A 72,089-nucleotide genomic window follows, 5' to 3' on the forward strand; every position below is an offset into this window, starting at 1 on the left:
TAAAGGACTAGTGGAAGCAAGTTTTGAAGGCACTTTATGCGCTGCAGACATGTGAGTGACTATTAACACCCTTTGGATTGCTGCGCTCGGGGACATTGACATTGAGACTATTGATTCCACAGAGAGAACATTATTAAATACCTTATCCAACTGTAGGTAGACGCCATTCTGCTGTCAGTTTGTCCCACTGTTAACCCAACTTGAACTCATCCTGCTATTTGTTTGACATGTTTCCAACCTAAGGCAACAAGGCTCTGTCTTTAAACTGAATTGTATATTTCTTGTTGTTACATACAAATACAACATATTTTAATCAACTATTTGGGCCTATGTCTCTCATTAGGCAGGTTTACACCACTTTACAGCATCCATTATCTCTCCAATGTAGCCACAAATCTCATTAATTGTATTCGTATACATGATGAGAAAAGGTGAATCATTATTTTGTGTAATTACAACTTTAATAATAATTTCTTTTTGGCATGGTATGAATACACTTTTGAGTTTATGATTGGAGAACTGCTACTTTCTAATTATATCATGTGTTTGTATGATCTTTTATGAAGGTATTTAACTTTTAAAAAGAAGATAATCTTTCGTTTTTGATTTGGATGTTAGGATCCCGTTTCCAATACAAAACCATTGATATTGTAATATCAATTAATATCAAAGATTCATCTTGTGGCTGCTTGTTGTACTGCCATTAGAGGACAATGCCTATTTTTAGGAAAGCCCACCATCAAGGAATAGTGTAACTAAATATATAACAAGTTGATAAGTGAGGCTTGTACGCAGAGTATACTTGGTACTGATAATCTGAGGGGATATAGAATAGAGTATCCAAAGCTCTTAAGGGATAAGAAAAGGGCCTGGTGCGAGATTATCTGAGAGACCTTTCAAATGGCGACTATGCAGGGCTGTATCACCGAACACACTTGGGTAGAACATATATAAGGAAGAGAGAATGTCACCTGATGGTGCCAGAGAGGATGGGGTTCATAGCCCGACTGTCATGGGCGCTACTCCCGAGGGGCCAGGACTGGCCCAGCTCCCTCGGAAGCAGACCCGTCTTCCACTACTCCGGACCCAGCAGACCCCTACAGAGGCCCTTTGGACCGTGTCCTGGCGCCTTTGGCGCCAGGCTCATGGAGGGTTTCAGTCCCGGCGCCATAGGCGCCGGGCTCATATTGATAAACAGTGTAATCATGCTTGGGTGGACTTACCTGAGGCAGACCATGCTGCATATTTACCCAGAACAATCCAGTCTGGTTGAAGTCCCCAGCCATCAGGGCTGGGAGGAACTATTCCCTCCATTCAGGAACTCTTTTCTTACCTGGGTGGAACCGGTGGAAGAACACACACTGGAAGCACTTCTCTGCTATTTAAACCACGCCCGATGGAAAACACGTGCTTCGCGTTATTCTGCAGCAGCAGCAGGATGCTCACCGAGTCGGCTCCTGCATTCCAGGTCCAGAGTCATCTTCAGCTTCCGCGCAGCAACCTGTGGATGAAGAAAGACACAGAACAATACTTACCAGATCCCGGAATCCAGTCACCGGCAAAACCTGCAAAGAATAAACATAAGGTTAGAAAAGTGCAACTCGCTCGCAGCCGTGCCCGCTTACCTGATCCATCCGTGATTACAACGGAGCTAACCGCGGCCTTCTCTTCGGCAGCTTCTCTGCACCTGAAAGGCAAAGGACATAATTAAAAAGGGGTTCGGGTGAAGGCAGTCGCATTCATCTTAACTTACCAGTTTTTGCACGCGCAGAAGCGGCCGCATCAACCGCAGCATCCCGGCACCTGAAAACTAGAAAAAGGACATTAATAGAGGTGCCATTAAAAGCGGCCAACGAACATTATACTTACGTGCATCGGCACGTGCAGCGGCAACGGAAAACTACGCCCACAGCATCCCGAGGCCTGAAACAAAGGAAAAGGGACATTATTGAGGTGCCCATCTTTTAAAGCCTAAAGACTACAGTATACTTACAGGCATCCGCTCGTGCAGTAACAGCAGCATCGCTCTTCGGCATCCCAGCACCAGTGCCACAACTAAGGCCGCAAAAGACTTGAGCCTCAACACTGAACTCATCCAGTGACGTAACTGGAATCCACGCACCCCTGCACCAGAGGCAGGATGGAGAGCTCAGCATTTATACGCCTAAGGTGAGAGCGCGCCGAGACAAGTAGAAAGCTAGGCTGTGGGAGAAACTGGCGATTGGTGGGAGAAGGAATCCCATCAAACGGTGATTAACCCTTTTTCTTCCACCTGCAGAAAACTTACCCTGCAAGTCAGACATTCGATAAGAGGAAGCCCAGTCCTGAGAGTCGTCCGAGCTCTACGCTTCTCAATTGAAGAAACGATAGCAGCCCAGCCGGGATCAGCGCCTCCGTGGGAATCAGGTGAGCGTTACAGCGACTGAGGTTGTATGTGATCATTTACTGCTTGTGCTCACACATGAGGAAGTAGGTAGAGCCCTACATAGACATAAACTGTGGAAAGCCCCAGGCCCAGACAAGGTCCCAATAGACTGGTATGCTTTTTTGATGTGTAATAACCTGCTGCAGGTAATTATATATTTTTTTAATGTGACATCTGTTAATCAGGTTCTATGCAAATAACGCTCCATGCCAAAAAGCCTAATTCCACATGTACCATGTTGTGACCATCTCCTGTGGCGGTAGGGTAGGTTTCAAATGTCACTTTTCAATTCCTGAACACTACTGTTGGAACCTAAAAATGTCCAACAGACAGAGATATATTTGTACTGAATGTGCCTCTGGTTCAAAAAGAGGGTGCCTAAGAAGTCCAGAAATCCAGGAGGTCTGGCTCAAGCTTGAGACGGGCAGGGAGGCCATTCCAGAGAAAGGCGACTGCAACAAGAGAGATCTACCACCCACTCTCTGCCTGGAGAAGAGCCTGACCTCAGAGAGTTGGAGTAAGCTGTGCAAAGGGCTCAAGAAGGAAGGTATTTTGGAAGAGAGAGTTGGATGTAGTGCAGGCCCTAGCCCAAAAATCCCTGTGGATGATGAAGAGGATCTTGAACTTGATCCTTGCAGCCACTGCCGGGAGACAGTGGAGTGATTTCAGGGCTGGAGAGATTCTCTCCCTAGGCTTGAGGCTAAAGATAAGTATTGCAGTCCTGTTCTGGATTTGTTGCAGATGGGGGAGAGTATAGGAAGGCAGAATGAGAACGAGACTGATGCAGTAGTCCAGCCTGGAGAGAACTAGGGATCTGGAGATGGTGAGCCTCTGAAGGAAAGTGAGAAAAGGAAGAATACATCTGAGGATGTGCAGCTGGTAGTGGACCTTCTTGACAAGGTCCGGCATGTGTGCGGAGAAGGAGAGAGTGGAGTTGAAGATGACAGCAAGTAGTTTTGCCTCAAATGAAGACGAAGCAAGAGGGCACAAGGAGGGCTGCCAGAATGAGAGAGGGAAAGTAGGAGCAGGGGCCCCAATGAGAGGGAGCTCTATCTTACTGGCATTAAGGCAGAAATCGTTGCAGGTGCATCAATCCTGAATCGCTGATAGATAGTCATGAATGAGCAAGAGAGGAGAAGAGGCTGAGGGGAGCTTGAAAGAGAGCTGAGTGTCATCCGCATTACACTCAAAGTTAGAGGAAAAGGTAGAGATCAGGTGGGCCAAAGGGGCCAACTAGACATTGAGGGTGAGAGGGTAGATCTCAAGAACCCGGGCTGACTCACAGATAGAAGAAATGATGACCAGAGAATGACAAAAAGAGATGAAACACCATGAAAATTGATATAGTGAACCTAAAGTGAAAGGACAATGTTGAAATGCAAAGAAGTTTAAACTGTAAGCAAGATGAAGATAGTGACCAGTTTACACCTGTAAATATGTTTGGAACCGCAAGAAAGCTAAGAAAACAGTGCAGCTTGCTATGCTTAGTAGAAGATTAGTGCGGCAAGCGCCATTATACATAATCTACCTCAAAATAAAGCACAGTATTATAAGTGTATTTCTACTTTGCACAAGAAGCAGAATCAACCCACGTTACTAAAGGCCAAACGAGAACAGATTCATATTTAGCAAAATGAGAAGAGATGACTGAATCGAAACTCAGCAAAGGCGACTCGTACCAGGAAAGCCAAGGTCATACAAATAAAAGAAGCAACCAGTAGCTAAATCTAACTGAAAATAAGCACAGAACATCCTGCCTCTGAAAGGTCGAGATAAGAAGACGTAGGCAGGTGGCGGGCTAAAAGAAGACTCAAATACACAAATTGAAAGAAAAGACACAAATTCACGGTGTGGGAATCACGTGACCAGCCAAGCAAGAAGAAGCAAGGGTTCACACATGCACTTGGCACCAGACCAGGAGGAGATATAAGAACTTTTTCCAGAGAGAAGATGCAGTCTCGAGGCCAACCACAGTGAACTAATTTACACATGTACACTAAAGTGATGATTGATTGTAACCTTAATTGGAGGAAGGCCGGGTAACTAAGGGGCACCCCGCTCCTGGCTGGCCATTCTGCATGCTGCTCAGCAAAGTGGAAAAGCATGCATCGGGTTGGTGCCAACCCCATCACAGTGGACCAAATAATTTAGTGTCCTATAGTTAGTAGAACCAATGAGATGTTGTACTTTTAGTGATGTCTACAGTAGTCATTTTTGAAGGAAGGGCTTAGATGCCCACCTGATACAGTTTACCCAATCTCCTTACTCCGTTACCATATACAGATATAATACCTATAGTAAAGTTACCTTTTCCTAACCAATAGAATTTCATGTTAACTGAGTTTTGAGTATAAATGTTACAACTTGTATGAAGTTTGTTGGAGTTTGAAGCGAGAAGGACGATCATATCACTGCTGATATCCATGACTCCCCGTTTCCTGTCATTAACCAGACTCCCTTTGCCAAACCGTTGAGTTGTGTTTATTGATTGGTGTTGGAGTAATGAATCTGCACTCCCAAACATCTCAGGGGTACAGCTATCTCATCTAAAAGTACTTCTGAGCAAGCCTCAGCTCTATGGGCAGGCCGTGGGTCTCGGAGTACACTTGGTAACAGAGATTGATAGTTATCAATTATCGATTAGAATAAGACACTCATTGACCATCAACATAAAGTAACTCTAGGTCTTCAGCAACATCACAATTCCTTTGCCATTTGGCTGAGTATACCATGAAGCTCCCCGTAGACAGTGGTAGTGTAAGAAATAAACCTGCAGGACAAGGTCTGAAGGGACCTGTATTTCCCCATGTAACCCCTTCCCATTCCTATGGGAAACTGAGCGGGAGAAATGCCGAAGGAGGCGGTAACAATGGTGGTGATCCAGATGATCCAGAGAGGAACCACGCGAACAGTGACTGAAAAAAGACTTAGTGTTTTGACAACAGTGCAAGCTTTAGAACAAGTAAAGGGGAAAGGTAACGGAGGGAGGCGGAGAAAAACAAAATATAGCTAGAAGTAGAAAAGAATACATATATCTAAGGGGAAGGGAATAATGACTTAAGAGAAACTGAGAAGTAACTAGAAAGAATACCAAGGAGGACACCTGAGAGAAATGAGAGAGGATTCCGGGGAGGACACCCGGGAAGAGAGAGGATTCGCTTTATTCCTATGCTTTAATATAGCAGTTAGAAGACACATGTATCTAGGGTCCCAAATAAAAGGGGAACGAATAGGCTACCACAGCGATTAAAGACGCCGTGAAAGAGATACGTTTAAACTCCATGTCGGAGTAAAATTTAGAGGCAGAAATACATGTGGCCAGCTGGTGTTCATCTAGTCTGTTAAACGTCTGTCTTACATGTTGTTTGTTGTGACATCATAAGTTGAACATTTTCTTGAGAAGAACTGATTTAAATGTTATGCGCTTGAATAACTGAGATATTATAGTATATGAATTGATATTTTTAAGTAAAATAGAAGATATAACATTTTGGAAGAAAATCGGGATTAGAGCTTGCGGTGATTGGTGCTCGCTCATATTGTGGGAATTGTTTAAAGTCACGTGAAGCTTTGATAAGTGTTATATAAGAAGAAAGGGAATAGTTATGGAAGACATAACTCCATTGGCACACCTATGCAAACAATTGCCAAAACATGCACCTAAGCTGAAAAAATACAGTACAGAGTGGGTTAAGGGGACCGCCCACAAAATGTTTATGCCATGGTCATAGGGTGGGTCCTTATCTAAAGCTGTTTTGCAATACATGATGACATACTTACATGCCACATAGACAGGCAAAAAGTTAGACAAACGCCAGGCTGTTATAGAGCTTTGAAAAATTTATGAACAGGGAACGGAAGGGGACCCGTCAACAGATTGGATACTTAATATATGTTCAGAGGGTGAGATGCCTACCGCGCCACCCACCCCAGATGAAATGAAGATTGAAGAAAATAAAGACAAGGGGTTATACCGGCTGAGAGAACTTAAAGCAGCTACAGTGTATAGCAACTCGGCATATGAGTCACCTACGCAATGTAGTGATGAAAATCAAAGAAAAGAAAAGGATTAGGATATCACCTCCACAGTCCCAAGGGACAGGGAGAGACGTGATGATGAATGGAGGGATCAGACACAGAAAAATGCATCTCTCGATAAGGAGAGAGAAGGCAAAAGATAGAAAGGAAATGAAGATAGAACTGATGAGATAGCATTTGCAAAAAACAAATGGTTGGGAGGGCAAATTCTATTGAAAGTTGATGGCAAAGGCATTGATGATACAAAGCAAAGAGAGGGGCTTGATGATGTACAGAGAAAAGAGAAAGAGAAATAAGTAATAGACAAAAGAATAAGAAGGAAAGATAGACAAAGGCGAGAACAGCTATATCGCGAAGAGCAAGAAAGACAGCTTGCCCGCAAAAGAGAGAGCAGCCAATGATCAAGACAGACAGCAGCAGCAAAGGTTAGAGGAAGAACAAAGAATACGAGAGAAGAGAATAAAGAGATGAAATGATGAGGAAATCTGATGGGCAGGTGAACGTAGAAATGAAAAGAAAAAGGAAGAAGACAGGGTCAGAGAAGAGGCGAGGAAGCGCAGAGAATTTGATGACGATGTAGAACTAAAACAAAGACAGAGAGATGTAGAACTAAAACAAAGACAGAGAGCATGCGATCTTGAATATCTGGGAAGAGAGGTTTAAAAACCTGATCCAGTGGTAGATTGGGAAGACATTGAAGAATTCTTTCCTGAATACGATTCAGTACCAAGCACATTTAGGACAAATATTGAAGATGACTTCGACACCAGAAGCATCGGAGAAACGATCAATAGGATATATGACGAAATGGGGCTCGAACAAATGCCCCAAGGGGAGGGGGAAGACGAGCATCTAGAGAGCACTCAACTTTACGACACTGAGGATGTTTCCCGAAAGAGTGAGAATAGAGAACTATCCCTGGATAGACTAGAAATAAGTAGGAATAAAAAAGACACAAGTGGCACGAGTTGGGCACAGACAATGTCCGACTCAGAAAGAGAGGAGAATGAGGAAAAGGAGGAAGAGAGGAGGAGCGAGAGACGACTCCCAAGGCAGAAATGGATACTATGGTCAGACACTAGCGAGTCCGCACAGAGAGCATCAGAGTCAGCCACACTGTCAGACTGACACGAAGGAGTCTCTCATGGTCAGATGGGGGTGTCTCCACCGCCCTATGTGAGCATGCTTAGGACATTGCCAGGGACGCGGTGATGCGGGAGTATTACCCCTGCAATAGATAGGAGAACAATGAGAGAAGAGAGAGAGCTATTCATCCCAATTTCTGTTACTCGAGAAAGGGGAGCGAGACCACAATATGTTCCATGGCCACACATGGATCGATAATATCTGAAAAATAAGCTTCCCATGCTGACATCGGGAGCTGGAAAATGGATACATGAGTTCGAAAAAATGACAGGAGGCAACACGATAGCTATAGGGGATATCAAGGGTCTCCTAATCGCCATACTTGGAGAGAGAGCAGAAGATGTGTGGACATGGGCGGGTTACCCCGGAGTGACCACAATCAATACCACACATGATGGAGCTCCATTTAACAATTGCAGAGCCGCAGTATGGAAGGTGTTATGGGTGCTGTACCCAGACACTTCTGACATGGGAGCTGGAATGACACATAAAATGACAGAGTCTGAGGATCCGTTAATTCACATACAGAATTTTCAAGACGCGTGGGTACTCGAAACTCAAGAATCTTGGTGGAAATCTATACCTGTGTTCTACCATATATTGTGCCAAGGGCTGCCAGAGCCAGTAAAGAAACAACTCAAGAAATTGGTAGGAATCAAGGCCAAACCTTGGTCAGAAATACAGCTAACCATCACACACTATTGCAGGCTACTGCAAGAGAAGAACTGCAAAAAGGAAGCTACACGAAAGGGTGAGGAAGCGAAATTGGTTCAGAAGAAATTGTCAAACTATGCTCTTGAGGGAGCCATGATAACTAGCGCAGATGAATCAAGCATTCAGCAAGTCAATAATCCACAACAAAATAATCAGGGCAATATGGGGTTTTACCCCAGGGGAAGAGGATTTAGAGGAAGAGGATGGCAGAGCAATCAGGGAGGTTTCCAAAACAATCAAAGAGGTTTTCAAAATATGCAACATGGTAATCAAGATATGTCAAATGGGCAAATGACCCGACCACCGCCAGTATGTTGGTTGTGTGGGATGACAGGGCATTTACCGCGCGCATGCAGAAACCAAGGCATGGTGCAGAACAACCAAGGGACAGGAGCAGGCATGGTTAATCCACCTCCGCCTTTACAACAGGGAGTTACACAGAATCACACAGTGCAGCAACAAGCGCCAGGAGCGCAACACGAGTTGCAACCTCAGAATACAGTGAGTTTTCCACAAGGGCAGTCCCAACAGTCACCACTGCAATTGTCAAAAGCAATGAGCTCAGGGCAGACCATGAACCCTAAAATGGGAAATAACTCTGCCAATGGGGGAAATCCATCAGCACACAGTGGGTCCAAGCTATATATGGATTAGGACAGCTCACTGGGAACCCTGATGTGTTCTATCCTATCAGTGACACCAAACCCTCACCGGGAACCTAGGGTGGATGTCGTTATATGGGATAAAGAATATTCCTCCTTAGTTGACACAGGTGCAACATGCTCGTGTATACGTGAAGGCTAGTTTTCTTGTCCAGCAAGGCCATAAATACTCAGAGTTTCACAGGAGATACAAGTCGTGTTCCCTTCACAAATGCACTTCCAGTCTCTATAGGAGAATGTGAAATGAATGTGCTTTATTATATTCACGACAGACCCCAGTAAACACTTTGGGTCGAGATTTAATGACAAAGTTAAACATGACAATCTCTTTCACAGAGAAGGACATAGTATGTTCAACACCTGGAATGCACTATTCAAACATATACAAAATGATTAGAGCATATGCAGGACACACTGCAATGAGTGCTATACCATTAGAGCCAGAAATATTCGCATACGGAATGCGCATGCTGATGGCATGACTGCCAGGACTTGCAGACAAAATCATGAGAACCCCAGATGAGTTTCTATTTAGACCAAGAATACCGATGCATGAGGAGAAGGGACACGTTTTTCCCTTGATGATACACACAGCTGCAGTACGAGGAAGAATGGCCTTGATAGATGGTTATGACGACGAAGGCCGACAATGGTGCGCAGTAATCACCATTGAAGAAGGATATCGATTGACTGACATCACTGATGACGATCTGTTTGAAGAGCAAGCAGATATGTGAGAGACAATGGTGGAAGTGAGTCTCGCCTTTTGGGTGAGAATGATCAAAAGAGAAGTGCCTCAGAGAATGACAATGGCACGAAACTGTCCTGAATATTTTGATGACGACATGGCCTAGGCGCCTGTCTCATTGTGGACCACAGGACCCTATGACGTAGGCCTATTGAAAGGGGTTGAAGAAGTGAAATCAAACTGAAACCAGGAGCAATTCTACCAAGAGCCCGACAATATCCCATTTCCAGAAAGGCAGATGAAGGAATTTTTAAGACAATTTCAGCTATGATAGAACAGGGCATCTTAGTGATGTCAGAGTCGTCATGTAATACGTCAGTTTACCCTGTGAAGAAAATTAAAGGAGGGTTTGGAGGCTAATTCAAGATCTGAGGCCGATTTATGATATTGTTTAAGCCGAGTTCCCTTTAGTCCCGAACCCGGCTACAATTCTATGTACTATACCTGTTGAGGCAAAATATTTCATGGTAATTGACTTGAGAAATGCATTTTTCTCAATCTCATTGCATCGTGACTCACAAGATCTGATGTCATTCACATTCAGTCAGATGCGCCTGAAAGGCATGAGGCTACCCCAAAGGTACTGTGAGTCTCCTTCTATTTTTAACAGAGTACTGCAGATGGACCTAAGCAATATTGCATTAGAAAGCGATATGTCGATGACATCTTAATCTGCAGCATGACAGGGGAGCATTGTGGACACGATTCTCTTCAGCTATTGACTATACTGGCTGAGAAAGGATAAGCTACAATATTGTCAACAAAAAGTGCTGTACATAGGCCAGTTGATCTCAGATGTGGGAAAAAGAGTGACCCCAGAAAGAGCTGAAGCCATACTGAACACGGCTAAGCCACACACGATAAAACAGATGAAGAGCTTTTTAGGCCTGTGCAACTATCTCAGGGCATGGGTCTTCAACTATAGCTCTTACACTAAGCCTTTACTTCAGGCTCTAAAGAAGGCCCAAGTGACGAAAGAAAAGATTGAATGGTCTGAAACCATGGAGGAAGGAATTTCTGAACTTAAAAAAGCTATTTGCACAGCACCAGTTCTACGGATTCCCAATTATGCAGAGGAATTTTACCTGTTTTCACACACGAATGGCAGCGTTATGACAGTGCTCACACAGAGAACCACATTATGGTACAAGCCCCTGGCATATTATAGTGGGAATTTGGACCCGGTGATGAAAGGCTATTTCCCGTCGCAACAAAGTTTAGCTGCCGCAGCGTTCACCATGGAGAAGGCTACAACCATTGTAATGGGATGCTCAATGACATTGTACATCGAGCACTCACTATTTTCTATCCTAGAGAAACCTAAGGGTACATTGACATCTCAAAGAGATTCTGCTTATGAAGTAATCATATCGAATCCATCGATTAAAGTAGTCCGATGTAAGATACTAGCCATATTTATAGCAGAGCCAGTAAATGAAGGAGAACCGATCCATGACTGTGCAAATTGTGAAGAATTCTATGATGAGATCCCCAGAGTGAAAGAAAATGCTTTGGCAGAAGGAGAAAGTGTCATTATTAATGGTTCTTCAAGAATCGATCAAAATGATGAGCAAAGATATACAGGCGTTGCGGTAATGAAACACACCACATATGGAGAATTTCGAGTACTCCTTAGTGCACGAATACCATCTCACTATTCAGCACAGGCTGCAAAATTATTGGCGTTGATACTCGCCATTGAGAATCACGCAGACCAGGAAGTAACGATGTACAGTGACTCCGCCTATGTGATGTCAACAGTGCACGCAAGCTTAGCTTGGAAAAGGAGGGGCTACCTCCGAGCGGACGGCACACCAGTGTAGCACGCAGCCTTATTGGACAGGCTGATCAAGGCACTATAGCTCCCAGTGGGCATTGCACTCGTGAAATGCGCCGCCCATACAAAAGGGACAGATTGTATCTCACGCGGAAAACAGTTAGCAGACACAGAAGCCAAACGGATGGCATCCAAAAGTGGGACAATCATGCAAGTAGAAGTCACCCATGCCAATGAGATAATGATGGTTGCATGAACTACACCTGAAAATAAAACGATCTAGGGCAAACACAGCTGATGGAAAATCAAGGGGAGGCACCACAGGAAGAGAAAAATCTTTGGAAATGGCGAGGGTGTTTTTTAAACCCCTCTGACAGTTTGTGGCAACAAGACAGCACTGGTAAACCGGTGATGCCTATAGCCCTGTTAAAATTAGCGCTGGAGCAGTTACATTACCCAGCACACATGACAAAAGAAAATCTTGCAGCAACGCTCGCGGAAGACTGGTTCATACCGAATTTAACTGAGCACGTTGCATTTTTTATAGTGAACTGTATAATCTGGCAACAATTCACAGATGGGCATACATTAAAAGTAATGAGAGGAGTCATCTCCAGCCCAAATGGGCCTTTTCAGCACTTGCACGTTGATTACGTCAACATGATTCAGGTATGTAACGGGTACAGATACTTAATTGTTGTGGTTTTTCCATTCTCTAGATGGATAGAGGCAGGTCCATGCACACACCCAGACTCTACCTGTGCAGCCAAATGTTTAGTGATAGAAGTGTTCCCAAGGTGAGGGGGGTGTGAAGTCATGAGATCAGATAATGGACCTCACTTTGTAAATGAGACATTTGAACAGATTAGCTTGCTGCTCGGTATAAAGCACAAGTTCTCGTTGGCATATCATCCGCAAGGTAACGGGCTCTGTGAGAAGCTCAATGGCTTATTAAAGGAAAGAATAGCCAAGTTGAAACTTGCTCTAAGAAAGGGATGGTTGCACTGCCTTCCTTTGGCACTGTATGCACTCAGCAACCAACCCGGTTCTGACCATCATCTTACGCCTCACGAGATAGCCACAGGAAGAAGAATGCGTACTCCCCTGACACTCCGAGATAGAGCTAGATGTGATGCCCAGTCCACAGGAAAAATGCTAGGGTCTGAAATGCAAAATTACCTGAATTGCATGACATCTTGCCATACTGTAATTAAAGACCAGCTGCAGCGATGACGAAAAGGGTGCAGGGCAGCATGGAACACAGAAGGAGATACTACTGCAGACACAGCTCAAGGACTTTGTGTACCATCCGTTTTCCCTGGAGATACCGTCCTTGTATGGAACCATACGAGGAAAAGGTGGGACGAGTCAAGATGAAATGGCTCCTTTACAGTGAAGGACTGCACTCCTTCCGCAGTGAAACTCCAAGACAGGAGAGCTTGGATCTTCCTGGGTGATATCAAACCCTACATCGGGAAGGCCCCCTGCCAGCACCCCAACGCAAGGAGACTACGAGCGATGGAGAAGAACCACAGCATGTGCAGACGAGATCCATGATGAAGAAAAAGGATGCATGACCAGCCAGCAAAGACAAGGAACTTTTTGTAAATTTTGTCTTAAAATTGGACACTTCCTCTGAGCAAAAAAGGGGATACAGACATAAACAAAGGACTCTCTGTGCATCCTAGTTGCAGGGTAAAGAAGAGAATTGCACTTATAACCCACAACATAGTCCGTTGAACTTGAACTTTAAATAAGAGGCACAATACAACTGTGGCAAGGAAAGAAAATGCCAAATTTCGATCGAGGACACATAAATTGGAAGAAAATACAGTATCCAGACTCATTTCACACTGAGACCATATTCAGAATCGATTATGGTGTCCCGCAGTAGCAGCATCACCCAGGATGTGGTGACATACTTCGATCTAGTGCTAAGTTCATACCCGTCATTGGTGGGGAGACTCACCAGTGTCACTGACTTTCTTCAAGATCCCGAAAACGAAAAGGCAATAAGATTGCTTACTGTAATTGCTATACAATTTCTCCTACTTCCTGAGTACAGCGAGGAGAAGCCAAATGTCCCAAGCAGAGAAGGAAGTAAATGAGCTTGTCAATACATTATTCTTTCAAATAATCGAAGACTGTCACAATCTTATCGGAAGAACGACAGACACACTCATGTTTCTCCGAGACCCAGCAAATACAGAACATCTAAGCCAACTCCTAAATAAAATTGTGATCTTAGTTGCACTCCACACAAACGGACAGTGCCGGCATTGTCCACATTGAAGTGAAAGCATACAGTCCGGAATGCCAGCAAAACGGGACAGATGTCCCTGACCCCAGAAGACAGTAGATTGGAACGCAATGTTCTCTTTCGTTTAGTCACTGATTTTCCAGAGCTAGTGGAGAGACCGATCGATGTTGACGTCCTCACATTCATCAGAGACCCAGCCAATATTGCACAAATGGGCATGCTCTTATATGGAATAGTACTAAACTCTCTAACCATCAGCAGACCTATCTGAGGAGATTATAAAAGTTCTTCCACTGAGGGACAGATCGAGAGAGCATTGCCAGAGTTTTCCCTTCTTATTGATTGACAAAGACAACATGTCTTCAGGACTGAAGCAGATCGGGTGCACGGACTGGGAGCTGACATACTTTGAACATGTACAGTAAAGAGACTGGATTATCACTTAATTTTGACACTTCCCATATTTTAGTAAAGGAACTGCATCCTGAGATAATAGACAATTCAGTAGTCACAAGAGGGGGGATAATTGTGTTACTCCTGAAACTTGCAACAAAGAATCCGAAGAGACAATATTGTTCAAAGGAGTATCGTAAGAATTAACATTTTGGCAAATGATCGAGATGGGAATTCAGATCAGCAACCTCGTCCTCCAGCAGGAGGAACGACAAACCTATTCCACTGGAAGTAAATGCTGCCACCTGACATACAGGGGCATAATGTATATGTGTAGTATATTCAGCATTGTTTTACTGTCATTAACAACCAGAACTGCATTTTTCATTGGTGCACAAAGTGTTCCAATTCCAGTGCACCCACCTAATGATGTACGCATGAAGCCTACAAACGCACCCAAACCTTACATAGTCATTCCCGTCCCTAGAAGATCTGATGGTGGGATGAATGAACTTGAAATGGATGTGATTAGCAATAACACACTCACACTTGTGGTAACAAATGAAAAGGAAAGCCGCAGACAGGTTCGGGAAAGCAAGAATGTGACAAGATTACAGACAACTACACGCATGCAAACACGAAATGCACATACACCAGGCCTCGAGTCAATGACTGCAGAACCACAATCCAAGGTGGGGGAGAAGAAAATACTGCCTATTGTGAGAAATACCACTACCAGCGAAGTGAAAAGACAAATGAAAGAACTTGAACCCCTAAAGAGACAAGAGGAGTTAGAAAATCGACCAGCAGAGACAGCATGGACATACCCATATGTTCCAGTTAAAGGGACAAGTACAACTTCTACAATACAGCCATATGCTGAACCAATGCCAGTGTGGATATGGGCACTTCTAACCAAAAGGAGACAAAAGATATACACGGACAAGGAAAGAGCTGCCAGACTTTCCTCAACTCAAATGGCGCAGATGAGAAGGCCTGCACAATGGACCGGGATACCTGAGGATCCTCCAGCAAGAAAGAGCCATACAGATGCATTCAGGGATGTAGTTATAGCAAACTACATGAAAACCTTGAGAACCAAGAGAAGCATGCAAGGAGATGACAGTGAACTAAATGATTACCTGGACATCACAGCACATGAAAGAAGTTGGAAGATGATTTTCAAAGGGGGAATGCTTTGTTTGCGCTCTTCTACCGTACAGCATAGGAAAGTCCAAGATCTTCGTGGCTGTAGAAATTGATGTTCAGACAGCACACTGTCTTTCACATGTAGCCATGTGCAAAACAAGAGGCCAGTTCATGGGTAGTGATGCCTCACTGAAATGGGCAACTGAAGCAACCTATCAAAATGAAGACGAATATGTTCAGGACATAAAGACAAGAAACCATGGAAAGACGAAACACATTGTGATCACACATGAGAAGCCTGGAGTTAAAGGAGCAGATATCAGAAGAGAAGCAAACCAGAAGATTAACGTTCAAGGAAAACCTCCAGAAGAAGCTTGAAGTTGGAAGAACAGAGGCCAAATGCAGATTTGGGGAACAGTGCTTTCACCAGACGGATGGGAGAAATGAGTAGTGATATGCAGAGCATGGATGGTCTTCGGTCACTACGAGCCTACCATCAACATAGTGTGAAATGGATGCAAGCCATTATGGTCAAAGCTTGCAAAACTGCTGACATGGGTCGAGTACAGAGGAGGACCCTTGCAGATTGTGCCACTGGAAGACCCAAAATTCAGCTTCAGGAATAATGGCACAAGAACAATGGGAGAGAACCAGAACTGCGGACGAGTTTTTGATGCTCCAGGAATGGTACACGGAACTGCAGTAATTATGGATCATTATTGGGACTGTGGATCCAGAGCCTACATCAGACTGCCAAAAAACTGGGGAGATATATGCACAATAGTGAACGTCCACATTCCAGCATTAGTGTTCCCGAAAAGTGACTTGAACATTGACAGTTTCCTGAAAGCAGATGCTCACCTGAGGAAAAGGAGATCTTTGGAACTGCTAACTCGGATGAAGATAGAGCATTACTTCTCTGCCAAATCAGAAGAAGCCTTTCATGCAATCCCATTTGAACATAGGCTGTTTAGCCTTACTTCATCAGTGTTCACAACGATTTTCATGCCAAGATTTCAAGTTGGAGCAAATACTAAATGGTTGCAGATAACCAGATGGGAGTTACTGCAGATCATCAACACAATAATAAAAGGATTCAATGTGATTAAGGAAGAGCTAAGAGCCATCCGACTAATGACTCTCCAGAACAGACATGTGCTTGCATGATCACAGCTATGGATAGAGGGGTTTGTGCAAAAATCGGAGAATCATGTTGCACATTTATACCTTCTTATGATGAGGTAAATGGAACATTAACAGAAGCCATCGATATGCTGACAAAACTGCAGAACCAGATGATTGACGAAACTGACGAAGTGGATGATGACAGCTGGTTTAGATCACTATTCTCATGGTTCCCACAATGGATTGCAGGTGCATTCAAGTTCCTAGGAGCCCTGCTAGTAATGCTATTACTAGGCTTCTGTGTCATTAAGATAATAATTTCCCAATACCAGAAACTGCGAAGAAAGCCATAGGGATGAAGATCATGATTGACGTAATGCAAGGATGGAAGCCCAAAGACCTGACTGATGAGGAAATAAGAGACTTTGTGAAGGCTAGCATTCACGCATCAGAAGGAACAAAGTTTCTCTACCCCAGGAAGCATAAGAATTATGTGGGAAGATAGGTTTACTGTAGCCCAAATGGACAATGTCAACTAATGACATGGAATAAAGACGAACATGTAAGGACCGCAGGAAGCCTGAAAGGAGTAATAAATAGAAGGATTCCAAAGAGACAATTCTTCAAACCATCATGTATAGATCCAGAAGATGAAGAAGGAATGAACCCAGGCGATGAAGTGAAGATGAATATAGAAGAGCCAAGTAAGATGAATCCAAAGTTGAAAGTGAAAGTGGCCGATTAATCGCCCAGAGGGGGGTGTGTAGAGGAGGTCCCAAATAAAACCTGCACTCAATCGTCCGTTTTGAAGTACCAGGAATGTTTACACCGAGATATGTGACGTATGATGAGCAAATAAACCAGCAGAGAGCCGCAGTAGGGCTCTGCCCCGTGCCTATCGGAAGAACAGCATCTAGTGAAGTACCAATACCAATAAAACCATGGACAGTAAGGTATCCATTGAGGAAACCCTACCAACAAATGAGACGAAATGAAGATTGCCTAAGTACAGTCCCGGAAGAAACCAAAAAGGTATTAATGGAAGACAAATGGTGACATCACAAGAACCTGGACTGACTCACAGATAGAAGAAATGATGACCAGAGAATGACACAAAGAGACGAAACGCCATGAAAAAGAATATTGTGAACCTAATGTGAAAGCACAATGTCAAAATGCAAAGAAGTTTAAGCTGTAAGCAAGATGAAGATAGTGACCAGTTTACACCTGTAACTATGCTTGGAACAACAAGAAAGCTAATTTAACAGTGCAGCTTGCTATGCGTAGTAGAAGAATAGTGTGGCAAGTGCCATTATACATAATCTACCTCAAAATAAAGCACAATGTTATAAGTGTATTTTTACTTTGCACAAGAAGCAGAATCAACCCAGGTTACTAAAGGCCAAATGAGAAAAGATTCATATTTAGCAAAACGAGAAGAGATGGCTGGATAGAAACTCGGCAGAGGTGACTCATGCCAGGAAAGCCAAGGTCATACTAATAAAAGAAGCAACAGTAGCTACATCTAATTGCAACTAAGCAGAGAACATCCTGCCTCTGAAAGGTCGAGATAAGAAGACGTAGGCAGGTGGCGGGCTAAATAAGAATCAAGTACACAAATTGAGAGAAAAGAGACAAATTCACGGTGTGGGAATCACGTGACCAGCCGAGCAAGAAGAAGCGATGGTTCACACCTACGCTTGTCACCAGACCAGGAGGAGATATCAGAACTTTTCCAGAGAGAAGATGCAGTCTCGAGGCCAACCACAGTAAACTAATTGACACATGGACACTAAAGTGATGATTGATTGTAACCTTAATCGGAGGAAGGCCGGGTAACTAAGGGGGACCCCGCACCTGGCTGTCCATTCTGCATGCTGCTAAGCAAAGTAGAAAAGTATGCATGGGGTTGGTGCCAACCCAATCACAGTGGAAAAAATAATCTAGGGTCCTATAGTTAGTAGAACCAAAGAGACGTCAGACTTTTAGTGACTACTACCGTAGTCATTTTTGAAGGAAGGGCTTAAATGCCCACCTGACAGAGTTTACCCAATCTCCTTACTCCGTTACCATATACCGATATAGCACCTATAGCAAAGTTGCCTTTTCCTAACCAATAGAATTGCATGTTAACATTTGAGTGTTGCACGTCAGTGATGATGAGTTTTGAGTATAAATGTTACAACTTGTATGAAGTTCGCTGGAGTTTGAAGCAAGAAGGACGATCGCATCACTGCGGATAACCATGACTCCCCATTTTCTGTACTTGTCATTAAACAGACTCCCTTTGCCAAACCATTGAGTTGTCCTTATTGATTTGTGTTGAAGTAATGAATCTGAACTCCCATCCATCTCAAGGGTGCAGCTATCTCCTCTTAAAGTACTTCTGAGCAAGCCTAGGCTTTATGAGCCGGCCGGGGGTCTCGGAGTACACAAGATTAGAGGGCAGATCTTCACAGGTGTTCAGGAGAACAATGTCATGGAGACAACCAACAGATTCAGTGTGGAGTTTAAGCTGGGAGATGGCCAGTTGTTTCCAGAGTTCCAATGGAACCCATCACCACTGCTCCCGACTTGACCCTGGCATGGCACCAAAAGTGCCCCAAATTCCAGGTTCCACGCCAAAAAGCCTAGCTCGACTCTTTTAAGCCCTGAAAGACATGAAGTAAAGGTATTTCAAAAGGCCCTGCCCCCCACGTCTGCCTTAAAGGACCTCAGTGAAAACACATGTCCATTAACTTTAAGATTGTGCTGCTGCAATCTTTGCCTGAGCAATCCTGTTTTATGAGAGTGTTTCTTTAATTTAACTCCTGCTTTCTCTGTGTTTTCCCTTACACGGGTGTTCCAGTAGTGTTTTTATCACTTATATGCATTTTTGTTACTTTAATTAAATATTGTATTTTTACAGAACCTTGGTTGAACAGTTTTTTATATTGGTACAACACTGCTATTGTTGTTTTAATTAACAACCATCCTGAGGTGTATAGCCTGCCCTCAGCCTGTGCAAAGATGCCAAGGAGTCATACCTGATGGGCTCAGCCTGTTTTACCTTTATGATTTGGATCACTGATCACTCCGCCCCACACTAGCAGTGTGGGGCGGAATAGGCACTTAGCCATTACACATCCCTGTAGCCTTACAGAGCAATTACCATTATCTCACAGTTCTTTACATTTTAGGAATTGGACAGGGGTTATACGAGGATTGATTGAACGTGGAGGGGAAAAAGGGAGGGGGGACAGTTTAACACTGTAGAAGATTCCCGGCTTGGAAATGGTTCCCAGGGTTATTATTATTGGCCTTTTGTTACATGTGTGGCGTGGGGGAGCTGAACTTCAATTGGGGCGCATGTCCTAGTATATTGACTTCCATCAATAAAGGTGGAGAGAACAATATTTGTTGAGTGTCAGGATTCGTCTCCTTGGCTACCTATCTGTAAAGATTTATCACCTCTGTATTAAACTAGACCAACATCAATTCAAACAATAAAACATGTTTATAGCAATAAAAGCCAGTATATACACGTTCCACATGTTTCAGGCCTTTGAAGTGTGGTTAAAAACTTGAGCTCAATCAGGGTCAGTGGGAAATCTTTTGAATTTGGACTAATTAAAAACCATTGACTCCAGTGTTAAATTAAGTGACGGCATTGGGGATCTATAACTTTTTCCCGATGTATATGTTTTTAGTCAAATGCAAATTTGTATTGAGCTGGGAAACTGTAGAATAGACGACTGTACTGTACAGTAGCACACACATTGTAAGGACACAGAAGCAATGGCAAGAAGTAAAAATGTAACTAAAAATAAACAACAGGGAATGGGGAGTGGTTGGGTGGAAGACGCCACAGTCAATGCTTGGTCACTTCGCATTTGAATATCATATAGTCAAGAAACATCCCTCTCTCTAAGTTGCTACTCCACACCTTGCAAAGTATATTATTGTGGTCAAATAAGTAGCATATGCAAAAGATTCCAGAAAACTCCATATCATTGCGAGTACCTCGGCCTATGACATTCTATCAAATGTATTCAGTGAATTGAATTCTTGATGCAATTAAATTGGACAACAAGTACAACAGAAAGGGACAAAAATATCACTGTATCATTCCCTGGCACAAGTTCATCAGAATCTTCAGGCCCATTTTCTTGGCTGGGTTGAAGTAGGTCATGCCAAACCAGCATGCCCTCGATCAGGATTAGACGTACCCAGAATGTCTGCTGGGTCCCCTTAACCACCTCCCTTCTCTAGGGTCCTGGCCCTCAGAAATCTCCATTCCTGACAAGTCCTGGCATAAGCTCTTTGATCCTGGATGGAATTTCACCATCTTTTACCTTCTCCCTCCTCTGAAGCCTACCCTGGACCAGCATGGACTGCTTGAACCTCCCTTTGCATTATTTAAGGTATAGCTCCCTGATCTCTTACTGACTCCTCAGGTGCTGTCAATTTATCTCCCCCTCTAGATTTCCTCCATCTTTCTGCACAGAATGTGCTGGGTGTCTTTTCCACCATCAACCCTTCCTCCTTAACTCTAAATGATCCTTCTACTCTAACCTCTAACCCTCTCCTCCAGATGTTTCCAATTATCCCTCCAACCTCCTCATGTTCTCACTCCCGCTAACCTCTGACTTTCTTCTCGGGTGCTTCTAATTTTTCCTCCAACTTCCTCAAGCTCTCTCTCCCTCAACTCAAAGCTCAACTTCTCTACTCCAGGTTTAAACAATAAATCCTCTAACCTCCTTAAACTCTCTCTTCCTCTATTCTCCAACCCACTCCTCTAGGTTTCCTCCCAATACACCTCAAGCTTGCCAATCTCCATCAAACACATTCCCCCACTACTTCTCCAATGCCCCATACTGCCAGACTTAGCTGACAGTCTTTTATGGGGTGGTCTCCCCTTCCCCTGTTTGTTACTTGGAATCACAAAGTGCAGCTTTGTAATGTGGACTGAGCTAGCCTGGGATTGAGCCATTTTTTTCAGATTATGCGAGTTGAGAAGGATAATGCCTATGTTTACTTCATAGCCTGCTGCCATTTTGGATTGAATACCCGCCTTGAATGTATGGGTTTTTTCACCCACCCACACGGATTTTGGGGGAGTTCCCTGTGATGTGTCATTCTCTGTCTCCCCAGCATGTTCTCAAAGATCAGAAAACCCTTCTCAAAGATCAGAAAATCCTTCAATAAGTCGGGTATCATCAGATGAATTCTTTTTCATGAAATTGTCCTTTTACATTTTCCATGATGCACACATGAGCTGGTGAGCACAGTCTATTAATTTGCTTGTGTAAGGAATGTGTGCAAGATCCTCCAGTGCGTTTTTCTGCTCAGGCTCACTGACAAAGTTCTGCAAAACCTGCAAGAGTGAAGAATATTAACCAAATCTTCACTTGGAAGCAGAACAGAGGAAACTATTGACAGCAACACTCTCCAGGAAACTCTACAGAATGGATATTAGTGGGAGGCTTGCATTTTTACATCAGTTATTTGGGCCCGTTCAGTGGGTGGAACTGAATTATCAGAGCTAGTATTACAGCTGGGTGCAATACTTGCTCATCTAAACCAGGTGGTCAGGGTGTGCGGTGAAACTGTCAGGCTCCTGATTACTGTCTGGGTGCTGGTTACTTCCCCCTTCATTGGATTTCTTGGCTGCACCTCTTACCATAGATATCAAGAGGATGCATGTGGGTTTGAGGACTCTTGTGACTGTGGGCTTGATGATCATGGGTGTTTGTAGGAGTGGTGATATTGTAACTGCTTCTGTGGCTGCCCTCTTCCTTATTGCATGAACAGAGTTGGGGCAGCCTGGGGTTCCCTAGCCATTGGATTCAGGACCACTCAGGTCCAGAAACCCCCACTTGCGGTGGCACTCAGCCCTTTTTACCACCCCACTGTTGGCCCCCAGAGTTAGGTATGGGACTTCATTACAATAGGCTCACACAGTACTCTACACCATTGTTACCTGCAGTACATAGTCACTGTAATCGTTTATGAGACCTCCTTATCTCACGTTTGAGCTTATATGTGAGATGTCACTGTTTGGTATGTGTATTTAAACTGCCAATCCCTGCCCTATACAAAAATGAAAATAAGAACATGTTCAGCAGTGGCACTGCTGCTTCCTTCTCAGAGTTACATGTGGGTGTAGAAGTTGAAGACTGACACAAAGGTGGCATTCTTTTGGGAATAGACTTTTATTATGTAAAATAAAAGAGAACACCCTGCCTGCCCCTATTACTAAGAGGGGTTTACCTGCCTAAACCAAATATTAAGCATTCTGTCAGAATGTCAGTCCAAAACAAGTAGTCCACTGCTGTGTGTAAAAAAACTGTTTCCTACCTTTATGCTCTAAATTAAAGTGGTGATCTTCTTGATCCATTAGCATGGCTCCCTTCTTCGGATGATAGACCAAAGTTCACTTCTGGGAGATGAAAAAGGAAAAGATTTTCAAAAAGGTAAAACACCAAAACTCTCTCAAATATTCTTGGCTGGGTGCTCCACCAACACACATGGGAAAAGAAAGTCTTGTATTTTCACAGTGTTAGGGAGATGGCTCCCTCTCCCCTAACCTTCCTCAGGTATCTTTTTACTTTTCACAATGCCAGGATGAACAACTTCTTTCTCCTGGCCTTTACTTTACTGTTCACAATGCCAGGGGGAATTACTCTCTTCCCCTAATCTTTCTTGGGTTCCTTACAATGCAGAGGGAATTAATCATTTCCCTTTGTTTCTCACACAATGTTCACAACCACCAGGGTGGGAAGATTTCCATCCCCTGTCCTTCTCAGGCTCTTTGCAATGCAAGAGATTGACTCCCTTCTCTTGGCATTTGTCACAATGTTCATCAAGACCAGGGGGAATGTCTCCCTTCCCCAGGACTTTTTCAGGTGCTGCTTCAAAGCCAACCTGGTTCACTACCCTGCCAGGTACTGTGACTATGAACGTCAGCGATGAGTTTTGTTTTTTATGGGGGCAGGTCTCATACTCACCTCGCTTGCTTACACTTTTTCTTTGACAAGCTTGGTTTACTCTCCTGCCAAGTACTATCATGTGTCTCAATGGTTAATTACGTTCTTTCACAACTATCAGGGTCCCAGACCCTTCATTCTCAACTGCTTCTGACTTGCCACTGCCTTCTCGTGTCCCCAAAGCCCTTCCAGCAACCTGCGTACCTGTATTTTTGGTCTGCGAGGGTTCTAGCTCTCTCTAGGTGCTGCACACTGCTGCATGGTTCTTGTGGCATTCAGTGACTTCCTATGGTCTCTCGTGCCTCTGCAGTACCAATCTTACCTTTTGTGGCTCGGTACTCTCTCTCTGTGCTTCCCAGTTTTTTGGAGCACCTGGAGCCTCTATCCACCCACTGGCCATCTGGTCCTTCCATCCTGGACCAGCTCTGTGCCTCCCAGCTCCTTGTGTGGCATCCCGACCTACTTCTGCTTTGTGCTTGCTCTCGCGGTTCCCTCACGTTAATGGTGTAGGGTGCTTGCAGGCCTTTGCTGTGGCTCGATATGGTCCCACACCCTGGTCCACTTCTGCTGGAATAGTAGAGAGCATACACGACTGATTGACAGGGTTCCCAGTCGTTCCTCTTCTCCGGTCTGCTTTCTCCATTTGAAGTTTCCGCTTTGGTTTCCCAAGTTTCAGCTTCCTGGGTTAACTGGTATCCCCTCCTACGTCTCATCTGGACTGGCTGGACAGTCTGTGGCCCATCAGCCGGCTTGACAAATAAGAAAGTCCTTCTTCCCGTTTTATCGTTGATGTGCAACAACAAATAGAACATCCATTCTGATTCTCACAATGGCTCTTCATTACTCCATGTGTCCTCTTTGTGCTAGTACTGTCCAGGGAGAAATTCATTAAGTTATCTTTACCCTTCCTCATCCCAGTAGTGCTTAAGGAATTCCTACTTGGGTAGTATGCCATCTTTCTCATCTCAGTAGGGTTTAATCCTATGTTGTTTAGGGATTGTTTGGTGATGAGGTTGGGGTATGGAGGTGTGTAGGATGTTGGGTGAGGGGTGTCATACCGCCTTCTCCGCAGATAGTCATCACTAGTCCACAGGGAGGATCCCTCCCCATGAGATCCACCCACCTAGTACCAGCCCCAGGGGGACAATTGGGTAGCGGCCTCATCTCCCTGGCCTCATGTGAAGGGGTTTGCCCTAGGAGAGAAGGGACGACATTGGAGGATTTGTCACAGTGTCCAAACCTCTACAATACCAATGCTTTGGCTCTGGCATGTGTACTAGCAAACATGAACTGACAGTAAGTCACTATGTGCTCAACACCAACTGGGGCACAGCACCCAGTGCCTAGACTTCAGGACAGGAGATAAGGTGCAATTTGGGGTAGGGGGTTATACATTACACACGGGCGATACAATTTCAATCTAGCAGCACACTGGGACGGGATCAGAGTTGTGCAGTTAGTTTAAATTCAGGGTAATATAACATAGGAAACAATAAGTAAATATGTAGCAGGCAGTTTGCAAAGATTCATGATATCGGATTGAAAAAAAGTGGCACAAGTGAGATTAAACATGTCATGACAAGTAGAAAACGTTTAGGATGATTTCACAGGGACGCCATCTCTCTCATCTTCCTGACAATGAAGTTGTCATCCCTCACACTTTCATAGTTTCCGAACATGAATTCCTGTCCCCTTCTATTTGTTTCTTCCCTCGTCTTCCCTGGTGAGACCGATTCCGCTCGTCTTAATGCACAGCAGCGGGGAACACTGCTTATGAAATTATTTCTAATTAAATATCAGAATTTTCATTAAAAAATCATAGAACAATGAGATCCAGAAATGGCTATAAATGAGTATGGGGAAGCACAGCGTTTTATTTCGCTCCTGCAGAGTTCTGAAAAAGATTGAAAACTACTGATAGCTTTTAAGCTTGCAGTATTATTTAGATGTCTACATATTTTGAAGACAGAAAATAAGGGGTTCATCGCAGAGTTAATATCATGAAGCTTACAAATACTGTACCCAAACAATGCTACTCATTTCTATGGACCGAGGAAAGACATAAGGATAAGTTAGACGCACATGGATTCAAACCCGAGATCTACATAGATCTCACCACTGAATTCCTTAACTATTAACATCACTTGTTCATGTTTCAAACCTTTCCTGCGACAATGGTACCAATGAGAGCTAGCGTCTTTGCTGTGTGTTCCTCATAAAACATATTTCCTTATGCATACGTTCACCTATGCGCAGGGGTAGAATTGATGTGCATGCAAAATAGGTTACGGCATGATCTGCAGAGAGGAGGTTCCCACACCCCTTGCTACTGAGATTCTCCCGCTTACAACACAATAGCTGCATCCAATTCAGCTGTCAGACAAGATGGGTCGAGAATAGTCAAGACCTTCCAAACTCTGCCAAATGCCTCAGACGCAATCGTTTCAGATAGTTCCCATTGTAGATCGGCCTGCTATAGGTATAGTTCCAGTTGTGGAAAGATTGGGCTGGGAGGATAGCTCATGCTACACGTTCACTTTGCCAACAAGACATAGCCATGCAACATGGGTTCGAAACCTGGTAATGACTTTAGAATCTGGGGGAGTCTGGAACAACATACGATATAAATGACCAATAATGATGGAAGAACGTTCTATGCATCCTCACATCAGTGAATGTAGTGGAACATTGGTGTAGTGTAGTGAGAGTGAGCGTAGTCTGCAAGATATTGAACTGTACTCCATTTTGGTGGAAAAGGCTAAGGGATTTGCACAGATAGAATTGTCATTGAAGGCGCGGTGACATCAAATTATCTTGACTGCAGCAATGTTGCAGAAAGTAGTCACATATGACCAGCTACTGCCATCTTATGTCAGATGTAGCTTCACATGCTAAATAAGGTCTCACAGTTACAGCTCTAATATGGCAAGTTCAGCACTGCCATTTTACACACGCTGTAGCTGGCATGGGTTGTCATCCTATGGAATGCATAGCCTCATAACCAATGTGCTATCAACAAGCCCTAAATATCCAAGTACCTAAGGTACAAAAATGCAATACAAGGTACTATACTGGCAGGGCATTACAGAAACATATTGTTAAAATATTGTTTCCGGGATCTCAATGTCACTTGGCCTGGTAAGATCGTTGTCTCTGTCCTCCCTCGGTCCCCCTCCCTTGCCCCGTCACACTTTGAAACACTTGTGTATAGGCACGTTATAAATGCCATACCATTAAACGAAATTCATAGGGTACATAAAATGATACTGAAATGAAGCAGCTCTGCAGACACTTCAGGTGAGTTACACGTAAGTTCCTTTATTCCTTCACATCAGGTTACATTAAGACGTCTTGTAGGAGCCCACTGGCTCCCGTCATCCAGGCTCGCATCTGTCCAACTGCCTGGGCTGGAACCTCCCCACACAAACATTCCCTCACTATTACAGCAACATTCCCACAGCATTTTCTCTGACCTCACACATTCCATACTTCCATTCAAGCACCATACAACATATCTTATTTCCTTACCTAGCACACACCAGCCTTCACCAACCAACCATGTCACAACACACATCCCTTCCTTACCCAACACTCACCAGCTGTCAGCAACCAAGTACTTCACAACACGTCTCCCCTCCTCTCCTGACACACAACATCCTTCACGCTGACTGCCAAGTTCCAAACGCTATAGGATCACACACACACTCACACACGCCTGCCCCCGCACTCCACGACCCCCATCACCACACACCCTCCGACACACAATCCAAACTCCCAAACACACCTACTGTTTATTAGAATGTTCAGTGCAGTGCACTGAAGTGCAAGCTTCAACTTCTTCTTGCACTTTCCCTGGTACCATAACATTTGTCATTGTACAGCCCCTCAGGCACCATTGGTAGTTTTGATTTTGTTACTATTTATTCCTTCTGACATAGTGAGGTTTGACTCATCTAACATTATAACCACCACCAGGAAGGACATACTTGCATCTCCCGCCTCTCCTTGGAAGACTGGATACTTGCATCTCCCGCCTTTCCTTGGAAGACTGGTCCAATGCTGTACAATCTTTTCTTGAAGTGCTTTTATTTTCAGTTTTAAACTTACCAATGCAGTTATTCTGGGATCAATGCAAGTGTAGTCTACAATGTGCTGTACGTCTGTGCCATTAATAAACAAATAGCATTTGTTGTAATTGTCCTTTGCTTTATTCTGCTACACAATGATTTTGGTCATTTTTACGTTCACGTCCGAGACACAGAACTTGCATGATTCTTTGAGGATGTTAGGATGGTGTTTTAGACCTTTCTTGGTGGCGGCCAGCATATGCAGGTCACCTGTCTCTAGCAGGTATTTTATTTCTGAGCCAATCAGTCTGCAGACTTGGGGCCTCGGATTCCTCTAGTAATGTAAGAAGGTCATTGACATAGAGATTGAACACAAATAGGTTTAGGTTACACCCTTGACTTCACTCATTCTGTTCTGCATGAAGGTCACAGTTTGCATGTTATATGTTTTCCCCTTGCAGCTTATTGAAGTGTACATAATAGATTGTTGATATCATATGTCTACTCCCCATTCAAGCATACTGTGGCGTACGGGTTACTGGTCGTTGCCATCTATATATATAAAATGCTTAGGTGTGTTTCCGTACTCAGCTGATGCAAGGTATCAGTGCCAGGTTGACCTCTGCTGTCCAAATGGCAAAGTGCACCCACTTCAACAACAGCGATCATTTCAACAAACAGAATGAACATGGTTCTACGTAGTCACCTTCATCTTCCACTATCGAAAACATTCGTATTAATTTCAAGTTACTTCTTTCCACTCCCACTTTTCTTCACCCAGGGTACAGTGGTTCCAGTGTCAATGAACAGTTAATTACCAGCTCAACGTTTCAGTCTCTAAAGAGCAACATTCTGTGGGACGAATGCCTCCACACGAGCTAAAACTGAAAATAGCTGCTGTAATTATACTACTATGCAATCGTATGCTATCATGGGGACTCTGCAATGGAACAAGGCAGACAATTTTGCATCTACAAAAACACAGCACAGAGGCCCGTGTAATTGATAAAACCTAGATACTGGGCCTCATCACGAGTTGGGCGGTAGGTAGCCCTTAGATGCGGCCGTAATGGAATTAGCACTGCCAATACCGCTATACCAGATCATGACTCGTCACAAATACTGCCATCCACAAAATGAACCAGTGCTGTTACAGCCAGTGCTATTACAGCCGGCGCCATCACAGCCAGTGTTAATAGAGCCATCAAAACAAAGCGCAATTACTGCTGTATCACAGGTCCATGCACAGCGGTATTAGCACCGAAAACCCGCATTAATTGAGCCAAGATGTACTTCCAGCCGGAGGTAAATGAACACAGGTGCCAGCATTGAAGCCATAGGTCCACCCAATGCCCTCCAGAGGGCTACATAAGGCACAGCCTTACCACAAACACCACTGTTTCCAACACCCTGCTGACATTACTTGCTGCAAGATGGGACAGGCAGCTGCTTATGCTTCACCTGGAAGTAGAGATGCAGGTCAACCAGGCCATGTCACAAGGAGTACAGTTTTGGGATAGGTGAAGGAGGAAGAGGTTGAGAAGAGACGAAGCAAGGCATGCACCCACTCCAAGCATCAGGCCATCACCCTGGACCCTCACTGCCACCCAGTTAGTGACTCTGTACCGCCTCAACAGGCAGACTATAACTGAGCTGCTCAGCACAATAGAGGATGACCTAGAAAGCAGGATAAACATCCCGTTATCCATACCCCCACTGCTGAAACTAGTGTCTGCACTCCAATTCTACAGCAATCTTTAGCCATGATGCACAGCAAGGCACATCCCACAATCTGTGCAGCGTTGGGCCAGGTGCTGGATGCCCTCCTGTGGCATGTGCATAAGCACAATGCACTGCCGACCACCCTAGTCAAGGTAAATGCCATGAAGGCAAAGTTATATGAAATAGCCCAACTGCCAAATGTAATAGCAGTCCTGGACTGCACCCATGTTGCATTGGTGGCCCCCCAGGCCCACAAAGCAGTCTACACAATCGGAAGCACTACCACTACCTCAATGTGCAGGTAACCTGTGACCGCAACATCATCATTACACACTGCTGTGCCCACTTCCCAGGTTCCACCCATGCCATGACTCCATAGTCCAACGGAACAGCCGGCTGCCAGAATACATGAAGAGGGACAGGGGACAACAGACCTGGATAGTGGGTGAGTAAATCTGCCTGCATGCATGCACTGTGAAGCACCTGACCAAATTGGTGTGGGGGATGCAATGAATGACACAAAGCATGTCCTGACAAGCAAATGCAAGTGCAGTACCTGGGCGGCTCCAGCAACAACTTCAGAGTACAGTACAAGGTGCATGTACATGTTGGCCACACCTTGACAAACATGCAGCTCAACACATACAGCATCACTGTAAACCACACACATGACTATAGGTACCACAATGCCTCATGAATGATCATAAGCAATAACAAACAAATGGCAACATTGCCTTATCCAACTGCAGACCTGCCAGTGCCACAGTCATGTACACATGCACACCCACCCTGCAATGTTGCCAACTGCCCCAAAATCAGCATGGAATGCCAATGGCAAACCCTGCATGCCGCGACACAAGAGCAATACACATGCCCAAGGCCACCTACATGAACACATGTCACCAACAGACACATTACCAAGCAACTACAGCAATGTCACAGGGTGCTTGTGAAGGTCAAAGAATGCATGATACAAGTGACACAGCATGCCGAGATATTGTAGAGGCACATGCCATGTGATGAGTCCCCATATGCATGCACATGATGTCCATTGCACTGATATAAAATGTTACTCCACCATTACACATTTCACAGTGACTGATGTGTGTGCCTCTCCCAATGCAGGTGACTCTGGATATCCACAGATGGCCTGACTGATGAACACTGTGCGTGATCCCCAAACACCCCACAACATGGCATATAACCACACACACAGGAGTTCCCGCGTGTGCATTGAGCAGACCTTTGGACTCCTAGCGGCATGTTTCCTCCAGCTTGATTGCACAGGCAGAGCCCTTATGTACATGCCAGAAAAGGCAGGCAAGATTGTACTTGCGTGAGTTATGTTGCAGAACATTTGCATAAGGCGGAATGTACCCCTACCACCTGAAGTGGATGCATCACCCATCAGAGGTTGATGATGCAGTGAGTGCCTGAGGCAGGTGCCAGACCAGGCAACATCAGAGATTACATGGGGGCAGGGGGACTGGCTCACCGGGCACTGATTGACAATTTCTTTTGAATCATTTCTCTTGCACAAGCCATGCACCACTGTTTGACTGGACACAAGCTCCACAATGACACAATCAGGAATGCCCTCACATGGATGTAGTTGAACTGTTTTATTCTAACCAGGTGCCCGATATATATATCCCCCACTCCCCTCCCAACACCGAGTCCCCAGCACACTATCTCCCCTCCCACCACCAACGCCCAGCACACTATCCCCCTCCCCCCTCCCACCACCAGCTCCACGGCAGGCCCACTCAGGGCGATTGATGTCATGGCATTATTTGTGTGCCCCCCCCTTTCGACAACCGGTGATCTGGATCGCAGATGGTGAAGGGACTGCAGCCTTGGTGTGCTCTGCTGGGATTCCCCTGTTGGTGTGGTGCCCCAGGAGCTGGTGGTGTACCGACTCATTGCTTTGGCGGATGGCCTCGGGAAGTGTCTTCCGGCTTCTCACAGACCCTGTGGCCAAATGTCATCAGTGATGATGTACTGGCAGTCATCACTCTCCATGTCGTAGCATTGTCCTGCATTATCCAGCATGTGGCCCCCTAGATGCTGTCATGTATGGCTTGCATGTGTCCTGCGTGGGTGTGCCCAATGGCATCAATCACCCTCTGACTCTGTTCAATGTCCCCCAGCCTCTGCAGCACCATGCCAAGGGTGGCTGTAGGCTGCGTAGGAGAGGGTCTGCACTGCGGGTGTGTGCTGTTGACAGGGTAGCCAGATGATGAGGTATTGGTGTCCAGCTCAGGTGTACAAATTCTGTGGTGGCAGGATGGGCTTTCAGGTGTGGTGGAAGGCTGCCAATGGATACTGGGGACAGGGGTTGTTGGCACTTCTGCCTGTGATATTACCGGGCTGCTGTTCCCTGGTGTCTCCATGGTCACTCCCGTAAGTGGTGTATCCTTTGTGGTGGTGCCCGCAACTGCTGGTGTGTGTGCAGCTTCCATGGCCCTGCTCCTGGTGGTGCCACTTTGCAGGGTAGTGGTAGTGGAGGTGGTATTGGTGGGTCCTGATGGCTTGCACATCCCACTCCCAGATGGACCTGCCACCTCGTCTTCAACAGATGCCTCTGCCATTTCTTGAGTGCTTGTAGGGAACTTAAGAGATGTCATCAGTTTTCATTCCCCCACATGTTTTGGCATGTAAGGCATTCATTACATGGTGCTGAGTAGGATCCCCAGACTATTGCGCTGATGTGCATGGTTGGTCAAGGGTGTTTGCATGTGCATTCACAATGTCGGAGAAGGATGCAGATATTGGCGTGTGTCATATTACATGTGATCTTTGGCCTGTGTGTGGAGATGGCAAGGCATACATGATGGGGCGTCTGTTGTGTGGCATGCATAATTTGGGCCACCATGCACACACATCCCCTCTGTGGGTGCCACTTTAATTGGGGGGAGGTGGCTTGCTACATGGCAACGGAAGGTCCCTATGGGGCACTGCTGTGCTGCCAGCATGGGTGTGAAGTGCAGGGCACTTGGATGTCTCCCTTGACTCCCCTGCCCACTGTTGTGACTCACAGGAGTAGTCTTGGTGCACTGGCACATGGCTGCTGGGGTTGGTGGCTGAAGTGGCACCCACTCGATGCACCCTGTCGCTATGGCCAGCTCATGTGTCTGTCCACTCGGACATCTTGTGCTCGCCTGTCCTTGATGCATGCCCATCTGCTAGGATGTGGGTCGTTTGACTCAACTCCTGCTGGCACCTGCCTCCACTTATCCAACTCCCTCGATGGCCTCCATGTCTAGCACTGTGTTGCACTTCTGCCGCCATGTGATGAGGTCCAGTGGCTCCACAGTTCCTCCGCCAGTTGCCATGCTCTCCCGCCTATTTTGGGACAGCAGGCCACGGATCCTGACCGTCAGGTCATTCCAGCGGTTCATGCAGTCCTCCCCATCACAGTGTACACTGGCCACAGCTGATACCTTCTGGTTTATGGCATGCCAGATGTCGGTCCTCCACTTGCCTGATTTTCTTGACTGACTGGCCCCTTAAAATTCATCATGGTGTACAAGCATCTCATCTGCAAGCACCACCAACTCCCCCACGCAGAATGTGCAGTTTCCTAGCCTATCTTGGGAACCCTTGCCTCTCACCCTCTCCTGAGACATTCTGACTTGTTTGCAGGTCTGGATGATTACAGGAAGTAGAGATATTTGATGGATTGTGTTTTTCATAATGGGCACTGCAATGCTCCCCGTTCCGGCGGTGAGGCAATTTCCGCTAGCATTATTAGTGGCAGTTTCGGTGGCAGTAGCGCTACTAGCACTAGATTTTAGGCGGTAGCCCTTATTTTCAGTGCAATAATGGGCGGGTGCTAATAGCGTTACCTTTGGAGTCAGGTGGCGTATTCACGCCAGGTTGTGATACAGCGCTAATGTCGCTGCACAACTCGGTGGTAATGATATTTCCCCCTCTAGGCAGAAATTGTGCCGGTTTACCACCCAACTGGTGATGAGACCCACTGTTCTTATACCGCACATATCTCTCATTCCATCTGATACATTTACCCTTTTCAATGACATTTAATAAGTCACAGGGACCTATCGCTCACTTCCTGGAAGCGATCAGTAGTAATGCTGATATTTAAGAAGGGTGTCAGAAGTGACCCTATGAATCACCAACCGATATTGACCTTTAAGATATGCTAGAATGGCGTATGTTATTCTGAGAACAACTAGTATCTATACAACCTGCATTTATTTTCTGCCTGGTTTATTTTTATTTTCATTGCATATTTACTGATCAACACCTGCAAGGTGACATTACGGTCTGTGGTTCAATGTGTGGGTAAGAATCCTATCTGATTCTTATTTGAAATGTTACTAGTAATTAGGAATCTACATATTTTCGAGTTTCTTCGGCTGCAGAATAGTTTGATGATGTTACTGTTTATGCAGATTGTCCGGTAGTTGTATGGGACCTGGGCCCAGTCTGTCCGCAGCTTTATGTATAGGAGTGACTGTGCTCATTCTGTCTGTTGACATAATAGCTTTGTTGAAGAGGGTGCACTTTGCCATTTGGATAGGTATCTTGGAAGTGGCCAGATTGTAGAATGATGTTGGACATTTTCACTATTACTTCTATTTAGTATTTTATGTGACCCAGTATATGTTTTTTTTGTTGGTCATCATTAATAGCTATAGCAGGTTTCTTGTTTGCCTTAAGAATACGCCATAGTTACCAGGAAGAATTGTTGTTGATTGAAACAAATATGTGTGTCTGTCACTTTTCTTGTCATATATTCGATAGCTTTCCTATTATTGACTTACATTCCCTGTAAAGGTATTTTGGGTGTAGTTTAGGGTTTAATGGCTCCTTGTTATTTTACTGTCTTTTTGAAATCATCCATTTATTTGGTCATTGAGTTTCACATTCTTTTGGGATTTTTGTAATTTGATTGATTTGGCTGCTTACTGGATGAGTATATCTCTGACAGCTCGGTCTGCGTGGGATTGGGTCAGGTTGCACTTTCTATTGAGAAAGGTACTGGTCTTGTTTCGTAATTTGTTGGAATGGAGAGAAGACATGCATTTGTAAATACTGTCTTCTGTCTAAGGGGGATTGTAAAGTTTATTTGACAGGACTGTTCAAATGTTTGTTGCTTAGCACTGGTTTAATGTACAGAACCGGTCAACAATGATATGATATGATATGATATGGCATTTGTAATGCACCTATACACAAGTGTTTCAAGGCGCGACGAGGCAAGGAAGGGGGAACAGAGGAAGGATAGAGTGACATTGAGATCACGCAAGTGCAGGGGAGGAGGAGGGTAAAAGTGCCAGGGGAAAAGGGAGGGGGCATTGCTGTACATGGGATCAAAACAATAACAAGAAGTGCAGCCAGCAGGTGGCACGTGCAATAGTAAGTGCAAACAGCAGGTGTCCAAAAGTGCCGGTAGGGGGGCTGTAGGGTTACAGATATAGATCCAAGTGCAAGGGTTGTCGGGAGGCAGTGTGGGTGTGCAACTGGGCAGGCAGGGACCTGGGCCCAAAATCAGAGGGTAGCCAGGTGACCAGTGCAGTATCAGACAGGAAATCAGCAGGGGACAGAAAGAGAGAAGGCAGAAGCAAAGAGGGAGCTCTTGAGGTGATTCCGGAACCGGAGATGGTTCTTCTCAAGTTTCAGAGAGGCCAGGAGGCTGTACCAGAGGCAGGCCACAGCTGAAGAACGAGATCTACCACGAACGTGTTGCTTGAAGAAGTAACTGACCCTAAGGGAGTTGGAGGTGGAGGAGGAAGAGCTCAAGTAGAGGCCTTGTGGACAATGCAGAGGGTCTTGAACTTAATCCTTGCAGCCACTGGGAGCCAATGCAGAAATGTCAGTGCTGGAGGGATACAATCCCTGGGCTTGAGGCCAAGGACAAGTCTTACAGTCCTGTTCTGTATGGGTTTCAGAGGGCGGAGAGTAAAAGCAGGCAGATCTAGAAAGAGGCTGTTGCAGTAGTCCAGCCTAGAGACAGTGAGCTTCTGGGGGAAGGAGAGGAAATGAAGAATATCTCTGAGGCTATGCAGTTGGTAGTTTGACTTCTTAGAGACTTCAGAGATGTGAGGAGAGAAGGAGAGTGTGGAGATGAAGATGACCCTGAGGTTCTTAGCCTCACAGGTGGGAGCAGGAACAGGGCCAAGGAAGGCGGGCTAGAGAGTGACAGGCAAGGAGGGTGCAGGTGTGCCGATGAGGGAAATCTCCCTCTTATTGGCATTTAGGTAGAGATCATTGGTGGCACATCACTCCTGGTTAGTAGACAGACAGTCAGAGATGAGAGAAGGAGAAGAGGTGGCAGAGGGAAGCCTGAAAATGAGCTGAGTGGCATCTGCAAAGCACTGAAAGTTGGAGAAGAGAGCAGCAATGCGGTCGGCGAGAGGTCCCAGGTATTGGTTGAATGGCCAGGGAGAGAGAGAGAGGTCAGACCTCTGGGGAACACCACAGGTAGAGAGTGAAATGGAAGAAAGGAAGGACTCAAGTTGGGCCTGGGAGGGTCGATCAGGGAGGAGTGAAGTCAGGGTTTTCCATGCTTCTGGCTGCTCTGAAGCCAGACTGATGATCATGGAAACAACCAACACATTCAGTGTGAAGATTAAGCTGGGAGATGGCAAGCTTTTCCAGGAGTTTTCCTGGGAAAGGAGTGATGCAGATCAGGTGATAGTTAGCCAGGCAGGAGGGGTCGGCTGAGGTTTTCTTAAGAAGAGGGTGCACAAGATAGTGCTTTAGGGGGGAAGGGAAGGCTCCAGTGACAAAGGAGTGGTCACAGAAGTCAGCCAGGGCAAGAGCAAAGGTGTCAATGTGGTCCTTGATGGTTTTGGAAGAACAGGGAAGAACCTGTTTTGATGAGACTTTCATAGATCAGACTTATCTAGTAACCTTGTCAGGGGAGAACAGAACAAAGGAATAGAAAGAGGGAGGAGAGGTGGCCACAGAGGGGCCAGAGGTAGAGGAGAGATTAGAGGGAGGATGGTACGTTAGTGTAATAGCTCTTTGACAATTAAACCATAATTTGAGTGGGGGCTAAATCAATCATGGCATAGCTGATTATGTGATTGGCCTGAGTTGAATTACGTGTTGTATACATGCATCAACTTGCTCCATAGTATAATCTCCCTCCTGACAAAACAGAATCTCTTTCTACACCAATATATCCCACTTCAGTCAACATGATTCCCTCTCCTTACCACACACAATGGTCTTCTCCCTTTGGTTCCATATTATCAAACTCTCCTCACTCGTGATCTCCAGGACTGGGTTCTCCCGGGTTCTGCTGTTTTACTCCAACCAGCTCTGTGGAATGACCCTAATTGAATGGGCTGGTTGGCTCATTTCTGAAGTCTGGTCGCACCTTCACTTTGGTATGACCTAGGGACATGGCCTGCTGCTGTGTAGTGTGGGCTGGTTTGTCCTTTGACTGGGCCAGATGTGTGTGATCAAGTTGTCTGAGTACATCATATCCTGAGGTTATATTTGCCACTGCTATACATTTCTCTATGGCCTTGAACATGTGGGTGAGTTCCTTCCCTTTCCCACTCCATTTGCCCTACTGGATTTGTAAACTGTAAACCGTGTATGTCTGACTCCCATGCATGTAATTCAGCAGTCAGTGACGCCTCTGGCAGGTAAGGTTAACTTTTCATGTTTAACTGACCTCTCATTGCAGGGAACTAACAACAATGTAATGCCTGCAATACCAGCAGAAGCGGAACAACAATGTTTCTTTATTGAATACAATTAGATGTCACTTAGAGTCCCATGAACCGTTCAAGTCCCTGAAACAAGGATATGTCTCTGGCAGCTGTGTCAAAGAAACAAATGGGCTATCCACCCTATGCATAAACACACCAAGAATACATTCTATTGTCACACTCACCATCTCTGAGATGCTGGAAGCACACCTATACTGAACCACCCCATATAGTCCATAATACTGTCAACAATGCAAGTACACACCAAGACACCTGTTAGTCTCACAGCTATGACCACTGGTGACTCTGGATACCTTGTGGACACTAAACATTGCTCTCAACCACAACCCACCCCAACATCACACAGCACACTAACACGAAAACACACTAGACCACACCTGAGGCACTGAGTCTTACCCAAATAGTTACAACTCATGGTGCCTCCCGCACCAACACCCACATGCAAAACTACACTCACAGATGTCAGTGCCTTCTGCTTCTGAACCTATCCTGTCATACTATCCTCACTAACCTCCCCACCCCCTCCTCTTGCAGAGCCATGCGAGTGCCTGGAGACTGCCCCTGGGTGGTAGCGGTACACGGTATAAATAAATATAACATACTATAACCTGTCAGGGATAGCAAAAGGCATAACTCTATTCCCTTATGGGGAAAGACATTAATTCTCATGTCGGTTGTTTGGGAATGGCTGCAGGAAATGTCATGCTTCTTCCATGCAAGAGGGACTTACATTTTCGCCTTCCTATGACCTTGGGATAGGGCAAAACAAAAAGGTGATGGCGGGAAGGTTTTGAATTAATCATAAGCATGGGCACAGCTCTGGGCAACCCTTCAGACCACCGTTTTTCAGCCTTCCAAGACATTACAGAAGGGAAAAACCATATGCAAATGAGGCTTGGTCCTACCCCAAAAGCGGCAGTCCAGGCCGAACTGACAGGTCACACCCCTCCTGCACGAGACCACAAGCATCCCCAGACATGTTCCAGCCTTATTGGGCGTCATCAGTGAGGAGTAGCTTGGGTCTCTAGGCCCGGCAGACTCAGGTCCCACGTCTGGGCATACCCGTATCACTCGGGGTGACTTTCGGAAAACAAACGTGATGGCTGGAAGGTCTTGAATTAATCATAACCATGGGCATAGCTCTGGGCAACCCTCCAGACCATCGTTTTTCAGCCTGCCAAGCCATTACAGAAGGGGAAAAACCATATGCAAATCAGGCTTTGTTCTACCCGAAAAGGGGCAGTCCAGCCCGAACTGCTAGGTCACATCCCTCCTGCACAAGACCACAAGCATCCCCTGGCATGTTTCTGCCTTGTTTGGCGTCATCAGTGAGGAGTAGCTTGAGTCTCTAGGCCCGGCAGACTCAGGTCCCACGTCTGGGCATACCCGTATCACTCCAGGTGACTTTCGGAAAACAAACATGTGATGGCTGGAAGGGCTTGAATTAATCATAACCATGGGCACAGCTCTGGGCAATCCTCCAGACCATCGTTTTTCAGCCTGCCAAGCCATTACAGAAAGGGAAAAACACGCCCCAACTGATAGGTCACATCCCTCCTGCACGAGACCACAAGTATCCCTTGGGATATACATGGGCCAGCTGGAGAAATCCTTGAAGGGTCTGTAGAGCCTGCCTTTGACTTTCTCCTGATACAGGGAGGTAGCGGTTTATTACAGTACACTGAATCTAGAGGGGGCTTCTAAAATGCACAGAGGTAAATATTAGATTGCATTTCTATTGACTCTAGGAATGTTGATTCAAATCTCCATAGAGCACTTATTTGTGGAGTAGTTGTGTTATTTCTTCCTCGTACCATACCAAGGTCCCTCAGAATGCCTGCCGCTTTGTGCCTTTTTTTTATCCCTGTAAACCTTTGAGTAGTGTGAGGAAGGCATGGCATCAAGAGGGACACAGACTCAAAAGTATCAGTTTGAAAACTGTTATTATAAAACTTTGTATGATATGATATGATATTTTATTTATATCACACTCGTACACAGGTGTTTCAGAGCATGACCAGGTGAAGGGAGGGGAACAGGGAAGAAACAAAAACAACGATCTTAGTAGGCCCAGTGACATTGAGAACGCTCAAGTGCATGGGGACAGGAAAAGGGGGAAAGTGCATGGAAGGGGGGAGAAATTGGAAACTGCAGAGCATAGGAGAGAACAAAATTAATAATAAGTAAATAAATACATAAATAAGGTGATAAAACAGTGGTAGTGCAGCCTCTAAGTGGCAAAGTGCTAGGTTAGTCAGATAGGATGTATCTGATAAGTGCAGAAGAAGAGTGGGTGGGGTCTCTCTGGGTACAAATACAGGCCCCAGTGCAAGGGGTGGCCTATAGGCAGTGCAGGAGGGTGGCAGGCTGAGCAGGTACCTGGGCCCGAAGGACAGAGGGTGGCCAGGTGCACAGTGCCAAGAGAGCAGATCAGCAGGGGAGAAGCGGGGCAAAGCCAGAAGCGAAGAGGAAGGTCTTGAGGATCTTCCGGAACCGTAGATGGTTCTGCTCAAGTTTCAAGGTGGCAGGAAGGTAGTTCCAGGGGGAGGCCCCAGTCGATGAAAGAGATCTACCCCCAGCTCATTTCTTTGAAAAATGACTGATCTTTAGGGAGTTAGGAGTCGAGGAACAAATGGCTCGAGATGGGAGGTATTTACGGAGGGATAGTTGAAGGTATTTTGGACCAAAGCCACAGAAAGTGTTGTGGACAATGCAAATGGTTTTAAATGTAATCTTTGCATTCACCGGGAGCCAATGAAGGGATTTGAGAGCTGGAGAGATACGAGCATAGGGTTTAAAGCCAAGGACAATTCTTGCAGTCTTGTTCTGGATTAGTTGTAAAGGTGGAGAGTGCTGGCAGGTATATTTAGAAAGAGGCTGTTAGAGTAGCCCAACCTAGAGAGAATCAGGTCACAGTGAGCTTCTGAGGGAAGGAGAGGAAAGGAAGAATAGATCTAAGGAGGTGCAGTAAGAAGTTTGACTTTTTATAGTCGTCAGAGATGTGTGCAGAGAAGGAATGTGTGGAGTCAAAGATGACCGAGGTTCTTAGCTTCGCAGGTAGGGGCAGGAGGAGGGCCAAGGGAGGCCGGCCAGAGAGTGAGGGGAAAGGATGGAGAGGGTGTACCAATGAGGAGGATCTCAGTCTTGTTGGCATTTAAACAAAGATCATTGGCAGCACAGCAATTTTGAAAGGCGATTAGGCAGTCAGAGATGAGGGAAGGTGAGGAGGTGGCTGAAGGAAGCCTGAAAATGAGTTGGGTGTCATCAGCATAGCACTGGAAATTTGAGCAGAAAAAGGAAATGCAGTAGATGAGAGTTGCCTGGTATTGGTTGAAAAGCCAAGGCGAGAGGGTTGGTGTAATGCCTAACTGGCCCTAACTCTTTGTTCCCTTAACAGATGCTTCTACGGGCTGTCGATGTCCGTAAATCCAAAACAAAAATCTCGAACTCCATACCAAGAAACTTCAAGTTCTTCTAATTCAAGATTCACAGATAATCTACACTGCTCAGCATACACCTTTAACCAATGGATCCAAGAATCTCCCACCATCCAGACCCTCTGCTTCTTCACAGAAACTGCCATAGCCATCTTCGCCGAACACAACAAAGAAAACACTTGCTACCCTGTCTTCCTGTACACCACAAACAGGAAACCTGGTTGGCTAATCTCCCAATGTGAGCAGCCATTTGCGACTGTCTGTGGTCCCTGCAGTCCTATTTCCATGCCAGGCATTCTTTAACGACCCAGCTGGCAAATGCCAGGTCTGCATACTCCCACTTTATCTGTGGCCTACATTGCCAATTAAAGGGCATGGGGAGCTTTTAAATCAACTTAAATCATTTATTCTACAATGTTCGCTCTTAAAAGAGCATTGTGAGTGGTTTGTTTAAAAATACACTTTTTTGCATTTGTGTTGCTTTTATGTACTATAGTAACACATTCTGTACTGTATTTATTTGTTTTTTATAACTTCTATAAAAATGGCTTCTTACTTTTTTGTGTTTTTAATGTGCATGTCCTATACCTACTTACTAACAAATGCTTTAGTATACACTCCACATCTTCTCTATTCATTTTTTTCGCACAGACTGCTTCAATGCATTTTGAACATTGGAAAGAAAAATCTAATTTCCAACATCTGTCAAAAGAACTCCATCTCCACAAAAAATATTCACGCCATCATATGTTGTCATTGTCAAAGGATGCCATTTCAACACTGTGTAAAAAAAACACATACAGCTTTACTCACATGCTGCCTGGCTTTTTAACATTTGTGGACAAAACAAGTGTGGACGTCTCCACATTTTCCTTTGATTAATTTCTGAAAAAATAATCTTTGCTGCTGGAAACAGTTCCATTATGCTTTTCAACATATCTTTCATGGCAGACTGCAAGGATACTGCAGTCAAATATCCCAAATGTTGCCTCTGCAATGCACAAAAATGATGTCTGGATGTTTAAAGTGAGCCATACTCTCATAGAATGGTAATAAGGTCCCCAGTATAACCCACAAACTGCATATCACAAAACATCCACTTCTTCCAATCCAGCGGCAGCAGAGAGGCCACGATATTCAGTGTGAAGCTTCAATTAATGCAACCATGAATCTCCCACCACCCATGCACTCTGCTTCTTCATAGACATAGTCATTACCATATACACTCCACACAAGAAAAACAACAAGTTCTACTCTGTGTTCCTGTAAAGCACAACCACAAAACTTGATTAGCTATCCCCTGATGTTTTCAGACATTTGTGACTTTCCACTGTCTCCGCAGTCTTATTTCCATGCCAGGCATCCTTAAAAGACATGGATGGCATATGCGGGTCCACTGCCTACCACGCTGTCCATGGACACCATAGCACAGAGCAACCCTTCTACCCTTTTCACATTTATGTTTGTAAGACTCCCTCATTGGACCCTTACAAACACTCACACATCCATCCCCAATCACTGTTCCAACTACAATCTGCCATTGCATTATCACTCCACCAGTTTCCCTACTTTTTAAAAACACTGCAACATATTACAAATACATTTCACCACAAACACAGCACTTTTCTTATTAAAAGCACCACCAGAAGAATTGCCCTACTGCAAAAACATACATTTTTAATGCATATGTACATGAAGCCAAACTTTGCTGTACAGCGAATACAATTGCATAATAAACGTAGTCCAAAGTTTCCTGTGCTGCAAAATGCACAACAAATTCATCCTTTTTACACTATGCATATTTTACCCTGCTGCATACAATATGCCAAACTGCACGTGTCATAGTGCAATCATTGTAATAACATAGATAACTAAAATAATTCCCCTACCTTAATAAATAACAACCTTTGTCAGTGAAACTACTTTACCATTACCACATATACCAACTACATTTCTTTTATAATTACAGGAAAAAAAGAAGATTGACAAAGACAGCTACCGAAGAAAGAACACTGTTCACATCCTACAAAGTAAGTAGATTAGTATAGCATGTATATCTCTCTAATTGTAAGAATGTACTTTCACTATATATTAGCGTACAGTATTCCTTTCTACTCAACACTATTGTATTTCACTCTTACTCATACTAATGCAACATTCACACTCTTTCTATTCCTATCTAAACATTTCTCTTTATTCAATACACCACCAATTACTTACTGACTAACAACACATCCATCTCTCATCAACTCTATACCACAATTTAATTTCCTTACTCTTCCACAGCCCTATCCATGTGAGGTCCTTAATTATAACACAACAACATTCACACTCATTGCATTGCAAATCACTAACACACATTAGCATACATACACACTTCTTCACCACTTTTCAATTAGACCCACTCAACCCTCATACCGATGCACTAAATTACATTACAGCAAATACTGTTTTCCTCAACACATCATACAATTCCTTCTTATTCAATCACAACACCACTCTCGTACACCATCAGTGCTACACACATTCTATCCATAGTGTATTACCCATTCCCATCACATAAATGTATCTATTGTATACAACACCCCCCAATTTCAATCTCATATTTATCCAAGCCCATCACACCTTACGCTTGCAAACTTCCCAACCACACACATCATCCCACTTCACAATAGAACACCACTCTATTCATCTGTACAATAACACTAACACACCCATGCATAACGCATGCATAATCATACCACAACTTTCAGACACAAACTTTCTTTTTTCCAAACAGAGAGAACAGCATGCCTACTAAATAACAACTACATAAAAATCAAAGAAAAAAATAATAGTTACAAATAGAACCAATCCCTATAGTCATTCCATTCTGTATTGAAAACATTCAAACAGAACAGCTAGTAAGCTCACTAAACGAACTAAACCAGCCACTACTGAAAAAGTAAGGCCCCTCTTACAAACATTAGATGTAAAAAAAGATGTACAAATAAAAGAAGACCTGCAAATGAACCTAAAACTATATCTAACAATGTTAGCGTAGCCACAGTTAAGCAATAAAAAATCAATTTTACAAAACAATTTCTACCGTAGAGTTCTTAATAATCTTATAAAGAAAGCAAAAAATCACAATCTACCCCTTGAAAAGACCACAGAAACTGAATCCTCAAAGCTCTAATTGACAGCGCATTCCTCCTAAAGAAAAAGTTGTTTACATTCATTTTAAACAGAATGAAGCCACTAACTAAATTAATCAATGCATTACAAAAAGTACTTCCTAACATATGTAATGTCTATATCGATAACTTTTCAAACTGTGAAGATGGATGGATTCAGACAAGCAGCACAGAACCATATGTCAATGAAGACGGTTATAAACAAAAACAAAAAAACACAATTACCATAGACAATAATGGCTGAGGCTATGAATTGGTAGGAGACACCATTATAGCAAAGGTAACCCTTATAGAAAAAACATCCCCAACAAACATTCAACCAAATGCTCCTTTTGCCCGAAGAAACCGTCCAGTCGATAAATGGACGTGCAATGCAATATGTAACGTACCCCAACAATCCTTCAAATCTTTACAAAAATTCCTCAATCACTATGTGAAACTAAAAGACAAAAGTAGAATCAAAACTGAACAAACCATGGACTCCTGCCCAGCACACATCTACACTGGACTGCAAGGACATTCATTAGATTATATTTATGGAACTGCTTGCAAAAGCACTTTTCACCTCATCAAAATGTTAGCAACACACCATTCCATAATACAAAACCTTGTGCATAGACTGTACTATGCAAAAAGTCCTGCTCAAGAACGGCAACATTTAAATAACATTCTCCTACATGGAACAGCCAAAGAACCTCTACCAAAAAAGGGCACTTCCAAAGATTTTTTTTTAACTGAAGTTGACTTAGGTGTCTTTAGAAAAATTTTGCTAAAAACCTCACCAACACCACCCTCCTTACAAACACATACAAAAAAGAAATGGCAAAGTTTCAAAACACATCTGCTGAAATACCATACAAAATATGTGTCTGTTGTCACAGAACATTTTATATAAATAGCACCAAAATAGTAGACATGGACTACAAAATAGAGGACAATGTAGAATCCAAATGGTTTCAATTATCTTTATATCTAACAGCAGGAAAAACCTGACCTCCAATACTTTGCACATACTGCGCTACAAATCTTGAAATTAACCAAATGCCATCACATTCTATCACCAATAGTTAGAAATGTTCCCACTTCCAAAAGCACTCCTAAAATGTAACTTGTACGAGAGCATTATAATCCAAACAGTACACCCGTTTCAAGCTATAATACATCTTTAACCCAAAACTGCTGAACTGCCTCAATCCACGTTACTAAAAGGCATTCATGGCAAAGTAGCACATTTGCAATTAGATCATAAAGAAAATGTAGAAACTCGAGGAGTACGATGGCAAGTGTATCATTCTTTGGTTGTACTACTTAATGGTGTACCAATAAAAGACAAACGAATATGGCAACATCTAGTCGACTTAAGCACAGAGATATACAAATAGAGGAAATCTTAAGAGAAACCACCCAAATAATTGAAGATTCACCACAAACTGGTCAATTTGAACATGTTGATCCTGTTACTTCAGCCAACATTTTAGACCAGTATACAATTCACCCAGTACATTACCAACACACCATAGAAGATGCATTAGAAACATATCAAATGTGTCAAGCCAAAGGATCTCCAATGAGCACATGGGAGAAATGTGTAGAAGCACTATCTTTTTCTCTACTCTTTACAACTGAACAAGGAGGAAGATATGATGAAAGATCCACACAAATTAGTGCATCAGAATATCCCTATTTACAAATGTATTCTGAAGACCCAAGATAAGACAAAATGTCAAATACATTGTCCACCTCCTCTTAAGAAGCGAACTAACAACTCTATGTTATGGGGTTGCACTCATATTAAAAACAGGCTCTAATTTCTTGAACATTTTCGCTACCCAACTGCTTCAAAAGATAAAAGACAAAGATGAGGTTTTTCAGTCAAGTATAAAAAATCTCTTGGCAAACATGCGTGGTACAAAAGAAATCTTGTTCCGACGTCACGCTGATGTACGTTGTATGCTAAGTAGCCTAGGCCCACCAACATGGTTTGTTACTTTAATTTGTCCAGAATATGCATGGGATGACTTGCATTACTTCTTGCATACTGCAAAACAGAATAAAGAAGGAATAGATATAAAAAAACACCAGGAGAACTCTGTTCTCTTGACACTGTCAATGTATCAAAGTACATTCACCATCGCTTCATTGCCGTGCTGTACTTCATCTGCAATAAAACTACCCCGGAACACTGAGAAGTGGAGCACTTCTTTTGGAGAATAGAATATCAATCCAGAGTAGCACCACACTTCCACATGCTTTTGTGGATCAAAAATGCTCCCAGATGTGGCCATGGCACTGATGCCACTGCTTTATAATTCATTGAAAATTACATTACATGTGACATCCGTTCAGACACCACACATAGCAACCTACATACACAAATTCTATGCTTCCAAAAACATAAGTGTGGAAAATACTGCTGACGTTGATATAAAAACAAAGGTAAATTCTATACCAAATGTCACTTTGGCTTCCCTTGACCAGTTTACAAAAAAGGACAAGTAAATACCTCAATGTCCTCTGTTAGACACAGTGTAACATGTAAATGCCCTAAAATCATAAGCAACATTAAATGGGATTACGCATCCAAGTACATCAGTAATTACAATGCAATCATTGCCCTCTTGTGGATTGCAAATATAGACATACAATATATTGCAGACAATCCCACTACAGTTGCAATACATGTCCCAGCCTATCTCACCAATGCTGAGAAGACAGAGGTAAAGGATCTTTAGGATTACATATCATCTGACAAAAAACTGTTACAAAAATTGTACAGCTTTAGGATAAAGATGCTCTCCCATAGAGAATGTTGGTGCTACCGAGCTGCAGACAGTTTAACAGGTACACCCTTATATGGAAATTGGAAAACATTGGCTGGCTAAACTTTGGTCTAGCTTCATCATGAAAAAGGGTTCTAAAATCCTACCAAGAGAACGAAACAATAGACTTCAATGATCCCAACAACCAAGACATTTAAAAACATGTTTTAATAGACACATACTATCCAAACAGCAGTACTGCTTTGGAAGAAATGTGCCTGTACAACATAGCCAAAAACTACTCCTACAAAAACAATATCATGCCAGATGAGACATGTGGCACATTTTCAGTCTCAACTTGTGAAGGAAGCCTAGTAAAACGTACAAACCACAGAGTAATTACTCTTATAAAGTTATCATTCAAATCTATGCAACATACAGAACATTATTAACTGGCCCTACAACAACTTTTCAAACCTTGGAGAAAAAAAGATTAGGTGACCACAACTCATGTGAAGTTGCAGTCAATGCAAATTAACGCAGTATAACATATGTACATTTCAAACAATACAAACAAATGTTGGACAATGAACGCCAACAAGAGGAAGACATTAAACGTCTACAAGATAAAGGCATTCCTGAAGGCAGTCAACCTTCTATTACAGGCAGCCAAGTTCCACTTGGGGAACCACTCATTCTCAATGAAGCAGACATAGCCATGACTGTGGGCCTCATTAGGACCCAGGCGGTAAGGGGTTTACGGCGGCGTAAACAGCGCCGACCCTTACCGCCTGATTCCGAGGTCCCTTAGCGCCATGGAGGATTTAACACCTGCTTTTAGCAGGTGTTAAAATCCATGGCGCTAAGGGACCTTGTTGTTAATTACGCCACCGTAATTTACGGTGGCGTAATTAACGCCTTCCCCACTCCCATTATGCCCTATGGGGCAAAAATGGGAATGGGGAAGGGTAAATGGGGATTGGGGACTTACCGCCCCACCAACCTCGGAATGGGGCGGTAAGTCCACCAACCACCATGGCGTAAACGTAGTTTACACCATGGTGGTAAAGGTTCGACCCAGGCGGTAACTTACCGCCTTGGTCGTAATGAGGCCCTGTGGTAGAAAATAACATGTATCACCATAAACAATCTGAAGAAGACTTGCCAGTGCTCAAATCACAGCTAAATGATGAACTCGTCACTTATCTAGAAGTCACTGAAGAAATTGAACATGGTTTTAAACATGAAAGAAAAAAAATGATACACCTCTGCTCCTGTATGCAAGTGGTGAAGCTGGTGGTGGCAAAACGTGCTTAATTAAAATAATTAAATTAAAATAATCCGCACATTTCCACAATCCTTTACAAACAACAGCTTTTCCTGAGTTCTAACAGCCTCCACAGGTCTAGCTGCCTACAGCATAGAAGGTGTAAGTTTACACTGTTTAATGTTCCTCCAAGTAGAACACCAAAACAAATTACAATACTACACATTATTAGCATAAGATGCTATTGAAGTAAACAGAATTCGGAAACAAATGAAAGTCCTCCTTATTGATGATGTAAGCATTGTTTCCAACCTCATGCTGGCTTTACTTTTTTGTTTTCGGAGACCTCCTAGTTTAACATCAGCAAAAGGTCAACCTATTTTCAAAACATTAGGTCACACAGAATGCCATAATGCACTCAGCAGCATTGGAAATGTAAATCTGTGGCACCATTTATGATACAGAGAACTAACTCAAAACATGTGTCAGTCTGCAGATCTCACCTATGCTAACATTGTAAAAAGTATTAGAACTGGTCTGCTTACTAAAGATGAAAAATCCATCTTAAAAATGAAACTAATCCATGAGCTATATGGGCAAAAGACAGCTGCCCCTGATGTCAGGGAACAATCAACTCAAACAAATATAACATTCATGTCCTTAATTCCAGCCCTTGCAAGCTGTAGTCAGTTCAACAATACAATGTTGAAAAAAGAAATGCAACCCATAGTGCATATCAGCCCCTGAGACAAACTATAAGTGCATGGAATGACACACCCTATGGGCCTCATTATGACCCTGGCGCTAATGGGTTAACGGCGCCATAAAAGGCTGCAGCGCCGTTAACCCATTAAGGCCTTACTACGAGGTCCCTTTGAGGGACCCGACTTGAACCGCTGGTCTAGACCAGCCGTTATAGTAGGGACCCGCAAATAGACCTTGGTGCTAAGTACAGTACCGCAAATTTGCGGTACCGTACTTAGTGCCCTCCCCAGTCCTATAGAGCCCTATGGGGCAAAAATGGGAATGGGGAAGGGCCAATGTTCAATGGGGAATTATCTCCCGCCAACCTTGGAATAGGGTGGTAATTCCCCATTGAACATTGACGGACTCGTTACGATACTGGCACCAACCATGGTGCTAATAGCGTCATGGTTTAGTGCCAGTATCGTAACGACGGCCAATGTGTCAATAAGCAACCATATGACTAAATAACTAAGAATAATGTATCGCCAACACAGCTGGATAACAAAAAAAACTATTAACTCTGTTTCTAAATGGCAGAGTAATTCTAAAAGGTAACCTTGACGTGGAACAAGGTATAGTCAATGGAGCAATTATACAGTCATTGGAGTCCAAACATATCCACATGACAACATCCATTTTGACAAATTGGAGAAGTTAAAAGAATAGGACACAATAGCACATTTCCTTCTTTTCAAAGACATGTACTAACGCACAGAACAATTATCTCTATCTCTTGCATATGCTGTCATTATTCACAAATCTCAAGGCCTAACTCTAGATCATGCATTGATTGACATTGGCAGAACAGTCTTCAAAGAAGGTATGAGTTACGTAGCACTTGCATGTCTTCATACATTTGATGGTCTATTCCTGGTTAACTTTGATGCAAATAAAGTCAATGTAGGCATTCCTTGCATCCTGCAATAGGAAAGGAAGCATGCACTGTACACCCCCATCTAGATGTGTACCCTGTAGCTCAAAAAAGCAAACCTTTAAAAAGAAAACTATCGAACTGCAATACCATTAAAAAAAACAAAGAACTTCTGCTACATCAATTAATACAACTACCAAACCCTCTACTCCTGAAACAACTGCATATCAATTGGAAGACCAAGATACACATGTATCTTCTCAAACAACAACTGCAGGCCCATAAACGATGCAGTGGCACGGCTCTCTTGTCGAATTTGTATTCAGCAACACATATGGAGTAAATTGCTATGCAAATGTGGCAATCAATCTTCTCTTTCAATTACCACCAATTGTTCACAACCTTTATTTAAACGACTCAGACCAGTTGTGTTTGCAAATGCTTGACCTTCAAAAAAAAAATGCCACAAATAATCCTGCTAGCACTTACAGTGTCTCATGTATAAGGCAATAATTGGACGAATGGTAAGATTCACCATAAAGACACAGGAAGATCAAGAGGAATTCCTAATGTACTTGAAGTGTATTGTCATGAAGGGTATTTTTAAAGTACTTACTGAAAGTACTAGAAACCAAAAACATCACTATACATGTAATCTTCCAGATTGCATAAATGTGGAAACATACTTACATTCTCTGCAACAATGTTTCACAAGATCACATTCATAATTAACTATTTGTTTATGTATCCATACAAAATTAGCAATCCATTCCATTTCACCTGCTTTTGCAGAATGCAAATCATGGCATAGTATGCCCCTTTGGCAATTCAAACAATCATTCCAGGATACAAATAAGTTAATATGGCCAATATGTCATACTAATGCTACCTACTATACAACCAGAAACAACTGTAAGCTCACTAGCTTTACACACGGCCAAGTATCTCTTGACACGAAAACATTTACAACAGTAGGCAGAATCTATCACACTGGTGCCACAACCAATTTAGGCCACTATACTGCATATGTCAAAAAAAGATGTGGTTGGTTTGAATATAAGAACACTTCCGTTACTCCAAAGCATAGGTTACCAGCAAATTTAACAAATGCCACTTAATATTCCTTTACCCCAAATTTACTCACTCATTTATACTCCAATACATAGTTAGAATACGCCAATGGGTATCTAACTACTTTAAACATACCCTTCATAATAATAAATTTCAAATATGCCATCACAGTTATTCTTGCACTAGACATCCATACTATGACAATACTTCTTGCAAAATTCAAAAAAGTTAGAATACGCCAACGGGTATCCAACGACTTTAGACATACTCTTAATTACAACATACTTCAACCAAACATACTATCACACTTACACTAGCATATTGTATCCATGCTACCACACACATGTATTCTGTAACATCTATATTGTTGAAAACCATGCAAATGCCAAAAACAAATAAAGTATTTTTTTATTTTTATATATGGATTTTTTTTTCAATGACTGAATGATTATTTCATGTTAATACAACAACAGTGTGCCACGCACTAATGTTATACCAAACATAGATCATATAATGTACTATTTATGAGGGTCAAAAATGTAAATCTATATGTACAATTGTATGCAATTAAAGGTTTTAAACAATCTTGTTTAGCAAATGATAGTGTTTTTTTTCACAGAAAAAGAATCAGAGATTCCAGCCTTATTACCACATCCAACAAAGTATCCATACCCAGTATTATGCTTTTGATTATTCACAAATAAACCACTATAGATTCTATGAGCAGTTTAAAAAAATGGTGCAACAATCATAAATACCATATAATCTTCAATCATATCATTGCACCATCTTGCCATCACAATTATAATTGCATAATACATCCATAATACTACAATAGTGCTTGTAAAATCCAATACAATCCATGCCAGGTCCACAACCTCCTGACCACCAACAACCTTAACTTACTTGCCCTATCCGAAACATGGCTCCATCCTGCCGCTGGCTCTGCATTATCCATTGCCAGCCCCACTGGCTCTGCCATCCTACGGAATGACAGAATCATCAACAGAGAGTCGCACTTCAAAAACACCCTAACTGCGAATCACCAATCTCTTCATTTCACCAACATATACCATCAATCTCCACCTCATCTACTGACCTTCTGGCCCCATCGCCTATTTCGAGGAAGATCTCTTACACATCATTAATCCCTCATTAAAACCTAGCTCCAATCTCATCAACTTGGGTTACCTCAACCTGGGTCTCAATGACCCCTCTGACGTACATGCCAAATGTGTAGCCATGTCTTTCGATCACAATAGCTTCCTTCAGCAATTCTCAGACCCTACCCACATCCATGGCAGCACATTGATTGGATTGCTGGTCTCAAATGTAACATCTCCTGCCCGACCATCTCGACCTGCCCATGGTCAGATCACCACACAATCACCTTTGACATCCCGATTGGCAAACAGTCTTCCTCCTGTCACAAAATGAAACTGAATGGCTTAGCCCACTACACAAAGAACCTAACCAAGGACCACCTCCTCTCAAGAACCCGACTAACAGAATAACCAACCCTGTGGCCAAAGTTCATCTCTACAACACCACAATAGCTCAAACAGTTGACATACTTGCCGCTTTCAAACAGCACAAAGCCAAATCTGCTCTAAAAAAAACCTCATTGTTCACCCCTGAGCTTCTTGCTTCGTGCACTCTGAAACGTGCAGCAGAAACCACTTGGAGGAAATACCCTTTTTTAGCTAAGTCCAATTCAGTTCTCTTGCCAAAGAGCACAAAAAGGCCATACATACTGCCAAAGCCAACAGCAACAACAAGAGAATTGAAAGCACCAATTCTAATTCTTGTGAGAAAAAATACACTCTTGGATGACACGTGTTTCTCCCTTGGAGTGTAGGCCGAAGGGAAGAACCTCCGGAGAGGTGGGATTGAACCCAGTAATTTAAAGCTACTCGATAAGAAAAGAAATATACTTACCAGTGGGGGAACCAAAACGTCACAAAAAAGGCCCGGATTTGAAAAAGGCGCAGTATATATGCCGAAACACGTGTCATCCAAGAGGGGCTAAAAACAAAAAAACAAACAAATAAAAAGTTTCTACTTCAGATACAACGGCTGTTTTGAATTTGTTATTCATCTATTTTGGCGCAAAGAAGTGCAGGCACAGGTGTATTTTTTCTCACAGTTTACAGACGGAGTAGAGGAACTCAGTGTCTCCGTGGTGGCCTACACTTATGCGACAAACAACCAACTAACATAAAAGAAGTATAAATACACAAAAAAAGAACGGTAATCATAAGGAGCAAACAAGAAATAGGTCGCGCAGGTACAAGCACAGGATATCTCCACAAAAATGTTCCTCAAGTTCAGAGAACAATTCTAATTCTTATGAACTCTTTGCTATCTTGTGCAAACTCGAGTCTGCAGTTACCCTTCCCACCGTTCCCACAGTAGATGATGACTTGTGCACAAAGGTGCAAGATGCCCTTACAGGAAAAATCAGCTTCAAGCAACATGCATCCTGGCCAAACCACCACCATCCTCCTACCCTGGAACACCTCACTCCCCATCCTCTACACATTTTGACTTGCACCCTGTTTCAGAACTGAAAGTAGCCAACACAATCAAAAGCCTCAAGCCATCCCGATACAAAGGAGACATTTGCCAGGCCCCATCATCAAATAGTGCACAGTCACTCAAACCATTCATCACAGTCATAATCAATGCCGCCTTATCCACAAATACTTTTCCAGCATCCCTGAAAGAAACATGGATCTCCCGCTACTAAAAACAACTCCCTCAACTCCTCCATCCCTACCAACTACCGTCCCATCACAATAGTGCCCTTCATCCTAAAGATCCTCGACCATGCAGCACACATCCAAGTACAACAATACCTTGAAGCCTTCAACATCATTGGCACCCATCAATCAGGCTTCTAAAGAAGGCATGGCATGGAAACTGCCCTGCTTGAACTGAAAAATCAACTAGACAAAATCAAAGACCGAGGTAAACCTGCCTTACTCCTCATGCTGGATCTCTCAACTGCATTTGATCTTGTCTGTTTCTCTGCAATCACCTCACCACCACAGCAAACCTTTCTCCTCCAGCCACTGACTGAATCAAATCCTTCCTAGCTCACATAACCTATTGGGTCTTCATAGACAATCATGCCTCCTCACCCACGCCAGCTACCTGAATCGTCCCCGAAAGTTCTTGCCTTTCCCCGACTCTTTATAAAATCTATATAAAACCCCTCTTTGATCACCTGGATGTCCTCGGCATCGCCTATAGGAACTATGCCGATGACACCCAAATTCTCCTCCCTCTCTCAGGCTTTTACCACCAAGACACTGCTACCATCAACTCAGTCTACAACATCGTCCAAAACTGGATGGCAACACACATGCTTGCCTAAACTTCGATACTCATTGTTGACTCCCACCACTCTCCTCAACTTCGATCCGGCCTACAATCCGGCCTATAATTCCTTCAACATCGACAGAAACCTAATCCCGATCCCACTTGCTGCCAAACTCTGGTGTCTATCTAGATGCCTCATTCGGCCTCTCACGTCAAGTTAATGCCATTTCCTCCGCTGCCCCCTACACAGCCAAACTGATCAACGCCAGGAAGCCTTTCCTCTCCATACCTAATCACCTCACAATTGCCAGAGCCATCACTCAGGCCAAGTAAAAATACTGCAATGCCCTCTTTGCTGGCACTTCGGAATGCAATCTGAAAAGGATACAAATGACCCAAAACAATGACCTCCGAGATGCCCTTCAATTTACTAAAAATGCCCACACCTCCGAAGCCAGAAAAGACGCCCATTGGCTGCTGATAGAACTACAAGATCTTCTGCATCGTTCACAAGTGTCTCTCCGATACTGCACTTGCTGATCTTTCTCAGCATGCAGAAAAATACACATACTCTTGCCCACTAAGATCCTCACAAGACCACTTGCTCAAAGGATCAGCTTCTAGCGCCAATCTGCAGGAGGCTCAAGCTTCCCTGTTGTCCTCACCAAGCTGCACAATCTCCCCTTGTTCTTGAGAATGTACCCTCTTATTGGTCCTTTAGGAGAAACTTGAAAACCTGGCTTTTTGCCTAAGCTCCTCAGTGCCAAGACTCTTTATATTACTGCTGAACGTCCTGAACATATGCTTCTAATTCCCCTGTTTACCTTTACCTGTACACACCTTTCCCTCCCTAATGTAACTAGTGCCTAGATACCTGAAGGTTCAGCGTGCTGCAACAAATGCAAAAATAAATAAATAAATACATATTACGAATACTGTTTTTCTTCCCATAGATTACCTACAATTACTGTACATACATTAATGTGGCCGTGGCCAGCGTCCAGATTCTAGGGTCCCAAGAATCTTGGCTATGGCCACAAACTTAAACGTTGAATTAAACCATATAATACGTACGTACAATAAACTTTCAAATAACATGACACACCCAAAACTCCCCCAATCCCAATGACATCCGCTGACATATGTTTATGTCTGCGAACAGGAAAATTGTCCGTGGATGCTGCGGCTCTTGCACTGCTTTTTTTTACCTATACAAGATCTCCATCTTAATGTTTTTTCACTCCCTCACCCTTTCCAGTCAATCTTTAGGTTACAAAATCACCCCAAATGTATTGTCCATACCCTTTTCTCAGCACGCTGTCTGCGGTCAAAGGCCCTGGTGTCCAGATCCACATGGTGACCGATTAATATATACACATAAACATAAAAAGGGTGCAGAAGTAGGAGACTGAGGCACATGTGGCATATTTTTGGTTAAAGACTTTTATTGTGCACAAATAAAAGAGAAAACCGTACATGGCCATATTACTAAGAGGGGTTGCCCTGCCTCAACCAAATACTAAGCACTCTGGCAGGAAGTCTGTCCAAAACAAGTAGTCCACTGTTGTGTGCCGAAACCTATCTCCTTTCCTTACACTCTAAATTATGTGAAGTCAAGGGGTGATTTTCTTGCTCCAGAACAATTGCTCCCTTCTTCTGGACGAAAGACCAAAGTTACCTTTTGGGTGAAGTGAAAAAAAAAAGTTCTTCAAAAAGGTCACAACAAAAGGTCTTACAAGTATTATTTGCTTATCACTCCACCAATGAACATGAAAAAAGAAAGTCTTGTATCTCCACAGTGTTGGGGGGATGGGGTGCCTCTCTTTCCCCCTCAACATCCTCAAGTTTCTTAATGCTTTTCACAGTGCCAGGAAGGACAACTTCCTTCTCCTGGCCTTTACCTTGCAGATCACAATGTCAGGGGGAATGACTTCCTTCCCATGGTCTTTCTTGGGTTTTTCACAATGCCAAAGAAATGACTCCCTTCCCTTGGCTTCTCACACAATGTTCACAAACACCATGATGGATCACTTCCCTTTCCCTGGCATTTCTCCAACTCTTCACAAGGTCAAGAGACTGACTCCCTTCCCTTGGCTGCTTTCACACTGTCCTTCAACACCAGAGTAAATGACTCCCTTTGTCAGGCTTTTCACAATGCCAAGAGAATGACTCCCTGGCTTCTCTCGCAGGCTTCGTCTACACCAGGGGGAATGATTTCTTTCCCCTGGTATTTCTCAGGCTTTTCACAATGCCAAGTGAATGAATCCATTCCCTTGGCTTCCCTCACAATGTTCTTTAATGAAAAACTAAACTATCTTGTATTCACTAATGTCCAGTTCACCGGTGTTAAGGAGATGGCTTCCTCGACCTAACCAACTAGTTTCACAATATCAGGGAGAATTACTTCCTTCCTCTGATTTCTTCCGGCTTTATAAAATGCAACCCTGAATGTCATGGGGCAGTGGTGCTTCTCTTCCACTATGCTTTTGAGGCTTTAATTCGCCAGCTCAAAATCCCCAGGGTAAAGGTTGCTTCTCCTGGCCTTTCTCAGCTTTGGACAATTCACTATGGCAGTAGGATGACTACATCCCATGAACTTTCTCAACTTTCTAGGCACAGACAACCTTGTTGATTCCCCTGCCAGGTACTGTAGCTAGGAAGAAGAACGAGGATGCTTCTTGTTACTTTTATGTGTTCGTGTCCCAGGCTTGCACTTCCTTCTTTCTCCTTCTATCCCATAGACTTGGCTCACTCTCCTGCCAAGTACTACTGTGCCTTTTCCAATAGGCAAAAGTCCCCTTCTCTGTATCAGGGTTGCAGGCCCTAGATTCTTGGCTTATTTGTCGTCTCAAGTTTTTGGAACACTTTTGTGGGGCCCCAGTGCCTCCCCTGCTACCTGCTTACCTTTCCTGGTGGTCCGCGAGGGTCATGGGTGTTCCTGCATGCCTGCAATATGCTATGGGGCTTTCCTGTTTCTCTGCATCTACCTTGCTCTGACTGGTGTGGCTCCTGCTTTCCGTGCTCTCTGCTTTCCACACTTGCTGGACTTCAGGGACACCATGTGTTTCTTATTCTCGGCTCTTCGAGCAGTCTGTCCACACTGGACCTGGTTTGCACCGGCTTGTTCCTACCTCAATGTTCCAGTCTTCCTTCTCTCTCTTCCATTGACCATGTTTGCTTTCGTGGTTCCTCCAGGGAGGGCTTGACACTATTGCAAGCCCTTCGTTAATTTGTATATGCGTGCAATGTCCATATAGACTACAATGCTTACTGTGGTTTAACAGATTGATCTCCATAACTCTGCATATCTTCTTCTCCTCAGTAGAAGTATGATCACTCTCTTTTGGGTTGTCTGGACCTTTCCTCTTTGCAGTGTCCCAATATACATCAGTCAAGTTGTCCCTGCTCTTCCTCATCTTAGTGGGTCTGGATTATCTACTTTAAACAGATACATGGGGGGGTGGGGGACTAATGTACTGTGCTCAAAAATGAGCATCAGGGAGGTTGGGGTGTCTTTTTTGCTTACCGCATTCTCCCCAAATATTCATCCCTAGTCCCATGGTGGCAATCACTCCCCATGTGGTCCTCCAACTGAGTATCTTCCCCAAGAGGACTATCAGGTAGCAACCTCACCTCCCTGGCCTCTTGGGAAGGGGCTCCACATGGGGACGAAGGGACAACATCTGAGGATTCGTCACAATGCATAGATAAATGTGCATACCCATAAACACATATACACATTTACACCAATGCATATACACAAATGCATAGACATACCCATGCAGATATTTACAAACATATATAAACATAAATAGACACCAAAATGCATACACATACTCGGGTCCACATACAAATGGATAGGAATGTGTACACATACACACACTTAGCTATATATTAATTGTTTGCCAGATTAAAGTGTTATATGGTTGTCAGCAGCGAATCATGTACATTCACTGACAGTCTTCATTTTTATGCATTACTGGCTGATTATTTTTGATAATATATTTCTGCTCCATTCATATGCCGGTTTAAGGCATCTGAGTGTAGTAGATTCTACAAGCAAATGCACTGCAATAATCTTCTGATTTCCCTCATGCTTTCTCTCAATAATTGATTTCAATAATGTTCAATGATTTAAAAACAATATTTCTCAATTCACTTCCGTCAATAATTGTTTGATTTCCCTCAAGGTAAAGCTTCAAAATGCAGGTATAGGTATTATGTGCAAGAGGCAACCTCACTGGTCCAGGTGCTGTCATCATCTACATGAGGTAGACCATCACATGGACAAGTGCTGCCATTTTATGCCAATTGAAGCTTCAACGGCCCAACTACTGCCTTATCTGAAGCTATAGTCAAACAATATGTACACTCTCACATGTGCATCTCAGTGATGCCATTACATACCAGGTGTAATTTCAAATGCCCCAGTATTGCCATTGTGTGCCAAATAAAACCTCATATGTCAGGATTGTACATATGTAAGATGCATCCTTACAAGTTCAAGTGATGCTCTCAAATGCAAGTTGCAGCCTCATCCTCAAATGCACAAGTACTGCATCTTATGTCCTTGTATACATGTTTATAAAATGTATATATAACTATATGCATAGCACAGTTAGCCATTTAAGCCAAGTCACATACAGCACATCACCACCCAGTAGCGATCACTGGAGGTTCACCTCTAGTTCAGAGCCAGAATTTCAATGCATTGTCCGTATGCAAATTAGCTCCTATATCAACCATTTTGCTAAACAAAATGTAATTGTCTAAAGGGTAGTGTTAGTTTACACATAACATTTTCAACCCATGACTGACAGCTGTCAAGGGTCGAGACAACTGCATACTTGTATCATCCTTATTAGAGATCATCAGTGTAGTATATTCCGAACCCTTGTGGTTGAATTAGTGGGGCATTTTGAGCATACACCAGCAAAGATGTGTGATGTTTAAAAGGATTGAAATGAAATCCTACCAAATGAAATATGAAAGCAGAATTATCAATTTTGGCCACTTCACGCAAGGACTTTCATTTTTTAATGACTAATGACTATGGCGGTCATTACGAGTTTGGAGGTAGCCATGGTGCTATTAGTATCTTCTGTAAAGCCACATTTCTCACAAAATGGCTTTTCCGCACAGTGTTCTTAGGGCATTAACTTTTGTTGAATAACAATTGTGAAAAGCATTGGAGGATGATAATAGCACCATCTCCTATCGCCTACATCTGTTGGATGTTTTTCAGCAGCGGACTCTGTTCCTATGTAGATTTTATTTCAAGCTACAGAGAGGGAGCATTGATGGGAGGTGCCTTCCAAGATTGGTGAGAATGAGGATCGTAGAGGAGGCACTTTGCCTTGAGGAGGAGCGGACATTTGTGTGTGTCAAGGATGGTGTACTGAGCAGAGGCATAGACAAGCCGTGGCTTGAGGAGCAAGGTCTTGACTCACTTCCCCAGATAACTTCTGTATTTTCTTATTTGCATTACCTCTCCTCCCTTTTGGGGTAGTGATATATTTATCACCCCTCTCTGCTTCTTCTTTATGAGTCTCTATTACCTTTAGTTTGCCATTTGTCCCTCCTTCAACCTCTTTCATGCACACATTTGTCTTCCTCTCACTCCCCCTTTCTTCAAGTATGTCATTCTCACATGTGCAATGAGAGACCATATATTTTTTCTCTCTTTCTCATGGTCCTTTCCACCTTCTTTGCCTTATCTCTTTCACTCACTCTGCATGACTGTCCTTAAATGTGCTCCACACCTTCCACCTGTAGGTCTCCTTTCACAGAGGACCTATTAGAAAGCAGTGGTCACCATCCACTATGTCATCTTCCCATCACATATTGTCCTTTCGGATGCATTCAGGCCTTGACAATGGTACACCCCTTAGGACAGGGATATCTGTGGTACTAGCCCATTTCCTTGCAGGCCCATTTGTTTGAGGCCCGTTTGCTCAAGTTGTGTTTTGCACATTTCAACACAAAAGTAGATGTGGAGTTAAGTCTTGGTATATATTATGGTGGTTGGATGTGGGAGAGTTGTAGGGGGTCTCCCCCTGATTTGTTTGCAATGAAATATGTTAAATAAAAATAAAAGAATCAAGAAAGTGGGCCTCGGACAAATCTCACAAGCAAATATTGTAGAACCAAATTTGTCCCATTTGCGGCGTGAAATAACCAACCAGCCGTGATTTTATCCTGCATCAGATTACATGTGTGTATTTGTAAACTTGTATTTATAATCTATACAGGTTTGCAAAATGATCAATACTCAAATCGCTATACCTATAAGGACAAGGTTTGACATAAGAAGTTAGGCGAGAAAAGAGGACATTGTTTTGTCTGCACTGCTAACTTTAAAATATCCATACTTACCAGTTATTTGGCGTGCATATCACTGATGTGTAGCAGAAAGTATACCTTTATCTGTCCATTAAGTGGATTTATCCAATGGGGCAAGGTCATTTTGGCCAAGTGTTTTCAATCATCCTTACGAAGTCTATTAAGTGAGTATATTTACAGGGTAATTCATAGAGTTTTGCACAAAAGTGTCGCACGCGGCTGGCGCACAGTGTGCGCGTACGAATGTCTGGCCAGCCGCGTGCGCTAAAATCGATTTCCGCGCACAGCGTATTCATGGATTTTAGCCTCCAAAACCAGCCGTGGCGACGAGTGGCGCAGCGACCCTGCAGCAGCACCAGTAACGCCCCCAAGAACGGCACTAGTGCAAGGAAAAGCCATCAAAATCCCCAATCCAGCGCAAAGGGCTGCGCTAACCCTGGACTAGTTTACACGGCTGCCAAACAGCAAACGCCAAGCGGGGAACGTGTATAACTGGGGTTCGCGGGAAGTTTCACATGCGAAAGGGCCTGTGCGAGTGGGGTACGTGTATAACTGGGGTTCGCGGTTAGTTTCACACGCGATTTCAGCAGGGTATGTGTATTACGGGGGTGCGCGGGAAGTCTCACACGTGAAAGGGCCTGTGTGAGTGGGGTACGTGTATAACTGGGGTTTGCGGGAAGTTTCACACGCGATTTCAGCAGGGTACGTGTATTACGGGGGTTCGCAGGAAGTCTCGCACGCGATTGGATCCGGGTATGTGTATTTCAGGGGTGCGCAGGAAGTTTCACACGCGAAAGGGCCTGTGCGAGTGGGTTACATGTATTCCTGGGGTTCGCGTGAAGTTTCACATGTGAAAGGGCCCTGTGCGAGTGGGGTACGTGTATTCCTGGGGTTCGCATGAAGTTTTACACACGAAAGGGCAAGGCTCGTGCGCGATACATCACAGACGCGCTTACGCGCTAAGGACCTTTGGTCCAATGAAATCGCGTACGTGTGCTGACCCGCTTACGCGCTAAGGGCCCTTCCTCGAATTACACGCTGACGTGCACATTTTTCACGTGCCAAATCACTCCGTATCAAGCTGGCCACGCATACGCACACGGAAGACCACGCTCCTGCCCTGAAGGCCATTTTCCTGCCCCCCAGAGCCCCGAGCACGCTCCCACCTGCCATCTGCTGCTGCCCGACTGTCTGCTGCCCACGGGCCCTGCTATTTGGTGCCTGCACATCAGCCATGTGCAGGGGTCCAGTTGCTGTGTCCACCCCTGCTGGAACAGAAGACTCGCGACTGGGATACCATCGCTCCACAGCCCAGCCCCAGGACCCAGTTGCCCACCCACTCCTGTCTCTGGGGTTGCCATGTCGGGCACATCTCCATCTGGCACCACTGGCAACCCCCAGCCAGAGAGGCAGAGGGCCACCAGCTTCACTGCCACTGAAGTTGGTGTCCTGGTGGAGCATGTCCTGGGGCATTATGATGCCCTCTTCGGAACATCACGCGCCAACAAGGAAGGACGGGAGAGGATCTGGGACGACGTAGTGGTTGCCATCAACGCAGAGGGGGTGGCCACCCGCGACTTCAAGCTTGTCAAGAAGCGCTGGGAGGACTTCAGGTCCAGGACCCTCCACAAGGCCCGGCGCCTCGCGGAGGGGGGCCGGGCACGCATGAGCAACATTCAGATGAGGGTCCTGGAACGCGTAGGCCCAGCGCTCCACGCCCAGATCCTTCGGAGGCAGACCCGTCTGCAGTTGAGCGGTAAGTGGCCAAGCATTGCTGTGTGAGACAGGGCATGTTGCAGTGTGCTGGTAGTCTGATGCTTGCCTGTATGTGTGACATAGGCCATGTATGGCTGTGTGTGTGCAGGGACATCATGGTCATGCATGTGAGACCAGTTATGTGTGAACCACATGGTTGGTGCATGTGTTGTAATGCAACATGGGGAGCTCTATGCGGAAATGCACACATGAAAGCATGGCTGTCTCTGTTCCTGGACATGAAGGGGGAGTGAGGAATGGGTGCTGATATCATGTACATGTATGGTGCACATGTGTGTGTGTGTGCCTGAGAAGTGTGTGTGTGACTTTGAAACGCCATGCATGCCTGTGACTTTGAAGGCAACATCTTGGTTTACAGGGGCCCTTCTACATGGCTGTTGATGTTGATTGCAGGCGCCGGGACTGTTTCTGCATGTGTGTTGTGTGCATTCACCCATGTGTTGTGGAATGACAGGATAGAAGTGACATTTGACAGTGCCACTTATGTGTTATTGCTTCCTGTCTAAGGTATTTTGTACTGTACCCTGATGTTTGTGTTCTATCTCTCCATCTACGCAGCGTCAAGTGAAGAAGAGGGCGGAGACGGCGCTGTGGAGCCAAGCGGCAGGGATGCCTCCACTGGGCGGCGACACAAGGCGCAGCCACCCTCCCAGGAATTACCATCATCCGGGACCGAGTGGGCTGGTGCAGCGTCTGCCACAACGGCTGTGCCAGAAGGGCCGGGTGAGCTCCCACAGGGGCTTCCAATGGCAGAAGACGGTGTGGAGACATCCAGGTAGGTGGTCTCCACAGAGGAGGAGGAGCTCGCTACTGAGCCGCACATGGGGCCTGGTTGGGGTAGTACCACTGGTGCAAGTGGTGCAGTCCAGGGCCAGGGTCAGGAGGCAGCACAGGTCACCGCGGAGGGGCCTGTGCATGTCCCTGTCCTTGACCCTGTGACTGCACCACCATGCACCAGCAGGGAAGCCCCGTCCCAGGCCCATCCGCAGGTAGGGGAGAGTGCCATGTCATCTGCCTCTCCACTACCTGCGGACGAGTGGTCTAACGAACGTTGGTGGGTTCCTACATGTGTTGCACACTCTGGCGGAGCTCTCCTCCTCTGTGGAGACTATGCACCAGTCGTTCTCCACACCGTCTTCCGGTCCAGATTCCACCAGGGCCCCCTGTGGACCTGGCCCGACCAACACAGCCAGCTTGGTGGAGCTCACATCCCTGCCACAGTCGGGAGTCGGCGGCCCAGCAGGGGTGGACACCACAACTGGAGACCAGCTGATGGAGGATGTGCAGGCACCATCAGACACGGCACATGGACAGCAGGAGCAGGTTCTAGGTGGGAGTAATGATGGCTCGGGGCCATCAACATCGGAGGGGCAGGCATCGGCCAGAGGACAGGAGGACTCAGGACTCGAAGTGTCTTCCGTGTGGCAGCAGTGCAGGGCACCTGCCAGCAGGCCCCCACTCATGTCCCCCTGCACCCCACCCCCCAGCAGTGCGGGGCACCTGCCAGCAGGCCCCCACTCATGTCCCACTCATGTCCCCCTGCACCCCCACCGCCAGAAGTGCAGGGCACCTGCCAGCAGGCCCCCACTCATGTCCCGCTCATGTCCCCCTACACCCCCACCCCCCAGCAGTGCAGGACACCTGCCAGCAGGCCCCCACTCATGTCCCCCTGCACCTCCACCCCCCAGCAGTGAAATGCTGATCTCATGACACAAACCATAAGTCAACTATGTACATCAACACATGTCCGTCACACACATACACTGGTTGGCATTGCTTGTGTAAACCCACATTTTCACATGCATCAACCCAATGAGCGAATCCCACACATGGAACGAAAAAATGAAAATGTATTATGTACATGAAATTAAAAAAAAATGAAAGCATACCAAAATATGGAACATGAAATGAAAAGCATGTGAAAAAGATGATCGAATGAAAATGATAACCAATCCAAAAAAATTAGAAAGAAAAAGATTCCAAAGTCACCCCTCAACAACGCTAATCCAAAGTAAATAAAAAAAATGTGGGTCCTCCCAGGTGTTCCGTCTACACCCTCCACGGCCCCTGCAGGCAGCCCACACCATAGGGGACTACCCTGCACCCCTGGTCATGTCCCACAGGCAGCCCATCCACCATGGGCATGCCCCCCAGCCAAGCCACATGTCACCTTGTACTACTGAACACCAACTCATGTCCCCTTGCACCCCCACCCTCCAGCGGTGCGGGGCACCTGCCAGCAGGCCCCCACTCATGTCCCACTCATGTCCCCCTGCAACCCACCCCCCAGCAGTGCGGGGCACCTGCCAGCAGGCCCCTACTCATGTCCCCCTGCACCCCAACCCCCCAGCAGTGCAGGGCACCTGCCAGCAGGCCCCCACTCATGTCCCCCTGCACCCTCACCCCCCAGCAGTGCAGGGCACCTTCCAGCAGGCCCCCACTCATGTCCCACTCATGTCCCCCTGCACCCCTACCCCCCAGCAGTGCAGGGCACCTGCCAGCAGGCCCTCACTCATGTCCCCCTGCACCCCCACCCCCCAGCAGTGCAGGGCACCTGGCAGCAAGCCCCCACTCATGTCCCACTCATGTCTCCCTGCACCCCCACCCACCAGCAGTGCAGGGCACCTGCCAGCATGCCCCCACTCATGTCCCCCTGCACCCCCACCCCCCAGCAGTGCAGGGCACCTGCCAGCAGGCCCCCACTCATGTCCCACTCATGTCCCCCTGCACCCCCACCCCCCAGCAGTGCGAGGCACCTGCCAGCAGGCCCCCACTAATGTCCCCCTGCACCCCCACCCCCCAACAGTGCAGGGCACCTGCCAGCAGGCCCCCACTCATGTCCCCCTGCACCCCCACCCCCCAGCAGTGCGGAACACCTGCCAGCAGGCCCCCAATCATGTCCCACCCATGTCCCCCTGCACCCTCACCCCCCAGCAGTGCAGGGCACCTGCCAGCAGGCCCCCACTCATGTCCCCCTGCACCCCCACCCCCCAGCAGTGCAGGGCACCTGGCAGCAAGCCCCCAATCATGTCCCACTCATGTCCCCCTGCACTCCCACCCCCCAGCAGTGCGGGGCACCTGCCAGCAGGCCCCCACTCATGTCCCTCTGCACCCCCACCCCGCAGCAGTGCAGGACACCTGCCAGCAGGCCCCCAATCATATCCCCCTGCACCTCCACCCCCCAGCAGTAAAATGCTGATCTCATGACACAAACCATAAGTCAACTATGTACATCAACACATGTCCGTCACAGACATACACTGGTTGGCATTGCTTGTGTAAACCCACATTTTCACATGCATTAACCCAATGAGCGAATCCCACAAATGGAACGAAAAAATGAAAATGTATTATGTACATGAAATAAAAAAAGAAATGAAAGCATACCAAAATATGGAACATGAAATGAAAAGCATGTGAAAAAGATGATTGAATTAAAATGATAACCAATCCAAAAAAATTAGAAAGAAAAACAGTCCAAAGTCACCCCTCAACAACACTAATCCAAAGTAAATAAAAAAAAACATCTCCATTGCTTCTTGTTCATAATAAAAAAAATAAGAGAAATCAATCCATAGTCCAACTATTTACAATCCATTGTCCAGAAAAAATAAATCCATTGCTCCATGTCCATAATGCAAAAAAAAAAAAAAGGAATGCATGATGGAACTATATTCAATCCATTGTCCAAGGATGTAAAGGGTCCATGCTCCCAACCAAACAAATGAAACCTACCTACCTAACTACCTAAAAATATAACTATATACACATTTGGGTGGCATTGTCCATTGACCACAACTAAAAGGAAAACGAAAAGGAAACCTAACTCTAAAAACTATTTACAAGCGCAGTGGGCTAGTCTGACGGCTCACTTTTGGATGTCCCAGGGCCAGGGCATCATCGAACTCCTGCTCGATGTCCCGGAGGCAGTCCTCTTCCATGGCACCGAGGGTTCGCAGGGACGACGACATGTTCTCCTCCAACTCCCTGCAAATTGCCTCAAGGCACTCGGCCCGCCTCAGGGCCCTCCGCATGGAGTTCTCTGCCCTGACCATCGAGAGCCGTGCCTCTTCTGCCCGCTGCCGCTCTGCATATATAGCATGGCCTAACCGCTGCCACACAGAAGACACTTCCAGTCCTGGATCCTCCTGACCTCTGGCCGATGCCTGCCCCTCCGATGTTGAAGGCCCCGAGCCATCATGGCTCCACCTTGTTGCTGCTGCTGCTGTGCCTCTGCCTGTGCCCTGGCTCTTGCTGCCTGCACATCCTCCTCCGGCTGGGGTGCAGTTGTTGATGTGGCTACTCCTGCTGGACGTCCGACTCCTGACAGTGGCACGGATGTGTCCTCCACCAGCCTGGCCGCAGGGTCAGAGGAAGCTCCACAGGGTACCCAGGTGATACATGGGTGGGAAGATGGCATGGAGGACGACTGGTGCATATGGAGTTCAGGTGAGGAGGGGGTCGGACCAAGGTCCAGCAAACGGAGGAATCCGGCCCTGGTGAGCTGGCCCAGTAGGTCGACGCGGTCAACGAGGCATTTGAGATGACGTGCAGTGTCCTCACGAAAACACTGCAGGTCACCTCGCATGCCCCGTTGACGCAACAACATCCCACTCAGGACAGGCTCAACCAGGTCCCGGATAGCCATGTCCGCAGGGAGAGGAAGGCCAGTTGTTGTAAGCGGATCCCCTCCCTGAAAACGGGTCTGGACGTAGGCATCCTTGCTGGAGCGGGATGATGCAGTCACAGGATCGGGGACAGGATTACACACAGGCACCTCCGCGGTGGCCTGTGCTGCCTCCTGTCCCTGCCCCTGCACTGCACCACTAGCACCAGTGGAATCCCCACCTCCAGACCCCGTGTCTGTCCCCTGCACGGCCTCCTCCACCACCAAACCCCCCACCAACATGGATGAATCTGTGCCATCTTCCTCCGTTAGACCCTGTGGGGTCTCAGCTGCCCCTTCTGCTGCAGAGGAGTCCAACTCCGACCTCCGCCTCTTGGACCTTCCCTCGGCAGCTGCGGCCTGGGACGCGGCACCGGACACCTCACTCCCTGACAAGATGACAACCTCGGAGGGGAGCTGTGCCTTGCGTCTCCGGGTGGCGGGATGATCCCTGCCGCTGTGCTCCACAGCACCCTCTCCGCCCTCTTCTTCAGTTGACGCTGCAGACAGGGAGAGATAAAACACAGGCATCAGGGCACTGTGCAATGGACTGATACATACATGACAGTTGCACATGAGTGGCATTGTTTAACTACAGACACGGCATCACTCTCCATGACACACATGTCATTTTGACTCACAAACATGAACATTTCAACAGCAACATTGCACCAGGCAGCACCATCCATACACATACAACAGCATGAACAGCCAAAGGTGAGCCTGACATCACATGAAACACAAGGAGTACACTAGACATGCACACACGCCACCACACTTACATGCATGTCTACATCTCCTCCAACAGTTGCAGTGATGAGATCGCCATACATGTCACATCTGCCATTCATCCTTCTACATATCAGTGTCACATGCATCCATGTTGCATCACAGTTGCACACTTGTCAGATACACATACATGCACATGTACACAGTGCAGATACATGCATTATGAACCACCATCCATGCCACTACCATGCCAATGTACATACACAGAAAATCAAACATGTGTGCTCCCACACCTGCATTTGCCCAGCATGCTTACCAACACATACACCATCAATGTGTCTCACAACTGAGAGGACTCACATGTGGCAGCCTCACGCCCATATTCATACACATCCCTACATGGCCCTACATAAACACCCGTGCAACCTGCAAACTGCTGGCACACCACAACACGCACAGCATACTATCAACATGCATGTACACTTACCGCTCGACTCCAGACCGGTCTGCCTCTCAAGGATCGTGACGTAGAGTGCTGGGCATATGCGTTCCAGGACCCTCATTTGATGGTTCGACAGCTGGCCCCGGCGCCCCTTGGCATCCGCTGCCTTAGCGAGGTGCCGGGCCTTGTTGAGGGTCCTGGACCTGAAGTCCTCCCAGCACTTCTTGACATGATGTAAGTCGCGGACTGCCACCCCCTCCGCGTTGATGGCAGTCACGATGTCCATCCAGATCCTGGTCCGTCCTTCAATGTCGGCGCGCAAACTTCCAAAGAGGGCATGATACTGCCCCAGGACTTGCTCCACCAGGACACCAACTTCGGTGGCAGTGAAGCTGGTGGCCCTCTGCCTCTCTGGCTGGGGGTTGCCAGTGCTGCTAGATTTTGTTGTGCCAGACATGGCAACCCCAGAGGCAGGAGTGGGTGGGCAACTGGGTCCTGGGGCTGGGCTTTGGAGCGATGGAATCCCAGTCGGGAGTCTTCGGTTCCAGCAGCGGTGGTCACAGCAACTACACCTCTGGCTGACGTGCAGGCAGCAAATTGCAGGACACGTGGGCAGCAGGCAGTCAGGCAGCAGCAGATGGCAGGTAGGAGCGTGCTCGGGGGTCTGGGGGGCAGTAATTCAGCCTTCTGGGCAGGAGCTTGGTCTTCCGTGTGTTTTCGCGTGGCCAGCTTGGTACGGAGTGATTTGGCACGTGAAAAATTGCACGTCAGCGTGTAATTCGAGGAAAGGGCCTTAGCGCGTAAGTGCGTCAGCACACGCACGCGATTCCATTCGACCAAAGGCCCTTAGCGCGTAAGCGCGTAAGTTACATTACGCGCGCGGGCGTTTCCCTCATAGCACGCGATGACAGATCACGCGTGGAAAAACTGGACGTGTGAGTGTCATCGCGTGTAATTGGAGGAAAGTGCCCGCGTACACGCGTATCTGATGTGTACGTGTGGGCCGGTTTAAAAGCTGCGTGTAGGACACCATTTCCTTGTACGTGCTTTTCGTGGAGAGCGAGTGGGTGAAATCTGTACTTCTTGTCGGTTCACACGCGATTGCTTCACAGCGTTTCTAGTTCGTACTCCCTGTTACCTCTAACATCACTTTTCTGATTTTTTGTTGGGCCTGTTTCTTCAAACAGAGTTCACTTCTCCTTTTGTCCTGTCACCTCAGACAGCGTACTATTCTTCTTTTGGCGGGGGTGTTGCCAACGCGCACACGTGCGTATTTTTCACGTTCTCTTTCCAAGCAGACGGTGAGTCCGCACGTACTTAGTAACTGTGCTTGCCCTGTGTGTCGCATTCCCCTTCAGAGGTCATTGTAGGGTGCGTGTATTACGCGTACGCTTATTTTTGTGTTTCTGGATGCCACAGCGTAGTGCGGGTTCATTTTTTCACGCACATGGTCTACGAGGGGTTGCGTGCACGTTAATTTTTGATTTTTGGCTAGAGCACTAGGGTATGAATCCTACCCCTTTGACCTCCAATTGCCCAGGACAATAGTTTACTGCAACTCCCATACGCACAACAACATCAGTGCCATGGTTGGGATGCAACCAAGCGGTAAGGGAGGCAAAGGTGGCCGACCCTCTAAAGGTGGGCGTGGTGGGCACGGTAGGGGAAGTGGTCGGGATTTGCAGGGTGCTCCTATACCCCCATGTGTGGAGGAACAATCAGGGACACCTATGCCCCTCCCATGGTTGAGGTAAATGTGGCTGACACCATCCAAGCTCAGCCCCTGTTGGACCAGCCCATTCTGGCACCTGACCTGGCACAGGATGACTCCCGGGCTGACTTCCAGGTCAGCAAGTCTAGGCCACGTGTGGCGGTGCAAGTTGTTGTCACCAAGCCACGTGGATCTGGGGCAGCTATGTCATCTGTTGCCCCAAGTATGCAGGGTGGGGAGGCTGCAGGGGCATCTGCAGCTCCATCCGTCCCATCTCTGACTCTCCCAGCCAGGACAGTGTCAGTCCCGGTCCATCAAACTGACATTCCCCCTGCCAACATTACCCTGCAACCAATGCCTGCATCAAGACCTATGGTCATTGTGCATTCCAACATTCCTACTACCTAGTCCACCGGTGATTCTGCCCCTACTGACCAGAGCGGCGTAAGCCACTCTGGCTCTGCTCCACCTTTAAAGAAGAGGAAGAAGGGTACTCTGGCACGACAGGTTGAACCCCAGACACGGCTACACACTCCGGTACCTCAAGGAAGCCTTGCTTTAATGATCCGGAACTTGATGCACTTGCGGCCTATGTGTCGGCACATAGCCACGAAATGCTGGTGACTGCAGGGTGCAAGACCACACCTGGTCAACGTAAGGCACACTGGCAGACCATCGCCGACCGGATAAGTGCCCTTGGATTTGTGAGGCGCACAGCTGATGATTGCTACAAGCGGTGGAATGACCTGAAACGCAGAGCAAAGAACAAGCTGGCCTCAAATCATGCCGCTACTCTGGTGACTGGTGGTGGGTCTCCACAAGAGGACAACAAACTCACTGAACATGAGTCTGTTGCTGGGGCCTTCGTCACAGAGGAACAGATCCAAGGTGTGGGAGGACTATCTGATTATGATGCATTGTCCGGTGAGTGCCCATGCATATGTGTGTAATGCATGTGTATGTTGTTTGGGTGATGGGTTCTGATTGAGTACCAGGTGAGGGTGTGTGTGCCTGAGTGGTATGGGTCAAACATGTGCTTCATCCAAAACATTCAGAGACCTTGGATTTGGGTGTGACAGTATTCCGTATGCCCACATTAGTAATTTTGCGCAACATTATGGCAGTTGCCCTTGAAGTGGCATCTTGCAACAACATTGTTTGTATTTTTCAGTTTTCGTTCAGGCTGTTTGTTTCAATTCTACCACTTTTTCTACGCATTCCTTAGCCCTATTGTCACATTTGTGACATGCTTCTGTCATTGATGAACCCCACATTGGCCCACATGTGTTACCTTTTTAGGTGAATGATTAGACCATTCAGGCTGATTGAGTATTGGCCTGATCACAGACATTTTTGGGGCCTGTTTTAATTTGGAACTTGATAGTTGTTTCCTGTCATGTTGAAGTGCACAACCATTGATGTGTACATCGGCCTGCAATCACTGTATTTTTGTGCACTGGATGTTTTGCAGTCTGTGGCACATGCCTATTTTGTCACACTATGTAGCATTTTTCATCTCATCATGTCCATCTCACATGGATGGCTCACAGTATTCATTCATTGGGATATGGATGTACTTGTGGAATGTACCATGGCTATGGTACATGCCATCTGTGTGATGGCATGTGTCATGTATGTGTATTGGACATGCCACTCACAGGCCAATGTGTAATGGCAGTGCTACCCAGCATGCAGCAAATGTGTTGCTTTTCCATCTTGGTGTCATCAGTGTCTGCCTTTTGCCTCCGCTTCCAACTCAGTGACAGTGCCTGCATGGGAGGGTTATAGTCATGTGGGGCATATGTAAATCATGTACTGGTTTCCATTTTTTGTCTTTCATGTTTTTGCAGGGGATGACGTACTTGATGCTTTTGAGGTTGAGGAGATGGTGCAGACCCAGGAGGAATCTCAGGCACGAACGGGCACCAGTGGGGGACGTGGTGTGATGGTGGGTGAGAACCCAAACTTTCTGCAGACCATTCTGTCGAGAGGTGCCTCTGGGTGCACCTCCCCAGACCTCTATTCAGCTGCTGATTCGGATGATGAGACCTATGTGCCGTCGCACGTAAGTGTTTCTGGCAGGGATTCTGTTCTGTCCAACCCACCTGCACCAGGGGTAGAACCCTCTATGGGGATATCAGTGTTGGTAAGTCTGCCTTTGGCGGTTACGGATGCAGGGTCACACTCCACAACATCTGATCCTGTTCCTAGGCCATCAGATCTGAGGGGGAATGCAGTCCTGCAGCCTCAGGAAGTGCCGGCACAGCAAGGCGCAGATTGCCTTGCCCCAAACAGGTGTGGAGCCCGCCGACGCGTTGGCCGTACGCCACCAGGCAATACCGTATGGGAACAATCGATGTACGGTATGGCAACCCAACAGGCAGAATCAGTTGAGAAGATGGCTCAAGCAATGGAGAGGGTGGCCACTTCCATTGTGCCCCCTGAAAGGCAGATGGAGCAACTACAGCAGGCAACAGACTCCATTTCCAATCACACAGGGAGGACATGTTGGCGTCCAACAGGGACAGACGGGCGGCACTGGAGACTCTACGCCAATCGATCTCAATAGAGTCCCAGGGCCACAGGGAAGCGCTGAGGGTAGAACTCCATCACCTCAGGGAGACTCTTGTTGCCCTTGAGGCTTCCACTAACTTGAGGACCGAACAGCAGCTGGAGCGGCTCACACGTTTGCTCTCAGCTGAGATGCAGGCAACTCGGGAGGAGATCCGGGCATCACGTCAGGTGCTGCATGGGGATCTCCGCACTATAATCCTCCAGAATGAGACCTTCCACACTCGCATGCTTGCTGCCATGGAGGACCATACCAGGGCTTTGCGTGGGCTGCCTCCCATAGCACCACCA

The sequence above is a fragment of the Ambystoma mexicanum genome, chromosome 2p, assembly GCF_040938575.1.
Source record: "Ambystoma mexicanum isolate Mex_15411 chromosome 2p, UKY_AmexF1_1, whole genome shotgun sequence".
Classification (NCBI taxonomy): Eukaryota; Metazoa; Chordata; class Amphibia; order Caudata; family Ambystomatidae; genus Ambystoma; species Ambystoma mexicanum.